The 56471-nt window shown below is 38.2% G+C and overlaps 2 protein-coding genes across 3 annotated transcripts; one reads left to right on the forward strand and one right to left on the reverse strand.

Annotated features, from left to right (window-relative positions):
• Positions 1–5320: 5320 nt before the first annotated feature.
• Positions 5321–35120, forward strand: LOC132644378 (uncharacterized). 2 transcript variants are annotated; one of them, XM_060360966.1, is made up of 20 exons: positions 5321–5466; positions 5621–5733; positions 6026–6101; positions 6442–6584; positions 7255–7341; positions 13113–13196; positions 14121–14328; positions 14829–14914; positions 15099–15330; positions 15427–15550; positions 26227–26363; positions 27222–27330; positions 30836–30878; positions 31029–31200; positions 32984–33054; positions 33220–33313; positions 33822–34031; positions 34107–34313; positions 34443–34817; positions 34915–35120. In XM_060360966.1, exons 1-20 carry the CDS (start codon positions 5449–5451, stop codon positions 35038–35040), a joined length of 2715 nt encoding a protein of 904 aa, XP_060216949.1. In that variant the 5' UTR covers positions 5321–5448; the 3' UTR covers positions 35041–35120. The 2 variants fall into 2 exon arrangements, with proteins under 2 accessions (XP_060216949.1, XP_060216950.1); XM_060360967.1 differs by lacking the exons at positions 26227–26363; positions 27222–27330.
• Positions 35121–38237: 3117 nt separating this feature from the next.
• LOC132644380 (calcium uniporter protein 5, mitochondrial-like) lies at positions 38238–40520 on the reverse strand. The gene is made up of 2 exons (XM_060360969.1): positions 39910–40520; positions 38238–38807 (listed from the first exon to the last, which is right to left on the reverse strand). Exons 1-2 carry the CDS (start codon positions 40282–40284, stop codon positions 38280–38282), a joined length of 903 nt encoding a protein of 300 aa, XP_060216952.1. The 5' UTR covers positions 40285–40520; the 3' UTR covers positions 38238–38279.
• Between the last annotated feature and the right edge of the window lie 15951 nt (positions 40521–56471).

A 56471-nucleotide genomic window follows, 5' to 3' on the forward strand; every position in this document is an offset into this window, starting at 1 on the left:
ATTTTGATACGTACATATGGTTCCAAAAGCTCTATTTGATTTGATCCGTAATGATATCCGAAAGGTACTTGACATGATTGTTGCTTTGATTTTCCAAAAATGGCTTCTGAAACGTTCGTAGAAGGTTCTGTACTTCAAACGTCCATAACTTTCTTATACTAAGTCGGATTGACCCGAAACTTATTTCTGAGCCTTCAGGTGTCGGTAAGTATACTTGTCCATCGAGTCTTAGAATTGATAAATGGATCGGCCTGCACGTTCCGCAGCAATATAATATATGTATATATGGATCGGGCTGCACGTTCCGCAGCAATATAATATATATATATATATATATATATATATATATATATATATATATATATATGTATGGATCGGGTTGCACGTTCCGCAGTAATATAATATATATGTATGGATCGGGCTGCACGTTCCGCAGCAATATAATATATATATGTATGGATCGGACTGCACGTTCCGCAGCAATATAATATAGTTATGGATCGGGCCGTATGTTCCTCGGCACTAATATATTATAGTTATGGATCGGGCCGTACGTTCCTCGGCACTATTATATTACAAATGGATCGGTTATATGTATATGCTTATGATGACATATGATGTCGGTATGCATGATCTGGGTTTGGAAAGTAAGCATTTTGGCACTCTGAATGATTTACTTACTTCCTATACTTCTTCTGACATATGACTTCGGCATACATGATTTGCGTTTGGAAAAATAAGCATTTTGGTATTCTGAATAATGTAATTACCTTTGTACTGCTTGTTTCGATTATGGTTCCGTTTTCTGTATTCCATGCCTTACATGCTCAGTACATTTTCCGTACTGACCCCCTTTCTTCGGGGGCTGCGTTTCATGCCGCGCAGGTACACCCAGATGAGTAGAAGCCATTATAGAAGATGTTCCAGCGGCGTTGGCAAGCTCCATTTGCTCCTGGAGTGCTGCCGAGTCAGAGTATATGTGCTATGGTTTCGGATTAATGTTAGAGACTTTGCAGACAGAGTCGTGGGTATAGAATGTCAGTATTGTAAGCGGCTCCACCAGCCGATGTGTTATTATGTTTCATGTTACAAGTTTCATGTGATGATAGATTTTATTTGATTTGAGAACGATAAAAAGAAAGTTTCTGAAAGCCTTACTACGTATTTCATGCTTATTTGATTTGAAAGTCCAAAGAGATTATGTATGTAATAAGAGTCAGTGGGTTCGCTCGGCTCCGAATATGGGGTCGGGTGCCCATCACACCCTAGCGAGATTAGGGTGTGACAGCGTACTTCACATATTTCCTTTTCTTTCTATACCCATACTTATTCCTTTACATTATTTCCTCCTCAATTTATCTTATTACCTCCTATTTTATAATCAATCCTTTATTCCTCGCACGAGGAACCCTATTCTTAACTCAGTACCGCTTTGTCCTTTAGAATATATTACTTCTATATAATCCATTCTTCGCTTCCAAAACTTATTCTGTTCATTCTGATCATCCCCTCTCATCCTTATTATGCTTATCCTTTTCCTAACAATCGTTCTATTTCGTTATTCATCTTTCCGTAGTCTTGGTCTTTTACATCCAGCCAAAGATATCACTCGTGATCTCGACTATACAAATCACAAACTGTTACTACTTTGCCATATCACTTTTCCCTGATTTCTTTTTCAAGTTGACTTCCTTTTTCCTTTTACTTGCTATCATTTCTGACATTGCTTCAATTGGAAATCAAGAAGATGCTTATCGTGGAAGAAAAGTCCAAGAACGAGTCCAAGAATTATGGAGAAGAATGGGGTAAATACTGCACATATTTCATGATCCTAGTCCAAGCTCAAGAGGAGGAGGATTGGGGCCCACATGGAGCCCAAAAGAGCTTAAATTCAAGCCCACATGGGGCTGAAATTTCTGCAAAAAAATGAGCTCAAATCCAACCCAAATTGGGTGGAGAAAGTCACGTACAACGTGACTTTTAGGCAACATTTTCCTTGTTCAATTAGGGAAGAAGTTTGCCAATTATTTTACATGCTTTCCTAGTTTAATCCTAGTTAGGTTTTAGTATTTAATTATTTCCATAAAAGTAGATTCTAATCCCATGCTACTTGGGATAAGTTTCACCTATATATATGGGTGGATTTTGTCATTTTCATTACACAACATGATTATTATTTGAGGAGAAAAGACATCATTTAACCCTTGAACTTGGCACGAAAACTCACTTTAGCAACTAAACTTAAGTTGTATTTATATACCCCCCTTAACAACTTTCATTTCAATTATTTTCCACCCTAAAAAAATAATATCACTCTCACAATGTGAGGTGTATTACACTCGCGCCACGTCATTGCCACGTCAATGCCACATCATTGCTACGTCGTTGCCACATCATTGCCACGTCAAAATTACCAACACTTCATTTTTTGTTTTTCTTTTATTATTTTTTCTCTTTCTCTTTTTTCTTCTTTCTCCTCATCCTCACCCTACTTTTATCAACCACTACGCCACTGCTACCGCTGCCGCCACCGCCACCATCGCAAAAAAAAATCATTATTATTATCAGTCCAAATTGGACGAACTGCCCTTCAAAAAAAAAATCATCACCATCATCTTTAACCCACACCCACCACCACCGCCATCATCTCCCCACCAAATTTCATCAAATTCCTTCTCAAATTAGTCCCACTTACACTCAAATTCGTCCAAATTGATTGTTTTGATTGTTATTGTTGGCCATCATTAGTTTGGACGAAATTCCCTTAAAAGAAAAAAAAATCACCACCACCATTTTTAACCCACATCCACAACCACCACCATCATCTCCCCCAATAAATTTCATCCAACTCCTTCTCAAATTAGTCTCACTTACACTTAAATTCGTTCAAATTGGTTGTTTTGGTTGTTATTGTTGGCCATTATTAGTATTATTATTAGCAAACCCATTTCTTCCATAACTTTATTTTTGAAAGAAAATAAAAATCAAAATCAAGAAACCAAAAAATGGTGAAAATGAAAAGAAAAGAATGATGAGAATATATAGAGAGAGGGATTTGTGAAGAAGAAGAAGAAGAAGCTGGGGGCGGGGCTGTGGCGGGGGGGGGGGGGCTGTGGAGTGAAGAAAAAGAAGAAGAAGCAGCTGGGGGCGGGGCTGTGGAGTGAAGAAGAAGAAGAAGAAGAAGCTGGGGGCGGGGCTGTGGCTGGGGGGGCGGCGCTGTGGAGTGGGAAGAAGAAGCAGTTGGGAGCGGGGCTGTGGCGCGCGAGGGGAGGGGGCTGTGGAGTGGGAAGAAGATGGTGGGTGGGGGATTGTGAAGAAGATGATTTTTATATTTATTTTATTTTTTAATTGTATAATATTTTTTAATTGTATAACCTTTATTTTATGTTTTAATTTATAATAATATATATGAGCGGGTCCACTTTTTTTGTTTTTCACTCTCTTAATTATTATTTTTTTGTTTTTTTTTTGCCATGTCAGCATTTGGGGTGAAAAATAATTGAAATGTAAGTTGTTAAGGGTAGGGGTGGGCGTTCGGTATTTTTAAAGTTCGGGTTCGGTAATTCGGTAATCGGTAATTGAAAGTAGATATCAAATATCGAACTTTCGAACTTCGGTTCGGTAATCGGTAAATCAAACTTCGGTTCGGTACGGTATTCGATAATACCATATTAAGTCGAGTTCACTGTATTACATCAATGGTTAGATAACAAGCACAAATTTGGGGTTTCTTAATTTTTTTGCTGTAAATTTGGATACCCAGATTTGTGCATTTTGAATGAATATATGTGATTAATAGTGACAGTTGATTTGGGGATTCACCTTTCAAGATTTGTTATGAGTAAAAACTCCATGTCCTTAAATTATGAAGTTGTATCACTAACACATAATTAGCAGCCTCCTCAATGTTTTAGTGCCTCTAAAGCTTAATATTTATACATTAAATAAGAAAAACAGGAAATTGAAATGCGAAACTCATTCATGGTTTTTCACTTTCAGTTGCCTTGGCCTGTTGGAGCTACAGTTTTTTATAAATCATCTGCAACAATTATAAGATGTAAAAGATCAGAATAACAGGTTTTCGTTTTTCTCAACAATCAGTGCTCAAAATGCAATTAACATGATCTACGCTAACAGTTAATAATATAAGGAGAGCATGAGAACTTTCACTATCAAAGAAATGTATAAGCTAAGGACATGGGCTGATGGGCAGATCGCAGATGGGCTGGACTATTAATTTAATGGCCCTCTATTTAATAACTATTTCGGTATTCGGGAAATACCGAATTACCGAACTTATAATTACCGAATACCGAATACCGAAACCGAATACCGAATTTTTTTAATTTTATTACCGAAAACCGAACCGAAAATCGAAATACCGAATACCGAAACCCTCGGTTCGGTTCGGTAATTCGGTTTTCGGTGTTTTATGCCCAGCCCTAGTTAAGAGGGGTAAATAAATAGAAGTTAAGTTTAGTTTTCAAACTGAGTTTTCGTGCCAAGTTCAGGGGTTAAAACATGTCTTTTCTCTTATTTGAGAGTTTCTCTCTTTTATACATTTGCGTGTGACTACTTTTGATTTATCTTGCAACCTTATAAGAACGATTCTTTTAAGAGATAACATTAATTTGTACTTGATATTTTTGGTTCTTGTTCGTAAATTAAAGAAGGCAATTCGTCTTATAGTAGTGATTATTGTCTCTAATTTCTTCAAAATAGGGGTCTAGATCACCTTTTGATATAAGTTTTTGAATTAACTCTATTAGTATCGTAATTAGTTTTAATCCGCTAATTTTGAATACTAAGATCAATTAGAGTTCTTACCACTTAATATTTAGATTCAGTCTTTAATCTTTGTATTTTCGCTTCCACATTTTTTTTTTAAATTCAAGTAACTTGATTCTTATCATAACCACTAGGCAACTAGTCTAGTGGTATATTTTGCTTAAAAGAATACCATATGTTTGAAGTAATTTTGAAATGTGTAGACTTTGTAAATTTTAGGCGAGTGTGACTTAGAGCCCGTTTGGATTGGCTTATAAGTTGGCTTATAAGCTGTTTTCAGCTTTTTTTAGTGTTTGGCTGGCCAGCTTAAAGTCATTTTATGCTTAAAATAAGCTCAAAAAAATAATTGGACCCATTTGACTTAGTTTATCTAAAGCAGTTTATAAGCTGAAAACAGCTTATAAGCCAAAAAAAAAAAGTTGGACTACCCCAACTTATTTTTTTCAGCTTATAAGCTGCAAACAGCTTTAAGCTGTAAGCCAATCCAAACGGGCTCTTAAATGATGAAATACGAAATTCTATAATTGGTCAAAAAAAGGGCGGGAAATGAGAAGGGCCCAAGCTTAGACAGTCTGGCTTGTGAGTACACATATATATACCAAACGTTCACAGTTACCCCAAAAATAAAAATTCCACCCGGGGATTCGCTCCGATAATCAAATGCACTCTACTCTTAAGGTTTTCTTTCATCTACTTTCCCTTTTCCCCTTAATTTATCTTTCATTTCCTAATTTAATCTTAATTTGTAGTTTAACCCGCACAGGTTTTAGTTTTGTTATTAGTATTTCTGCCTTTCTATGCATGAGATTTCTGCCTTTTCCTGTGGGTGTAGAAATATTTTGGGTACACAGAGTTTCGACCCTATCAAAAGGAAATCATAGACAAGATTTTACATGGAAAAGACTGTTTGGTCATAATGGCCACTGGTAGTGGCAAATCATTGTGGTAAGCTTCAAACATTTTTGTCAATATTTAATACTTCCTCCGTCAAAAAAAAAAAAAGTCTCAAAATAAGTGTCACCTTAAGAATTCAAGATAAAAACTAGTATTAAAGAAGTAGTCCTCTTTAATATCGGTCAATTCTTAAAAAACATCTAGTAATAAATAGGGACATTTCAGTAAACTCCACATTGTATTTATTGATTTCGTTAATGAGCGTGATTTTTACTAAGGTTACACTTATTTTGGGATGGTACTATACACAAACATACATGCGCTGAACCTTTTGCTTGAATAGCTATCAGGTTCCCCCACTGATATCCGACAAGACTGCTGTAGTTATAAGTCCTCTCATTTCTTTGATGCAAGATCAGGTAAAACACTTTGTATTGTACTCCCTCTATTCCAATTTATGTGACGCTTCTTGCTTCTCGAGATTCAAACACCATGAACTTTGATCAACATTTTATGATGTATTTTTTCACCAAATTGATACGAGAAAAGCTGCAACTTATAGTAGTATTTTCGTGTAGTTTTCAATTGTATAAATTTTAGTCTTAAAATAATGAGTTAATCTGATCCAATTTAGCTTCAAAATTCAGTCAAATTGACTCTCGAAAGGCAAAAAATGCCACATAAATTGCGACGGAAGAAGATGCTTTTTGATCATAGCATAAGAAAGATGTTTTGAAAATACTCTGTCCTGTGCTGTAGGTGATGGCACTGAAACAGAGGGGAATTGAAGCTGACTATATTTCAAGTGCTCAGACTGATCGTGGGGTGCAGTCGAATGCTGAGTTGGGTCACTATCATATTCTGTATATGACTCCAGAAAAGGCTTGTGCGCTTCCTAACAGGTGAGTAATCTGGAAACACGTATGTCTAAGTGGAAAAGCTCCTTGAATAACTAAAGGAAGGTGCTTTATGTACTCTTATTACTTCTGTAGCATTGCCAAATATCCAGCTAATATAATGCTGAAGAAATTCAAGATAAATGATTTAACCGTAAAAGTTTTTTTGTATACATCTCAATAGATTCCTTCTACTCCAACTGTGAGTTTTCATATCTTTTTCTTTTTTTTTTAAAAGCACAGCCACGTGGGCTCTTTTTTATTATTTAAGCAAAACAAGACAAAAGTCCAACAAACAAAACCAAGTTGTGAGTTTTCATATCAAGTTTCGGGTAAGAGGATTTTTGTGTATAACTGGTTAGGCTCCACTATTGTTGATGGATTCCTTCAATTTCACGTTTACCTGTTGCATGTATTCTTACTCCAGTCTTTAGATGTCCCAATTTGGCTCACGTGGAAAATGACTGGAACTTTTTCAGTAACAGTTAGTTTAGGTTTCCACTGACTATTATTGTCAAGTATTTTTGCTGTTGTTTTCTGTCATTCACTTAGCAAAGTTGTCACCTGGAAACAATGATGATTTTCAAGTTAAGAATCTTTAAGATGTTTTTTCCAATGGGTTTAGTGCCTTTAAATATGATTAAATTCCATCCTTGATTTTGTTGTTGTGCTGCAGTTTCTGGTCAGGATTGTTGAAAGCAGGGATTTGTCTCTTGGCTGTTGATGAAGCACACTGCATTTCAGAATGGGGTCATGATTTCAGGTTAGACCCTCTACCACATTATCCTAACATTTTGACATTTGAATTGTTTATGTATTCTTTGGTCCACTTGGTGTGGATCTTAGCAAAAGTATTATTTGAGTATCTTGCCCGTGTATGGTTTGCTGCTTCAGAAAACTTCCCAGTTTAGAGATTTTGATAGCAGTGGCTGAAGATAAATAAAGTTCAAGAAGATTGTATTTTCTGAGCTGTACAAATTTTCCTAGCTAAATAATGGAAAACAGTGGTAGTCGAATAGCTTGGGACCCAGTTTTGTTTCCTGGTTAGATGTTCATATAATCTATGTTACTCGGACTCTTCCAAAATGGACACGGGTGCGTGTCGGATCCTCCAAAAGAGTGCATTTTTGAAGGATCCGACACGGGTGCGGCATCATTTTTGGAGAGTCCGAGCAACATAACATATAATCATATGGAGAAACACTCTAGAGAATGATTTTATGAGAAGTAAAACTAAGACATAACACTGGAAGCATAGTCCCCAGGAAATGAAGATGAAATGAGATAGAATGCGATTACTGTACATAAATGTAGACATTTCTAATACTTAGACTCAGTTTGATAGAGAACTGAATGATAGATGAAGAATGAAGTTACAATGCATAGAATTACAATTTGATTACTTAAATTGCAGCAGCATTGGTGGAGTACTATGCGATAAAAAGATACCTAACAAAATGAGAACTTACCACTTGGTGAAATGGGGAATTACTACAATGGGTAAAGACTAAGGAGGACTGGGCATAAAGAATATGAGAGTCCAAAATAGAAGCTTTCCAAAGAAGTGATTATGGAGATTCAATAAATAGGAGAATTCCTTATGGATATGTATGATTAAAGAGAAATATTTCACTGGGTATGTTGTTGTTGTTGTTGTATGGAATGCTAGGGTAATGGTGTACCTAAGCACTGGCAGGAACTTACGGGTTTTAAAACTGGAAATTAAAGAAGAATATCCCTTTTCTTTTATCAGTAAAAGTAACATTTGTATAAATTACCAGCAAGAAGAAATTGATGTGTGAATAGATGATAGAAGAATATTCTTCTTTCTTGACAACTGCAAAGAGCATCCCCCCAGGAAGGAGCAACTTCCTCGGCTTTACAATCTGGTGCAAAATGCAGATACAAATTTATCTCAATGCAATGTAGAAGGATAGGATGTGAGGTTCAGGAGAAACTTGAACTACTGGGAGCTGGAAAGTAGCAGAGATATTTAAGACTCTAGAAGAGAGCGAAGGCCTATCTGATGAAGTAGATTCTGGTGTGGAAGACACAAGGAAAGGGGATGTTTACTGTTAAGACATGCTATCTAGCTCGTACAAAAAGTTATGGACAGTACAACACAGCAAGGTGGAGGAAGTTCTGGAAATCCGAAGCGCTTTTTGAAAGCAACTTGTTTCTCTTGGATGGTCTCTCATCAAGCGTGCTTGTCTCAAGAGAACCTCTGGAAGAGAGGAGTCCAGCTGTGAGATTGCTGCTACCTATGTCGAGGAGACTGAAAGCATTAGCCGTGTATTCTTGCATTGCTCTTCAGCAAGCCATGTATGGTCCTTTTTCCTAAACACACTGGGGATGACTAGGACTATGCCTGGAACAACACCAGAACCAGTAGATTGCTTTTCTTTTGAGAAAGAGAACTGGTAGATTGCTAAGGCTGCAAAGATGTAATGAAGGGGAATTATATTGATAGGGAGAATTGTAATCACATGCATTAATATAAAAGTTCATGTTCAAACTATTACAAATACTTCCAATTAGTAACCAAATCTTCTAAGGGAAGAAGAAATAAAAAGTAGAAGGGAGGGAGGTTCCAGATCTAAACAACTAAGAAAATAAGTGACAACTTCATAGCATAGCCCTAATGGAATAGTTCCCCTTCTATATATAGCCATCCTCACACATAGTGCACATGCTCCTTTTAACCGGGGTCCCAAAGGTAATTTGACGTTTTCCCATCCAAGTTCATAACAATTCTTCCGCCCTCGAAAAGAACCTTCTCCTCAAGGTTCTAGTAGTAGAGCAAATGCAGGAATATCTGGTCGACATTTTCAACACCAATGAAGCAAATTATAGCAACAATACTATCACTAACTTTCTCCTCCCATGTTCCTCGCATAAAGGCACTGTGCAGTAGTCTAGCAGCAACCAATACCATGACTAACAATGTATTGAATACATAAGAGAACCTCATCAGATAGCTTATCAAGACCATGCCCTTTTCTTTCAATTCTTCTTCAGTAGCAAACCCCGATGAAATGTCAAAAGCAATTGAGTTACCATTCTCCTTGGCTTCCTGTAACACTAGGAAAGCTCTAGCCAGACTAGTGTCACTGCATATACGTAATGATATTAGAAGAGTGAAGACATTTAGGCTTGAGTAAACTGCAGTGATAATACTAAAGAAGTCCATGTCGAGAACATCACATAGATCACGTATGGTAAAGCTCACGAATTCCTGGGCACTGTGCCGTTGCACGCACTTTATTATTAGAAGATCTTAAAGTTGTGCATGAAATCCATCAGTTGAACGACGTTGTGTAGCATCATCTACAGATAGATAACCTGCAATCCTTAACATCACGTGGGAGGCTAAATTTTCCAACATCCTTAGCATCATCTCAGCTTGCTGTGACAGGAGTTGATATCTTTCCAGAACACTAGTGAAATCCTTTACCACGGCACTCCCTTGTGACTGACCAGATTTGGACTGTGTCAAATTGTGCTTTTCACATCTTTGCCACCAAATATGCAGAACAATCGTTGTATTGCAAGATACAAAGCAATTAAGATGTTCTATGACCAACTGTTTTGTTTGTTGCATACATCGTGTAAGATTAGTCTTGTGAGTCCTAGCAGAAGCATTGAAGTTCTTTTTGGCAGCTAGCAAGCCAAGTACTTTCGTGGCAACATAGGCAACCACAAATACTAGTGATCTTGCTAACAATGGTTCTAGTTCACTAGTGAGCTCTGTGCATAATGATTCCCTTGCTGGAAACTCAAAATCAGCCACCCCAGTCATAGATCGAGCCAATAACGTCTTCACCACATCATGGAAAATAAGTTCGCCACCATATGACATGAAACTCACCGAGTGCTCAATGAATGAACATACAGTTCTATAGCAATGAGGCCACATAGACGAAAAGGATGCAACATATGGAAATGCAAGTACAAGATGGGACGGCAGTAACATAATCAACAGCATATTCATGGGATGTTCATATTCCATCTTCATATCCCTTAGTGCAAGCTGATCTGTAGCAAGTGCCTCTATTATCTGGTTAGGACATTCAGCCAAGAAAAGCTCACAAATATAACCAAAAGGCAAGAAAGGGTCAAGGGATACAACCAAAAGGCCCAAGCTTCTTATAATGCCTCTGCTTATTAAAGAATCCACTTTGCAAATCCAGTGAGCTCTGCTACAACAAGAGCAAATAATTGACGCCGAGCACCTTCTACTTGTGTGTTTTTAACGCACCAAATTCCTCAATGACAAGTTCACCACCAACCTGCTCTCGTAATATTGCAATACCTCTGTCAACTCCACCTTTATCAGCTTTAAAATCTTGCCCCGTTTCAAACCAATTGCCTACATAACTACAAAATGGGATAGGCTCTAGTGGTGATTCAGACTCATCGGAAATATATGCACAAGTCCTCGTATGACATCAAGAACAAGTATCAATTATGTAGTCATTTTCCAAATTGACACCAATATGCACATCGCATAGTCGACCAAAAGGAAATAACCCACCTATGGCAATGCTAGCGTAAGGAACCATAAACATAGTTGCAAAGTAACCAAGCTGTGTTGCTATATGTCGTTCAGTATTTGAAGCGAACATCCGGTCCACAAGTTTGGAATTCCCATCTATGTGGTGTAAAACATGACGAACAAGCCTTAATGAGGGAGCGAGAGAGGTAAATACATGGGCAAAGTCATTCTGTAATCTCTTCTCGGTGTCTAACCAGTTATGGACGTGAATCTGTTGCTTGTTAATCTCGAACGAAGGAGGGTTGACAGGCTCAATAACCCTAAAAGTCTCAGTGAAATCCAAGGAAGATAACTTTACCTGTAGTTGATAAAATCGGGAAGCAACTGTGTCTTTGAACTTAACCTTTAGCTGATCAACTTTGGAAGCAGCTTTGCCTTCCACATTACCATCACAAACTAATTTCTTCTGAAAACCCACTTGAAATGCAATTATTGAACCTATCGAGCCGATGTGCTTACCGCTAACTTGTTCCGTATATTTGATGAAGTGAAGTTCACCTAGAATGACAGAGTCTACCAGTTGAGGACATTCATCGAACACCTCATCCTCATCTGATATTCCATCAGCTAAATCAGATACCGAAGCAGAGAAAATGGTTGTAGCATCTGAAATATCTAGAGCAACATCGAATGTTGTAGAATCAATTGCTTCGTAAAGGACCTTTGCTGCACCGCCCATCTCGTTTATTGATTCTTGCAATGTCTTCACCGATTCAAAGAGTGCGTCCAATTGATCATTGGTTATGATAGACGGGTAGAGAGGTGTGGAGTACGAACAATGAAAGCACTAATGTAACGAAGGGGAATTATATTGATAGAGAGAATTGTAATCACATGCATTAATATAAAAGTTCATGTTCAAACTATTACAAATACTTCCAATTAGTAACCAAATCTTCCAAGGGACGAAGAAATAAAAGGTAGAAGGGAGGGAGGTTCCAGATCTAAACAACTAAGAAAATAAGTGACAACTTCATAGCATAACCCTAATGGAATAGTTCCCCTTCTATATATAGCCATCCTCACACATAGTGCACATGCTCCTTTTAACCGGGGTCCCAAAGGTAATTTGACATTTTCCGATCCAAGTTCATAACAAAAAATCAGAGTAAAGATTGGAAGATAATATGGAACACCATCCCTCTATGCATTTGGTGGACAATGTGGAAAAAAGCAAACCAGAGGTGTTCTGAAGGAAGTGCTATAACTCCATGTTGAAGATCAGGACTAGATGTATATTTTTGGTGTATAAGGGAATATTTACAGTAGGCTGAATACTGATAGATTTTATTTGTTGCTTTCACTGTTAGAAGGAAAGTCACTTCCGTTTTTCGCATCTTAGTGCTCTTGTTTAATGAAATTTCTCTTTACGGTTTGAAAAGATACCTAACAGCATGAAAGGCAAGACCTATAGAATGGTTGTGAGACCAACAATGTTATGTGGCTGTAAATGTTGAACCTAGACCCAACACATCCACATTGTGAATATCACAAACATGAATGTTAAGACCGGATATGTGGTTGTATAAGATCAGACAATTTGAAATGATCACAACTGTGTGAGGTGCAAGCAGCATTCATAGTGGTTAAGGTTATAACTTTGCACTGATCAGTGGACCTCAATTACTTGAAGGGCACTGAAGTAGATTCAGAATTAAATGTATCTTCATCTTTGGTTCATGGAGCTCTAGCTTGAAAGTTTCTTCAGATTAATATTATTTTCTACTGCATGAAAACTAAAGACGTTGTTAATAGTGGATTTGTAGCATCATTCCACCAAGATATTTTTGTTCTTTCTTGTAGTGTGAGTCTACTTCTGCCTTGTAGGGAATGGTTCTTCATTATGTCTTTGCTCTTCGAATTCTATAGTGCTGGGACATTTTAGTCGTCTCTTGCAGTATTAACCTACTTCTGCCGTAGATGATATTCCTTTGCCCTTTTAATTATTGTCTGAAGAAACTTGCTTTTCTCCTTTGCAGGGTTGAGTATAAACAGTTGAACAAGCTGCGCAATGTTCTATTGAATGTTCCATTTGTTGGCTTAACAGCAACTGCTACAGAAAAGTAAATACTTTTTCAAGTGCTGTAATGTTTTTCTTTACTTCTCTTTTCCCTAACTTCTACAATTTCTTCTTCTTTTCTTATAAATAGCCGTGGAAACAGCCTCTTGCAGAAATACAGGGTAAGACTGCGTACAATAGACCCTTGTGATCCGGCCCTTTCCCGGACCTCGCGCATAGCGGGAGCTTAGTGCACCAAGCTGCCCTTTTTTTAAAATAATTTTCAGGGCCATGTTCTGCTTAAGAAACATTGGTGGACAGGATCTAACTGGATATAGAAGTCTTACTCTGCATTCTTATTCCATCTCATAATTTCTTTTGCTTGCTGCTTGTTAGTATCTGGACCACTCAGTAGACTTTCTACCAAACACTGTTTTATATTTTAATTTCTACTGTTTGGTTGGGTTTCCAGGGTACGGTGTTATCTACAACTGTATTTAGAGGGACATTTGTTAAAGTGAATTTGGTCGTTTCCCAGTAACAAAAGGAAAATTTATATTCAAGCTCAACTGTCAGCTTGAGATATCAGCCTTAGTTATATCCCTTACCTTGTTTCTCTTGTATCTAACAGTCTATTATGTTGTGTTAACTTCTGCTATCTCTAGACTAATTTATCCTAATTTTACAAGCATTCTTGTTGTAGTAGCCTAGTAGGCAACTTCTGTTGTGAGTTAAGCTGCATCAGGTTTATGTTAACTATGCTTTTTGTTAAGCTACTCACAACTTCTAGGCCTTGTCAAGAATGTATTCGCGTCTCTCATAGCAAGAGATGTCATTTACCGGGTAATAATAAAATTGGACGTGCACTATAGCTTTGTTGGGCTTGTAGATATAAGCTGACACTCCACTTTTTATGTCTTAGTTTTCCTTTTTTTATTTAGATCTTAGAAGCTTTGGATGAATAATCGTTTCTTTTCTTAATTTTCAGAGTTCGGAGTGACATTATGAACTCGTTGCAGATGAAAGATCCTCATGTTGCTATTGGCTCATTTGATCGCAAAAATCTTTTCTACGGAGTCAAATCTTTTAGGCGTAGTTCTCAATTTGTTGATCAGCTGGTGGAGGAGATCTCTAAATATGTAGATAATGCAAATTCAACAATAATATATTGTACAACTGTCAAAGACACTGAAGAGGTGACATTTCATCTCTGCCATGATAAAACTATGATTTCTGTTTTGCCCATGAGGACATTCTTAGCATTCTAGTATGATATGTTTCCTGTGGATCTGCTTTGATACACATTTTAATGAGTAGAAAGTGTTGAAAGTATTAGTCTTTGTGCCTTCCATTTCAATATGTCTTCCTTCTCCAAGGTTTGTGGTTAGATGCATGAAGTTTGGCTTGCTTGCCACTTACAGTTTATTTCAGTTGAGAAAATGCAGAACTTTTTTCTGCTCCTAGTAGTTTTCCTTTTTCCTTTATTCTGTTTCTGCACTTGCTAGTCTGCTAGGTTCAGATAGAGTTCATGATTTCAACAGACTGTTGGCTCCTTCCTTGTTGCATAATAGTATCAAGTTGTTGGATGTGTTTCTGTGCTCATGATATTGTAACAGTGCATCATGCTTTACTAGTGACTGAATGCCGCTAGGACCTAGTGATTTGGTGTATGATACCATTATCATGGTTTTTGTAGATCTTCAAATCACTTCTTGAGGCAGGAATCAAAGGTGGAATCTACCATGGTCAAATGGCTAATAAAGCACGTGAGGAGGCTCATAGGTTTCATCCTCCTCCATTCATTTCTTTTGCTTTTGAAACTAGCATGGGCAATTAATTGGCCTTCGGCCTTCCTAAGTCTATCACAGAAACCAATTTAGCAGCCTTTCTTTAGCTATGCTTATTTGTTGCTCGAGTCATTAGTGTTTGGTCATGGGTGACGTATAGGCTACATTTCTTATTGCAGGTCGTTTATCAGAGATGAATTCTATGTCATGGTTGCAACTGTTGCTTTTGGCATGGGTATAGATAAACCAAACATAAGGTATGTGATACACTACGGCTGCCCAAAGAGCCTGGAGTCTTACTACCAGGAAAGTGGACGATGCGGCAGAGATGGTGTTCCTTCTGTTTGCTGGCTTTACTACGCAAGAAGTGACTTCGCAAAAGCTGATTTCTACTCTGCAGAAGCTCGTTCAGTATGTGCTTCTTTGTCCTGGTTCTAAAATGGACCATATCTTGCATTTGTCTCTTTAATTCTGTTATACATCCTGGTACTTGTGACTTATGACCAGGCAGTTCAAAGAAAAGCTATTCTGGAAGCATTTTCTGCTGCACAACATTACTGCATGCTGTCAACCTGTAGAAGAAAATATTTGTTGGATTACTTTGCGGATGAGTATGCCTATGGTGATTGTGGTATGATCTCTATTGAATCTCTTTTGTCCTGGGAATATCTGTCTTAGCTTTTGTCACACCCCAACCTGGGGGGGTGTGGCCGGCACCCGGCACCCGAAGGGCCGAGCGAACCAATTGTGATATCTGAACTCTGTAACATGAATCATAGGCCGACAAGGCCGCTGAATAATAATTGTAAGAAGTATATTATGTCAACTTGCAAGCAGAAAAGGCCCAACAACACACATATGCATAACTAGGGCCGACAAGGCCACAACCAAGAAAGACAACTAGTCAGAAGGCCGGCAAAGCCAAACACAATACCTGTACACTGACTGACTGATAGTCTGTAAGCCTCTAAGAGCACTAATATGCATCAACTGGTCGGGACAGTGGCCCCGACGTACCCATAGCAATACTCATAATATATATATATATATATATATATATATATATATATATATATATATATATACATGCATGCATCCTATTTAATGACTCTGACCAGCAACTTCGGAGAATGGAGTGCGAACATCCCTGCTGAACTCTGGTATCCTACTGAGAAAGTTACACCAATCCGTCTACCATATCTGTGGGCATGATCACAGCGCAAAAATGCGTCAGTACGAAAGATGTACCGAGTATGTAAGGCGGTAAGCATAAACATAACATAAGCATAAGAGATATAAATAACAAGAGGGGATATATAGAGGCAACCTGAAACTCTGAACGAGGCCACTGAGGGCGACCATAACCATGAAAAAAATGGATTTTTCCAATGTATAAAATAAAAATTCCAATGGCTTTGGCTACTCTAACCTTCCCGACCACGATTTTTTTTATTAGATATTTCACTGTGAAATAAGAAAGAAATAAGAAATTGTATTTTCCTAGGTATCAAAAATCTAGTAAATAAAAGAAATCAAAAAAGAAATAGACACAAATGTAAATGCATGCTTGTAAAATCATTCCTCACGGTGGAAGCTTATAACATATCATATCATATAATAATATATATCCCTCTGCGGTCATCTCTGCCCAACTGATCAGTGGTATGCACAGCTACGTGCCTGCCCGGCTGTCTATGACACGGCGCGATAATGAAAGAAATCCATCTAGGTGCATATCTACGTGCCTGCCCGGCCGACCATAGCGCGGCGCGGTAATGAAAATAAATACATATATATATATATATATATATATATATATATATATATAAGTGCAAGACTGATCTCAAAAGAAATATCATGGAAAGAGTCAGAGTGATCTATCGTCGTTATCCTCCGACTATCATTATTGTCGCTACGTTTATCATTCTTTAATCATTAGGCCAAAGAAGTAAAAGTACAAGGAAACATCTTGTTATGAACTATTCACGAAACAAAGTTAGCCAAACTCTTATGAAATATGATCGACACAACTTTTACCGGAAAGAGTGTGCCAACGAGAGGTTCGTCACCTTGGAGCAATAGACAAGAAGATAAGGATTAACTCAATTAAAGGAAGTACAATCAACTCAACTTTGATGTGAAGAGTACTATGACTAATATCATTCTTCATTCGATAAACAAGAGGGATACGAAATGTGAAAGGTACTTCAAAACAAGCTATTCATGAGAAAAGGGTAAGCTTAACCATTTTGGAACATAATCGACACAAGTTGAACGGAAAGTCTTTTAATCGATAGCCAAAAGGAGATGTGGAACATAATTTGGTACAAGTCATAGATGAAGTATGTGTCAGCTCAAATATGATGGAACGTGATCGATCCAAGTTAGCGGAACAACTTTTCAATGAAAGGTCATTTGAAATCTAGTCATGCCACAAAGAGAATAGAAAGCCCTACATACCTCGTCGATGGAGTTATATATGTTTCCCCGAGTCCTCGAACGCCTTACGAACGATTTCCTACATAATACGGACTATTCAAGATCAAAACCAAAGTCATAGCTTATAGAAATCTTCATTTAGACATTTAATCGAGCAACTCATGGGCGTGAATTTATAGGCCCTTTTGTAGCATAATTTCCCCGTAAAACGCTGCCAAATTCTACTTTTCTACTTCTCCTCTTCAATATGATCCCATCCATATCACAACTCCTAACAACACAACAAAACCATATAAAACAGCCCAACAAATAAGCTAAGTTCATGAAAGTTTCATAAGAATATAGAAGAGCTTGTTCTATGGGGGTTTTCACCAATTTCTATGATTAATTACTTGTAGAAGTTTAAAGAGGTCAAAAGGAAGTTAAAATATACCTTAGATGATCAAAATCACTCCAAACTCCAAGTTACTTTAAAGCAAGGTTTACCTCCGAAAGGCGAAATAGTGAAGAAATCACAAGTCCGTAATTGTCATGTTGTTCTCCATGTTGAAATTGGTTGATTTGCTCTTAGGTGTGTTTGTGATTGATGGGAAAAGGTTTGAGGATATTACTTAGGGTTTGCTGGTCTTTTATGGTGAAGAAATGAAGGAAATTTTGTCCAAGGCCATGTATATATACAGGGGCAAAATAAAGCCACCGACTATGTTTACTGTTCCCGCGGCAGTTCGCGTCCTTGGACGAACACGCGAGTATCTCTCTACTCCGATATTGTATCGATGAACGGTAAAATGCGCTGGAAACTAGACTCGTAGACATTCGATTTGATAGGTGGATCACCCCGTAACTCCAAGTAGATTGAGAGAAAAGCTCTTCGACATCTGACCCAAATTTCAGTGAAATTTACAAACTTAACTTGCGACGCCCTTTGTCGACTTTCGTATTACAACTCGTTTGACTTCCAAACTTAACAAGAGACCATTATACGATTCAAATACTTCATATCATTACCTGCTTAGCATGTGAAGCACTCCTAATCTCACCCAAAAGTACAAGTTATCGTATTCCCAACTTGCCGGCCTTTGACGAAACTCATGCTCCTTTGATTCATTCACCCTTCAAATCTTCCGCCACTTGCTAATCTTATTTATAGACTCTTATAACCATTTATATTAATAAGCTCAATCCCTTTTAACCTCAAGATAATTTCTTTTGAACTTACGTCGACTAACTCATATTGTGACTTTAACGTGCGAAGATCCGGGGTGTAACAGCTTTCCAAGATGTTTCTGTTGGCATAACACAGGAGAGGTGCTGGGTATATAAGTAAGCATGTTTTACTTCCTAGTGATGCGTTTTAAAACTGTGCGGGCCTAAGCCCAAAGCGGACAATATCACTAGCAAGCTGGGTTGTTACAGATAGTATCAGAGCCACTCATGTGTTAGCCTTGTCGATGGTGGGCTAGAGTTCAACTGAGTTTAGGCAAATCCCGGGTAGGCAGGCAAACCTCAGTGCTGAGTCTAGGCAAATCCCATGCAGTGCTGCCCTCAGCGAGGACGCTGAGTCCATAAGAGGAGGTGTATGTGACACCCAGTTTAGGAGGAAAGTCCAACATCGGCATAACACATGAGAGGTGCTGGGTATATAAGTAAGCATGCCTTACCTCCTAGTGACACGTTTTAAAGTCGTGCGGTTCTAGGCCCAAAGCAGACAATATCACTAGCAGGCTGGGCTGTTAATTTTAGTGCATTATTATTGGTTAGCAACAAAAGACCTAGAATAGTTATATGTTTGTGACTCATGTCTAAACATGAAAGTCTGAGGAAAATGAAAAAATGGCTAGAGAGAGACACTTCTCTCTAGAGGCAAGAAGACTAAACTTTGAGGCTCTGGACTGGCTGATGCTGTCTTTAGTGGGGGAAGGCAAGAGATTGCACAATGAGTTTGACCTATTTTCAAACTTTGAAGGGATCATGTGGTGGCAAGGACGAATATCTCTAGACCTATTTGGTTGAGGCTTTTGAGAAGAAGATGAGATCATTAGATCTGGTAACTGACCGGACAATGGAGGCTTGAGAGGTGTCATCGGGGCTGAGATGTCGGCTATGACGGATTAGACATTTCTGTTTTGATTTGCTTGTGAGGTAGAATTTATGGTGTTCTGGGTAAGGGTGTGAGATGGATGGGGATAACTATATAGTATTGGAAAGATGGGAGAAGATAAAAAGATATGAAATATAGAAAAGAAAGGAAGATATCATAGTCATGAATATTGTCGGCTTGCCGGCATACTTGTGGTGTTATGAGTTGTTAAAAAAGGTTGGGAATATATGTGGAGGGTCCATTGATGTTTACTGTAAACTAGCGGATATGGGTAGCGTGAAGGTATTAGTAGGGTCGGAGCCACGGAGGGAGATTTTAGTGTCTATGTTGGGGTAGGGGGTAATTTTAATTTTAGATTTTGGTTAAGACCAAAATTTACCCTTGGAATTCTGTCCCAGGAGAGTGTAAGAAAAGTTATTAGGGAGGAGACAAGAGAGAGAAAGGGGCGGAGGTAAAAAGGACCAGGGTTTAACATAAGTTCCCTGTTGAGTAAAATGGTGAGGTGACCGAAAATGGCTAAAACTGACATGCTGGGGGATGAGGGATTCAAATTTGTTAAGGCTGGGAGGAGCAGGGATGGGAGGAAAAAACCTATAGGCCCTCGGGTTAGTGAACTGAGGACGGGAGGAAAAAACCTATATGCCTTTGGGTTAGTAAAATCGAGGAGGAGGAATATGGACGGGTTCACCAAACCACTCCGTCTGGTAAGGTCTAATAATGAAGGACCGACTAGGCAAACCGGCTTGAACTATTGGCTACTCAGGACAGGCACATTCAACGCAAATCTTCTATTCTGGTGCAATTAATTGTTCAAAATTCAATGGAAAGGCTATCTCCTTGCACAGAATCATCTCGAAAGCTTAATACTAGGGCCAACTTCTCACTTGAAGTTTTTGTCAAACTGAGTGGCTGAAATAGTAATCTAAGTGCACTCAAAATCCTCAGTTGTGGGGTGGATGTGGGTATAGGTGCTGGAATAGCCTGGTAAGGGTTTGAACCACACAGCTTGTGAACAATGCCAGTTCAACCTCAAGTTTGGTCAGATTTTTTTCGGGAAGAGTGTCGGTCACAGAGAAGGGTTATTTTCCTTCTGGGCATGCAAATTTAGTCTCCAAAAACAAAAGGGCAGATCAGGACAAGGCCCCTAATGCTGTGGGTAGTGGATGATCCTTAATTTTTGAAGTTGTTATCCCCGACACCTCTACTACAAACTTGCAGTCGCTGGAAAAGGACAATTATCATCCTAAAATGATTGTTTTAGCCCCTGAATGCATTGAATTTCTGGGGAAAAGGGGAGTTAGGGGTGGCTGCAAAAAGATAGTGTTATAAAGTCCACAAGAGTGACTAATAATGGCATTAGTGGGTGGCACCTTGCAAATTCTCGTCCCCAAGGAGGTGCTTTAAGTATTGGTACTAGCCTTTGAAAAGAGGAGTGAATGACAGTTTTAAATGGTAGAGTTGAATATCCCCAACCTTTGGCAATCATTGAAGGGGAAAGAAAACTAACTAGATGTGCTGGGAAGAAATATCTTAATTTCGGGAAGTTCTTAGGGTTTTATTTGAGAGAACAGAGAAGGTCATTGATCTCTTACTTCACATTAAACAAGAGTCAAGAGCTATTGTAGATGTACGTTGTAGTGACATAGTGGGTAAGGAGGGGTAACTGGCAGTGACATAAAAAGCAGAAGACAAAATATTGGTGTACGAAAGAAGAAATAAGAAAATAGGAAAGGAAAGTGAGATAGGAGAGGGGAGTAAGGGAAGGTGGGGAGGGAAATAATTATATCGGCTCGGGGAAATGCGGGGGGAATCATGTAACTTTGAAATCTTCAGTCTCCAACTAAAACCTTTTTGTGAAACCCGAGTGCTGCGCTCACCTCAAAAAGGCAGTAATGGCTCTGATACCATGAAGATTTCAAGAAGAAGAAAAAGCTTCCTTGCATTTCTTGAACTATACAACCCCTGAGAATGAGTACTTATACAATGAGTCCTAAGACTAAATAAGGAAAGACAACATTACAAAATCAATTACTTCTAAGACAATATCGTTCGACTCCTATAATTAAGTTATCTGTATCGATCAACATAAACTATGAGAAAAGTGAGTTTACTGTTTTGATATCTTATGAAGAGGGTGTGATCAGCATTGCTTTGTTGGTAATCGAAGGAGATTATTGCTTTGCAGAATCTATCAAATCAAGCTCTAGGAGATTGCTTCAATCCATACAAGGCTTTCTTCAGTCTACATACCTTTCCTTGACTTTGTTCAGTAGCAAAACCATGAGGAATCTCCATGTACACCTCTTCTAAGTCTCCATGAATAAATTCATTCTTCACATCAAACTGTTGTAAGTCCTAATCAAGATTAGCTGCACAAGACAAAAGAATTCAAATAGTGTTCATTTTTGCAACAAGAGCAAACATAGTATACCACGGGATATACATAATGTATGGAGGTAGGAGGTGGGGGATAAATGAGTTTTATCCGTTAAATCCTATTATGGATAACTTTTGTATAGGAAGGAGGTGGACTTTACGTATAGGTCGATTTGGATTCCGAAGGTATCGACGAAAGTGTTTTTTTCCTCACTTGTAGCAGCTAGAAGGGTGATCTTCCCAGAAATTTCAGAAGAGAAAGGTTACCCATGTCAGGTGCTATATGTGCAAGGGTTTGGGTGTAGATGTCGACCATCGCCTCAATCATTGTTTAGTAGCATCGAGACTATGTTGGGAAATTCTCATATGGTTTTGGCTAATGCAAGGCACAGGGAAAGAGGTAATGACCAGTTGGAGCTATTGGTAGTTTGAGAAGAAGTAGGTTATGGAAATTTGCGCCGCTAGCTCTTATGTGGGTAGTATGGAGGGAACGAAATATGAGATCTTTGAGGGTGTAGAGATGAACTTTGTTCTATCAGGAAGTAGTATCCTATCCCTTATTTCTTTTTGTTGCACATTGTTATGATCTCAATCACACAAAAGAGAAATTAACGAACTAAATGGAAATTACGCGAGTTTTTGGGACGATTTTCTGTATATTGATAAAACTGAATTGTGATTACAACTAATAAGCTAATTACGAAAATGGAAGATAGATTGGAGCTCCGTTGTAGCTCAGATCTGAAGAAGAAGAATTAGAGTAGGTGAGGAGAATTTGAGAAGAAGAATTTGGGGAAGAGAAGTGAAACCTGATTTTCGTTAATACTTGTTCCACAATAGTCTCAGTGTATTTATGTTGAAGTGTCAATAGCACATGCCTCTCATGTGACCACTAATTAAAGTGGGGTCATGACAATCCTTCCCGCTTGAAATTGACCTTGTCCTCAAGGTCGCTTGTGATACACTCAACTTGTGTCAGTTGAGAATTGCTTGATTTATGCTAGGTAGAATCGAACACCCGCAAAACCACCAATGCCAATGACCGTAATTCAAACGGATCAGCTGTTGCAATAAAGCATTTTCAAGCTTGCCATCCAAATAGCCAGTGTTCTCACTGATCACTTTTGAGCAATCATGCTTCAACCCGACAATTATTCTCCCTTTCAGTTCCTGGATCATTCTTTTGCACATTTCAAGATCATTCTTTATTATCTGTACCTCACTTTCAACTGATTCAAGCTGCATATATGATAAATGGAAGAAGTTTCTCACAGCAACCAAACTACCAAAAAAATGCCAACGACAATATTCCAATAGAATGAGCTGCTCAATTAAATTAATCCAAGGTTGCATTTCACCCATTTTAATTGACTTTTTGCTCCCATTTCCCCGTAGAATCTCAGTTTCATCAAGCGAAACAATAGTCTTTTTAGAAGAGCTAACCATGTCAGTCTGAACTTTGTTCAAATCCAGAATACAGTCTTCATTAATGACATCTCCTCCTATAAGTTCTGAAATGCCCTCCAAGATGCCTCTCATATGATTCACATAATCAAAAGCTGTAATGACACAATGAACTACTGGTCTCAGACTTTGGTGGTGAGTATAATTGATTGCAGCCGCAAAATTATTAGCCAACAATTGTTTCCTTCTAGAAGAACTCTTTGATGGTCCTTTTACTGCGAGATAGTTCCACATCCAAGCAATTTTCGCTTCCTTATTGTCAGCGTCTTTTTCAGGTAGTTGTGTCTTGCCATTATATGTTGCTGCTGTGGTTTCAGTTGGATCTCTAGCAGTCTTATCAGCTTCAATGTTATCCTTGTTCTGTTCGCATTTCCGGAAGAATTTTCAGCGGGCAATGTAGGGAAAACATCCTCTTCAGCGTAAGTCATATCTTCAAGACTATAGTCAGTTTTCTCGGTTGGATCTTCCTGAAGTACCCACACTTTAAGAGCTTTATCCCATTTGTACCTAGTTCCATCATCACCATCAGTGAACTCATCTTCACCATCTGGAGGAGTTGAAGGCCTTTGATCCTCATCGACTGCTTGCTCGTCTTCTGCCTCTTTCACTTCCTTTTGAAACTTTCCATACTCATCCAATGGATCATTAGAAGTCAAAGAAACTGAATTTGTACCACCAGTGCTCTGTTCAGGTACATCAGCCAGCAATCGTGGAATCGAGCAAAGTGGTTGCCATTCACTCCTTCCTTCGGACCATACACCAGCAGAGTAGTGCTCACGCAGTTCAGATATTGTATGCGAGCTTAGTTGTTGATTACCTTGCGCAAGCACAACCCAACCCAATCCAGTGCTCATTTCAGAAGTTGTATACAAACTACTGTTGTCGTCACCCACAGAGAACATTCTCTTCCCTCCCCTCTTGTGCATTTTCACAAACCTATGCATCTGAAATATCAAGTACAAAGGTGCCATACTTTGCTCAGATAACATAAGCCAATAATTCATTTCCAAGGTCCTTAAGGTTGTAGTTAACAACAAAATTGAAGTGATTGCGTCATTAATTCTGCCCCAACCGAGCAAAAAACATGCTAAGAAACTATTCGGCAATTCACCAACAATAGATTTGATGTTTTTCCAGTAGATATCAAGCAACCAATTAACTGCCTCACAATCCACTTGTTTGAAGCCTTGGCATCATTAGCAAGTTGTGTTATGGCATAATCCAATGAATAAAGAAACAAAGGTAATGAGGCACAAGATGCAAATTTGACTCTATGGAAAAGTTCCTTCAGTTGATTCAGCCAATTGAAATTAGACTCAATAAACTTCATGTAGCTAATTTCGGACAAATAGAATGTAACACCTCCAGGTTCAAAACTTAATGATATTGCAACAGTAAGCTTATCACGCATTCCAATTCCCATTTTTCTGAAAAATACAATCTCATGCTCCATTTCAGATTTATTTTTTTCACATCATATTCCCAGAAAAATACAATCTCATGCTCCATTTTAGGTTTATTTTTTTCACATCATATTCCTTGCGACATAGTTTGAGATCCGGACACAAGGAATTCATTTGTTGGGTTTTCCCTAAATGTGAGGTGGTATTTACCATAAAAAACTTTGCAAGAAGGAAACTCCAGTTGCTCACCCATTTTGACAAAATTTGCTGTTGCTAGACTATTTTGACTAAAACTATTAATATTGACACGGACCGCAGGAAGCTGACCTTTATTGGCAATTTTTATTTGAGTTTACTTGAGTCTCTGGTGAGCTCTGTGGTACTATTGCAGTCTCCATCCTCGTTTCATCTCTTTGAGGCTGTTTATCATACACCTTTTGCTCGTAAGCCTCTCTATGTTGTGCCTCTTCCAATGTGGTGAGTTTATGTGAAATTTTCGCCAGCAATGTCCAGATTGTAGCTTGAGAATCTTTCATAAGCGTTTGGAAATGAGAAATCTCACCTAATTTCTGATTCATCCGCTTGAATCTCTCTTCTTGTTGGTTGGTACTCTCACCTAATGCCTTCAAAGGCTTACCATCAGCTATCGATCGGTACTAGGGTTGCAGAATCGAGGCTCTGATACCAATTGTTATGATCTCAATCACACAAAACAGAAATTAACGAACTAAATGGAAATTGTGTGAGTTTTTGGGACGATTTTCTGTATATTGATAAAACTGAATTGTGATTACAACTAACTAAGCTAATTACGAAAATGGAAGATTGGAGCTCCATTGTAGCTCAGATTTGAAGAAGAAGAAGAAGAATTAGAGTAGGTGAGAAGAGAATTTGAGAAGAAGAAGAATTTGGGGAAGAGAAGTGAACCCTGATTTTCGTTAATACTCATTCCACAATAGTGTCAATGTATTTACGTTGAAGTGTCAATAGCACGTGCCTCTCGTGTGACCACTAATTAAAGTGTGGTCCTGACACACCTATAGGATTCCTTGATATATAGAAGTTTGGGTGTCATTCGTAGAAAGCTATCTCTTTTTGTACGTTTTCTTCTTTTGATATACTTGTTGTAAGAGAGCACGCTTTTGCTTAGCATTAATAAAATTTATTACCTCATCAAAAAAGAAGGATGTCTTATTTATGTAATTGGGATGTCATAAAAGAGTTTAACGTTTGTGCCACCTTAGAGTGCAAAGCATCTAGGAAATGGATTTTATTTGTCTGAAATCACATTATTGAGGGTCAGACAGATGTTGCATCAAAATTAGTATTTGTCTCTACAACATTGACCAATCCCCGACACACTTTAAAGAATAACAAGAAGTGAATAGGACAAAAGATCTTTGTTTTTAAAATGTTGGACCTTTTGAATATACTGGTTGAAAACATTCCTGGGTTGCTACACTTGTGTATGAGGTACGGACAATTACTTGAAGAGTGTGAAATGAATCTACATGTTGTTTCCAGGAAACTGTGATATTTGCACTAGCTCAATGAAGGAAAACGACTTGTCCAGAGAAGCATTTCTTCTTATGGCTTGTATTCAGTCATGTGGAGGATGTTGGGGCTTGAATCTACCCATAGGCATTCTTCGTGGATCTAGAGTAAGCTCTCATTGAAATCTTAAAGTTTGAATTATTGTGTAACTAGGAGCTGAATTCTTGAATACTCTATCTTCCCACTCGTAAGACCTACTTTTGAGTGGGAAAAATTTGATAAATCTTATATTTGCTTATGGTGTCAAAAAAGTTTGTTATTGTATTGGCGTTTGTGAAGTTAAGATTAAAAAGAAAACGTTTGGAAGATACAAAATAATGGTTTTTTTATAATAATAATAATAAAAAAAAGAATAACCATGCCAAATCAGCGTCGAATAATATAATCAAGTATTAACATGTTGATTTGAACTCTTGTAAACAGGAGAATTAATTGAGAGCCCTGGTAGAGATTTTTGCTTCCATCCTTGAGGTGCAGGGTATCCTCACTCTGCTACCCCCCACCGCCAAACAAAGTAGTTAAACAAAAGGGGTCCATCTATTTTAGAGTTGAGACAATTAATATGGAAAGGAGGTCGGACAAAACGGGATGCAATATCATTGAATCTTTATGTGGAGAACTTCCAAGTTTTCAAAGCCTCTAATTTCAAATATTACAAACTCACAAAAAAAGTAATTTCCCTTTTAGTGTAAATGTTTCGAGTTGATATCTGCATAGGCTAAATTAAGATGAGTTAAACCTTTTGTTTTAACTTTTAAGGTGTGTAAGGAAGCTTGGTGCCCCTTTGTTAAGGGTCAGGTACTGAACTTCAGATATAACGGTGTCAACATTGATCATTTTTGTCAAATATAAATCCGTATTGCATATTGTTGAAAGTTTAGCAGTTGTCTGTGGAATTATTGGTTCATCCTTAGTTGAATGCCTAAAACACCAAGCTCCTTGTGCTAACCCCTTCTGAATAACAGATCAAGAAAATTGTTGATGCTCAGTTTGACAAGCTTCCATTTCATGGTCTTGGGAAGGAGTTATCTGCAAATTGGTGGAAGGGACTGGCTTACCAATTGATTTCACGTGGTATGTATGAGAAACACAGTCATGCTTTTATATGTAGTTGATATACCTGCTTAGTCTCTTTACCCCGGATCTCTGAACTGTAGAGAAGAAAGAGGATAAAGTATCTGGAATCAACAAAATCTATAGGATAATCTTGCGAGAAAAAAAGAGAAATTTGCAAGCTCAGAGGGCTTTGGTCTAGTGGTAAGAGCGCAACTTGTTACTGTGTAGGTTAGACGCACATCATGAGTTCTAACCCGGTTGCAGACAGTGGCGTACTCGGGATTTTAAAGTCGTGGGTGCTCATTGTATTTAAGGCATTATGTAATTACCGCCAAATATAAGCAAATTGATGATTAAAATATGTATAATAAATATTAATCTTGAATTATACCTTCTGTTTTCATATTTTGTAAACAATTTATAACACTAATATCATTCATATAATACCACAAACTTCTCTTTCAATTTCGGGTGACACGCGCGCCTCCACACACCACTCCTTTAGACTACCGGAAGATATTTCTTCAGCACGTGAGCCTCACGCTCATCTCCGTAGGCCGCTGGATTCAGAGGATCTGTAATTCGAGGGTAGGGGACCCTCCGTAGGTAGGTGGTGGCATCAGAATTCCCATTCCCAATCATCTTCCAAAGTACCAGATTTGGTCCCAAAGTAAGTCTCACTTCCAGTGAGTTTTCTAACTCAACTCTGGCGAAGCAAATGACCCAACCTGATACCATGTAAGTAAACAGGAATGTGGAGGAATTTCCTTGTATATTATTTCATGATGTAAAATGTGAAAAAAAAAAAAAAGATGTACACTAGGTTCTAATTAAGGAAAAAAAAAGATATCCTAAAAATCTTTACATATTTCCTAGGCTATGTACATAACACTAAGTGTAGTTTCTATTCATTTTGTAACAAATTGTAATGATAACAGTAAACCACTAAGTGGTTGGAAAAGTGAAGACAATTGAATGGAAATGACTAATTTCCTGAAAAACTGCTAGAACCTTGCCATAAAGTTCTGAAAAACGGATAGAGAGTTATGCAAGCAGAAAATCTCGGTTGACTCCCAAAGTGAAAGAAAGACCAACCAAAGACTGCCTACAACAACAACAAACTAGTGTAATCCCACAAGTGGTGTCTGGGGAGGGTAGGATGTACGCAGACCTTACACCTACCTTTGTGGGGTAGAGAGATTGTTTTCAATAGACCCTCCGCTCAAAAGAAGTGTAATCAAAGAAGGATAGGAAGAAAAATAATGACAAGAAAATGGCAAGGTAAACAAAACAAATGAAGCAACAAGTAGTAATAAGAATTGAAGAGTAAGCTACTACGCGAATATTAAATAATACTACTAAATAAGGAGGAGATGAGAAGAGGAGACTACAACACTCGGCTACTTATTACCCTTCTACCTTAATCCTCGACCTCCATACCTTCATATCTAGGGTCATGTCCTCAGTAAGCTGAAGATGAGCCATGTCCTGTCTAATCACTTTCCCCAGTTCTTCTTTGGCCTACCTCTACCTCTCCCACAACCTGTTGTAGCCAACCTCTCATATCTCATCTGCGCGCCTCCTCTTCACGTGCCCGAACCATCTCGGCCTCGCTTCTCTCATCTTGTCCGCCACGAAGGCCACTCCCACTTTGCCCTGAATAACTTCGTTCCTAATCCTATCTCTTCTCGTATGCCCACACATCCGTTTGAGCATCCTCATCTTTGCTCGCTTCATCTTTTGAACGTGTGCGTTCTTGATTGGCCAACACTTTGTCTCATATATTAGGGTAGGTCTAAACACCACTTTGTAGAACTTACCTTTAAGCCTTGGTGACACATTCTTATCACATAATACCCCGCGAGCCTGCATTTCATCTATCCCGCTCCAATACGGTTTGCGACATCATCATCAATCTCCCCGTTCTTTAGATTATAGACCCAAGATATTTGCAACTTCCCCTATTGGGTATGATTTGTGTATCGATCTTCACCTCTACCTCCATGTCATGCAGAACATCACTGAATGTGCACTTCAGTGATGGAGTGATACACTGATTTACCATAATAATAAATAGAGTCAATGGTGACTTCGCCGTGGGAAGAGCTGCTTCCTTCTTGCTTGATAGGGGGGCTTCCATTCACCAACGCAGACTAAAACTGCTCTCCGAACCAAAAAAATAGATGAAATAGTAGGTATAAAGTGAATTGCCCAATGTTTCCAAACTAGTCCAACTTTGTACCTTTCAGGCACAAACCGTATATCTTTCCAGGTACTTTGTTTTAGTCCTTTTTAACCTGAAACCTTTAGATTCTAGGGTCTGTCACCAAACTTCTAGCCTATCTTTAACTCCATCGACGTCTCGTCGATTAATACTATGACATCTGCGAATAACATATACCACGACACCTCCCCTAAATATGCCACGTCATTCGTCCATCACTAAGGCAAATAGAAACGGGATAAGGGCTGATTCCTGGTGCAACCCCATCATGACCGGAAAGTGTTGAGTCACCTCCCACTGTCCTTATCCGGGTCTTGGCTCCATCGTAGATGTCCTTAATTGCCCTAATGTGAGCCACCGGTACACCTCTAGACTCCAAACATCTCCATAGAACCCCTAGGAACTTTATCATATGCCTTTTTAAGGAAACCAAACCTGAACCTGAGAAATTTTGACATGAAAGAAATTGGGTAGTCGGACTAGGGCTCCAGTGAATCTGATAGGTCTTGGATGGTTGAATTGGAATTTTAAGTTGATAACCAAGTTGCTGGAAAGAGAAAGTGAAGCTCGCTGGAGAAGACTACATGTGATGGCGTATGGTGCACATGGCCTCAAATCTCCCAGTTTTAGTTGGCATTCAAGGGATTACACTGCTGATATCGTCTTTTCATTAGGGTTCCGGTCCTTGTATTGGTAATGGTATGTTCACAACACTCTGGTAAGCAAACAGACATTTAGTGGATTCATAGATTGCCAAAAGATTGCACGGTGATGATCTTATTCTCTACCAGATGTTGCTGGTGATTGCACAATGATTATGGGGGTTTATTTCAACCTCTGTTCAGGTACCATGTGAAAAATAAGAGAAATTGAGAGAATGCATGAGACAAATTTCTGAATCCTTTTATAGGCTCACATTACATTGTAGATTCTTACGTTGGTCCGATGCGGAAGACTTGCATGTACACTTATGTATTGCATCTTAATTTAACTACTTCCATTTTGTTATCTAGCAAATTTCAACTGCTTAAAAATTCTCTTAAGAAATTCTTCATAAAACAAGCTGATTGTTAAGCCTTTGACATCAATGGATCTCAGTCCAGCTTCTCTCTGGTATAGCTACATGACGGTCACTCTTATCTATACTGGATGGAGGGTCATAGTTTCAGTGTATATATTCTGTCAAGCAGTTTCTCCTTTTCCTTGTGAGATAATGCTGACTACTAAGTGTAAGGCCTTTTGTTTCTCATAGACGTTGAATTACAAGGAATTTTTAACAGAAAACTTGCCTTGTTGCAGATTATTTGGTAGAGAACTTCAGAGATATGTACAAAACTGTGAGGTAGATACTTCCCTTATGTCTTTTGACTTCTAGGATTTGTTTAACATTTTCATACGTATCTGTCAACCATGGATCATCTCTTTAAATCCTTCTTGACATCTTGTTGTATATCTACAAATGAAAGACATAATATTAAAATTCATGCATCAGTGTCAGTGAAAAAGGATTGAATTTTCTGAGATCCAGTAGCCCTGATCATCAACCTCCACTGTTTTTACCGGAGACTCCTGAAATGGATCTTGACGAGAAAAATAGAGATGCACCCAGTGAAGCGAGTGAGATCGATGGTTTGGCTTCTAAGGAATTTGAAGAAGTTTCACAAGTACGTGCTCTTTCTATTTCCCTTTTCTTCAGACATCAATTGTGTAATTCATATTATCCTTATTGTTGCATCATAACTATTTCCTTGCCGCGTTAGTGTCTTCCAAATCCTGAAAGGAATTATATTCTGTTTTTTCTATTCAGTATGCAATCTGGGGCAAAACCTCCTTGATGCATCCGGGTTAGGCTTCATGCCCTGCTTTGCTGAAAAATGTGAGGTGTAATTGTTTTTACTACGTTTTTGTAGCATAAACTGAACCTGGCTTACTGGTTAAGGTGATTCATTCTTTAGGAGAGATAGGAGTTTGAGTCTAGATTCCCCATTTTCCCTTTTGGCCATTATAGAAATAGATGATGGATTTACTGTCCCAGGGGCACATGCATTGCAATAAGAATTGGAGACACAATTAATTGGGGAAGACTCCTCTTTGCTATACCTCATTTGATGTAAATATGTTTGGATTAAAAGCTTTTGAAGAGCTTTTGATTATCAAAGATGAAAATGATTTAACTGGGTCAAACAATAATGATGGTGGGCTTTTTATCTATACTTACTAAAGGGTTAGTTGGTTAGTTTTGTTTCCCGATCTGAAGACATGGTAGTTAATGGGTAATCCAACAGAGATCTGCTTCTTACTTTTTTGGGCATGTTTTTGTTTATGAACAAGTAATTAGACAAAGATCTTAGTCTCATTTCTTTTTAAGACCGTTTTTATATAATAAGTTTGTTTTTCACAAGCAATAAAAGTATTTTAGTTTATTTAATTTGTTATAATTTAATAACTAATTAGAATTGTAAGAATATAATAAATAGTAGATAGATTACTGACTTTTTTGGTTTAACAAAAATCCGTTATGATTCAATGAAATGTTAAGTTCATTAAAGTAACATTTTAAAGTAAAATAGGTTTAAATTAAATAGATAAATTGTTAAAGTAAATCTTTCATTAAGTTAATGGTTTTGTTGTTAATTATTTTTGTATTTAGAGTTTATCCTATTAGAATTTTAGTTTGTATTTCACTTTTAAAATTTACTGGAGAAATAATTGTCTTCGAATATTTTCTGAACTTTCATAATTAAGTTTCAATCTCTCTAAGTGCATCGAACTCGGAAAAAAGAGCCAACAATCAGAGCCTTTGCATTCTTTGTAGAGATAAATTGATTATTCGATTTAAATTTTAATAGTTTTAATTTTGTAATTCTTGTTTTTTTTTTAAATTTAATAAAACTTGACACAAAATGAGGTTGTTTTGTTGAATTATTTAAGAAAAAATGCAGCCTCAAACATTATGAAACAAAAAACAGAGTTGCGGGTTGATTTGCCTTTCAAGTCTGTGTCGCCTCCATTGCGAGTTAACACTGTAAATTTGTTTAGCACTTGGCTCAACCTGCTTAAAATCCTACATATGCTACTGTATGCAGCAAAGTCCTTAATAAACCCCTAACAAATCTTAGTTCCCTGCCTCAAAGTTCTCTTGCTTATGCAAAATGGCAGAACTCAAGTATCAGACATCCTCAGCTAGCCTTAGTTGCTGGGACATTCTGATATGCTTCATGTACTTCTCAGCTTCTTACAGTCCTTCGTAATGCCTGAAACTCCTTTTAAATCAGATGTGTGCTCGAACTTGAAACAATGTAATCCCACACAAATAATGTATTTCCATAATTTCACAAGCTACCCAAATGTTTGGCTTTGACATTTCAATTTCCATAATTGGCTTCCATATGGTTGAATTCAGTGGGGCCCACACTAATATATCTCTTTTCCTTGTGGATTATTCAGGCTGAAGCTCAACTGTACAAAATGCTTATAGAAGAGAGAATTAAGCTTGCCAGAGCTACTGGAACTGCTCCGTAAGTACATAATACAATACTCAGCTCATTCTTTTGGAACTTTGACTTGAAAACTATCCATATGATATTTTAGTTACAAGGGGTGCTACATGCATGTTATGGCAGTATTTTCCCTGGATACATAAAAGTGAGATACCAATTTATTTGTCTAGTTGTCACTTCCAGATATGCAGTTTGTGGCGACCAAACATTGAAAAGGATAAGCTTGACCAGGCCTTCTACAAAAGCCAGACTAGCAAATATTGATGGTGTAAACCAGGTATACTTAGTAATTGGATACTGATATATAAATACTTGTAACTGTTGCACTACTAGTTGACACATACCATAAACTCGCCGGGTGCATGCATTCTCACTGTAATGGGAAGTGTTGCAAGGTGTGAGATAACCCTGGTAATTTAATCACCTTGTTAAGGTGAATGTGCCTTGTGATGTTCATGTTATGTCACTTGTCAAGCTCTGAGTAAGCTCCTTTACATAATTTAATGTCTTAATGCATCTTTATTTCCGTGCTCAAATGCCTACTTTTCGTGTTTGCTCTCTTCAACCCTTTTCACCCTATCAGGAGGATGATCCATGATTCACCTATCTGCTTTACTTTTGGTGCCATCTTTATTGCTGGAACCACGCAGCAAAGGAGTATCGTATGTTAGGCTCTACTTTCGTTCCTGAATGTTTAACGGATTCTGCGTCTGTTTCTTTTAGTGCACGCTATTTTTATCTGACTGTTTGGTGTTGCTGGAGTTGATTTCTCAATTCTGTTGCAGCATTTCGTAAAACTGTATGGGGATAATTTTCTTCAAAGCGTTAAGCGTCTATCAGAAGCTTGCAATCTTTCTTTGGATGGGAATCCAAGCAGTCAAACCTCTTTTCCCAGTAAGATTGTCACTGTTCCAAGCAATAAAAAATTAACACCAGCAAAATTTGAAGCATGGAAGATGTGGCATGAGGATGGTCTTACGTTCAAACAAATTGCTGTGAGTCATGTTATTAGGATTTATTGAATGAAACTCCGGCTTGTCTATTCCAATTCTTACATATTCTTCATTCAGAATTTTCCTGGCAGAGCAGCAGCAATAAAGGAACAAACTGTGCTAGAGTATATACTCGAAGCTGCACGGGAGGGTTGCAAAATGAATTGGACCAGGTTTTGTGAGGAGACTGGGCTGACAAGAGAGACATTCCTGAGTATCCAGAATGCTGTCTCAAAAGTTGGTAGAGAAAAATTGAAGCCTATAAAAAATGAGTTACCAGAAGAGGTGAGGTCTACGTTGAAATCGCTCATATGATAGATTGTTTGTGATTGTAGTGCATTCCTTATAGCTGACGTATGTGGGGTCGCACGCCAACCATATTGTAAAAGCTAAATAAGTCTTCTTAACAAGCAGGTAAGTTATGGCCAGATAAAGGCGTACTTGACGATGCAAGAGGTAGGAGTATCAGCTGAAGTATTTTCATCCAATTCTGAGCAAAGTCGCAATGGAGATGAATGTTTTAGTGGAATATCAGAAATACAACAGAACTCTTTTATTCCATCTGACGTGCAAGGAGATGATGACGTAGTTGAGGCACCTGTTGTCGCTGGTATAAATAGTGCTTCTTCTCCTGGAAAGACCGAAGGAGCAGAATATCATCTCGTGACTGGTGATTTGCTCATTCCTACAAAACGCCAGAGGGTCGAAGCACCAGAAGTAGAAAGTTGTAGGACTCTGGATGCCACAGAAGAATCCATATTGAGCTGGCTCAAGAACTTTGATGATGGGGTAAGTACTTGTCCTTTGTAGTGACATTGAAATCTTAAAAGTTATCATATTCCTTGTTGATGTGAGGACAATGTCGGATAACGAGATAAATATGCAGGTCACCCTTTCTGATCTTTTGGAGCACTTCAATGGGTCCACCGAGAAATCTATAGTCCATCTGCTTTGTTGTCTTGAAGGCGAGTTTTTGATATATAGGAAGAACAATCTATACAAGCTTATGTAATCAATGTTGGCGGAAAATTCTCTGTAATCACTGAACTTAGTGGGCTCCATCTATATTTCTACTCTGTTTTTTACCACCTATTTCTACTGTGTTATTTACCACCCATTTCTCCAAATAAGTAAGGAACCTAGCAAAAAGCTTGAGTTTGTTAAATTGGGAGCCAAGCGTCAGTGGAATGGTTTGTTGATCACCTAGTAAATTGGCTAGAAGCTGGCAACAACCAACTCCTATGTAGTCGTTGGGTGATAGAATTTACTAGCATGATAGCATAGCCAACTGCCAAATCGATAGTAGTAGCAAACATAAAACAACAAGAATACGCAGAAATTGATTGACAAGTTTATCTAAAGCAGACATCTCAAATATTGGGAAGTGAACAAAATTTCAAGGTGAATTCTGCCGAGGCAATATACTGAAGTATACACATCTAAATTGTTACGTTGAAAAATATAGTAAAACTTACACAAATAACTATTTTTTAACAGCTTCTAACAAGTCATAGTTATAAGTTGAAGATTTACAATTCGTAGCTGCTTTTGGCTGTATGTCAGTTGTATTTTGCGTTTTTGAAATACAGTGAAATATAGCGAAATACAGCGTGACTGTTGAATAAAAAAAAGGCTATATTATATGGTAATTTGTATTAATGGTTCCATGATTCATGCAAACCTCATGAGGTTCCATTACAGCTAACGTCTCTCTATGAAAATCACTCCATTCAAATTGTTTTTGCTGGTTTTTGTTGTATTCGGTTGTATTTCGTGTTTTTGAAATACACGAAAATACAAAATTTGACCGAGTAAAAATAGGTTGTATTTATGAAACATATTCTCTTCTTTCATTTTAAATGGTAAGTCAAATTAAATCAATCATGTATCACGCAACGACTGAAGTTTCATAACAACCCACGTTTCTCTCTCCAAATTGCTTCATTCCAAACTTTTAGAAATACTTCCAAATACAGAAAAATATACACTCGAATACAATGAAATATGGTTGATTGTTTAAGAAATATAAAATTATAGTATGCGTATATACAATGGAATACAATGAAATGTATCAAAAACTGTGTCGTAAATTAGAAATACATTGAAATATAGCGAAATATACTGAAACAGTACACTGAAATATACTGAAACGGTATATTGAAACATAGAGAAATATACTGAATATTATTGAAACACCACAACCACAAACTCTACCGAACCACCACAACAACTGGGAAAACCCTTCTCCTTCCTCTGCCGCCTTTCTTCCGATCCACCATCCTGCTTCACTCCAAAAACCCTACCGAACCACCACAATAAACTGGAAAAAACCTCCTCCTTCCTCCGCCGCCTTTCTTCGATCCACCACTGTCCTCCTCCACTCTAAAAACAATACCGAACCACAACCAAAAACCATTAATACATGAAGCATATGGAATTCAAATCTGAAGAGCCAGAACCTTAAGGTTTTTTTCGAGTTTGGAGATGGAGATGGTAGTAATAGTGATGGTGGTGGTGGCGGCTCCGGTGAAACCCACTGCTTCCTCTTTTTCCACAATTAAAACACTTCTAAGATTCACCAATTTTGTTGTATAAATCTGATATACTATCTGATGAAGATGGAGACGATAGTAATATTGGTGGTGGTGGTGGTGTTGACAGCGGCGTGGGTGATGTAGATAGAGAAAGAAGGGAAGGGTACGTGAGGGGAAGGAGAAGAGAGGCTGGAGATAGAGAAAGGGAGGGAGAGAGGCGGCAGTGAAGGGAAGGGGAGAGAGGAGAGAAATTTTTTTTAGGGTTTGAAAAAGATGATAAATCTTAAATGTGTAGTGAGGGAGAATAGAGAGGTACATGTATTTCAAAAGTTACTGGACCAGTTATGAAATGTAATTTTGAAAAATAAAGCTACAAAAATTAAATAAAAAAAATAATTATTATTCATAAATAAGTCTTAGAGATAGCTATAGCAGGTAAATTTTCTAAAAATATAACACTACTTTATCCTTGATAGCAAAAAAGTGAACTTGCACGACACTTTTTAACTCTTTAACACTGAGGAGGAAGGTGAGGATGGTCAAGTTATCTGTTCCAGGCGAGAGATGCTACAATGATCGGAACAAAGGATGCAATCCCGTGACTGTAAAAATCCATCCCCATTCAGAAGTGCAGGGTACAGTTCATTTACATGAAACAGAAATTGCTACTAGTATATAAGTAATCGCGGTCCAAACATATGGTGATGATACATCTTTGCTCCAAGTTCTTCATAATTGATTCACCTTTTTAAAAACTTGTTTTTTGTTGGTCACCTTCGCTTGACTACATAAGATGTAAAACCTGTCCTTATTTACTGTAACTTTCATTATTGAGCTTAAATTCCCCCATTTTTCACGTTTACAAGTTCATCCTTCTCTGATGATATTCTTCTACGAAAGAACAAAAAAGGTATTGGTAAATTTTAGAACAATTTAAATATTTTTCCAAACTCTAAGAAAAATAAATTCCGAAGAACCTGTCAACAAATAAGGAATCCCATAATCTCACAAATTAAGATGAGTTTGTTTTGTCGTCTCTTTTGAAATAAAAGAATGATTGGTAGAAATTCTACTAGAAAAATATTTCTGACCTCTATACGGAAATCAAAGGTCTCTCCGTGCAAGAAAAACAGTAAGTTACAGCAGGCCAACTAGCCCTGAAATTGCCACAGAGCGACTGCATCATAAAGAAATTTCCCATTGTAAAATCAATTCCCGGGTAGCAATTTACCTCAAAGAAGGATGTGCCAAACCCATGATACATAAAAGCCTTGTGCAATCTTTTCCCAAACTTTTGATATTATAAGCTGACGCTGTCACTTGCACAACCAACAAAAATTCAAAATTGGGTGTATGCCATCGGTCTCTACATACAACTTCAAGTATAACAAGCTACATCTTAGAGTTATAAGCTGAATGGAAATGTGATGGTCAAGAATTATTTCTTTCTAGGCCTACCTTGAAAGAACACAGGCCCATTTGTACAGCTCTTTGGAAAAGTTCTCTTTTAAAAATAAGGTGTTTGGTTGGTTAGCTAAAGAAATTTTGTGTTGGTTATCTAAAGAAATTTTGTGAGTTTTCTCCAAAACAAAAATTCTCAAAAGCTTTTCTGAAAAGGGACAAAGACGACCACAGTAGACTTTCCAAGAAGAACTTTGATCTTCAAGTCCTATAAGTTAGCTAAAACCGAAAACAAGATTAAACAGCTCAAACATTTTCAGCCTCCTCTGAGAAAATGAAGGGCTTGCCTTGATGTGTTCCAGTGACCATGTAAAAGATCCTCTGGTTCCAGTTCAATCCCTAACCGATATTTCAACGAGGCTTGGCCATTGATGGGTAATTTGCATTTTCTTTGCAACTCGACAAACCTGTGAATGTCAAAATTATTCTGTTGGATGAGCCTACTTTGCCTTGAACAAAAAAGCCTCTTCAACAAATCTTGGTATGTTGGGTCTCTTGAAGTAAAGAGGAAGTAAACATAACCTAGTATTGCCCCAGTAGCAGTACCGAAAAACGCTATTGGTTCCATTACATCCCAAGAGAATTCCCAGAAGGTAAGGCGGAAGAAGAGGCCAATCTGTAAAAGACCAGCTCCCATTCCAGTCCACAAAATGCGGCGGACCTGCTTATGTGCAATCTCATCAATTTTATCCTTCTTTTCCTGCAGATTCTTTAGCTCATCTTTTGTAGGGTCATCTTCAGGTAGAAGTGCTAGAGGTACTGCCCTTCTAATTTCATCAACTACCTGTACATAAAACAAGAATATGAAACGGAAAACATTCAAGTGTGCAAGCAAGTTTGGCAAGAAATACAAAATATATGGAATAAAATCTCAGTCAGATGCAAATTCAGAGTTCGATTTAATACATTGTTACTTTAAGCATTGAAATTATAAATAAGGATTTCCTTTTATGGTTGTTTCATAGTAATATCTTAGTGTTCCGCATGAATGTACAAGAGGTTATTGAAACAGGACATCTCCATGCCAAATTAGAGATGATCATACTAACAAACTTCAAGACAAGAAGAGTTGTCTGCAAATCTCTAAATTCTTTGTCATAAAATCAAGCTTCCCAAATCCTCCAACCACTGCCAACCCCACCAGACCCCGTCCCACTCCTTTATTCAAAAATCTCAAACAGAAGCAGATCATTAATTCACATTGATTTATTCAACATAGACCAGTTACAAATATTGAACTAATTTAAGAACCTAGATTCAAAACAGGAAGGCAAATTACTGATCCCAAACTCATGAATCTGGATGAGACCATCCTCAGATTAGTAATCCGCATTGCGGAATATAGTTTACACCTTTCGACCATTCAAATAACTAATAGGAAACAAAGCTGATCAATGTACGTGTTCCTTCTAATCCACATAGCAATGGTAGATATGAACCAATCAATCAGCTAATTTCAATCTCAAACTAGTTACCGTTAGTTGTATGAATCATTGCTTTCCATTCTGCTGTATTCAAGCCCATTTCATTCCAATATTAATAATTGTCTAGAAACACCTATGCCCACACATGTATATATACACAAGTCCGTAAAACGATACAAACTCAAGAAGAAAAACATATACTATGGCCTTCCCAAGGGGCCAATCCAATCAAAAGCCAAATGAGTATCCATATGCCACATACTGAAGCACAATGAGCCCCAAACATTCGCGCGAAAGAGTACTTCCAATGATAACTCTGCTAAAAAATTCAAGATTTAATGGATACAACAGAGAGAAAATACAGTAAATCATACAACCCCACATACAAAAAAAGAATGAAAGAAACATCCATCTATATATATATTAGAAGTGGTGAATCAAATAGATAAAAAGACTATATACCTTATGAGGGTGAAGATAAACTTTATCCCTGAATAGCCAAACAACTCCGGCTTGATCAAGAAGTCTTGCAAAAGACACAGCCTCGTCTTTTGTCTTGGCCAAACCAATACTCTGACACGCTCTCAACAGCTCCGAATACCCAATAGCCTCTTTATTACTCTCATCCATCCCTAGCAGCCTCCTCTTGAGCTCCTCCACATTCACCAATCTCATCAACCTCTTTCCCTCCTCTAATTCACTTGTATTCCCATTCTTGTTTTCCCTCACCGAACTCAGCAATCGGGTCGACCACCCATGTTCATAACTGATCCCGCAGGTGGACTTTGCCCTTGCAATTGTCTGTTTCAACATATAATATGAACTACTTCTCCACATGCTTTCAACTTTTAGTTTTTTTACAACAGTTTTCACGTATAATTAATGTTAATAATGTATGGACAGATCGATATTCAAATATTTGTATCATGAGCCATGAAGATTTTGAATCTCAACAAGGAAGTTTGAAAAAATATACGCAGAAAAAGGAAAGAAGAGAACGAGAAAGACGTACGGACTGTTTAAAGAGAGTGCATGAAAGCCACTAACGCCCCACTAAAGGAGAATAGAATGAGAGTGGTGATTTTTCATGGCCAAGTTATTATACGGACAAGGGACGCCTTCACGCGCTTTGCTTTAAAGGACGGTCCAGCAGATACCCAAATATTCACCACCAACCATGCATGAGCTCAAAATTATTTACGCTCCCTAACTTTGCTTTAAAAATTAAATTTATCCCTTAATATTGAATAATAGACATTTTCCTGCCTCCCTGAATTCTATGCAATGTCTATTTTACCCTTAATATTTCAATTCTCCATCCATGTAATGCCTTTTTATAAATGTGCCTCACACGTTATCCCCTAACGAACTGGGCGGATGTAGCATGGTAGCGGCGGATTCAATTGAACCCTAACTTGCAATCCACGAATATACTGTGCAAAATCACCTAAATATACATATATATTGAGCTGAACCCATAACTAAAAGAGGGTATGTGTCCAGTGGTGAAGCAGTCCAGCATAAAGCTGTTTCACACAAGCACATGCGAATTCGAGTACTCGTGGCTACAATTTTTTATTAGATTTACTTCTACATTATAAATTCCTAAAGTTAAAATCTTGGATCTGCCGCCTCTGTAACAATATTAGATAATGTTATTTATGGTTACGTTACGTTTTTTGCTTTACTAAGTACAAAAATATTATATATATGTATATATATTCGCTTATTCATTTTATCCGTGCGGAAAAATATTTGATGAAAAAACTTCCAACATCAAGGACGCCTCATGTAGCCATTTTGAGATGTTATTTAATTCTAATAACCCTCTTCATTGTACAGTTTCTTTGAATGTTTTGAATAGATTTAAGAGGAAAATTTAATTAAACTCTCTAACAAAATCTCCCCTTATAGGATTGACCATCAAACAAACATGCAAATAAATAAATAAATAAATGAGAATTGCATTAATCTTTCTGGCATGAAAATCTCTTACCTTTGAATGTTTTATCGTCATTTATTCTAAAATCGATGTTATTAACTTCATCGAAGATTCTGAAGAAGCCCTCGAGTTGCCAACCTTCGTGCGATGCATGAATATCTTCAGTGTTGAAGCAAGGTTGAAGAATGAGAACGCAATTGGATTTGTTTGTTTCAAAATTATAATGTACAAATAGAGCAATTTTTTTAAAAATTATCTATAAGTTGTTAAATTCTCTTGGCATAAGAGAAAATTCTAATGAAGTGACAAAATAGTTCAAAATATCTTATGTCAAATATTATGAAGTTCGTCTCAAAAGTAATAAACTTTCAATTGCATAGATATTCTAAATTGTTATCCTACAATTTTATTTGAATTTCACATATGCTAGTTTCATGGTTCTCCCATAATTATACATTTGTTTGTGACCAAAGTGTGAGTGAGTTTCACCGTGAACGTGGTTTTGACTTTTTTCCTTTTGTTTTATTCCTAATTAAAATTATCAAAAATTATAATTCTTCTTTTATTCTCTATAGCCTCTTAATTGTGACTTATCTAAAAGTAAAGTATTATTTTGATTCAAATAGTGGTACTTTAGATGAGGATAAATTTCATATAAATAGGAATGTTTTCTTCTAATTAATGTGCTTTTCTAATCCAAATAGAATTTAATTTGTTTCTCCATTATTAGGAATTGGAGTGACAAAATCGTTTCACTTTAGAGGCTCATAGAGTCATGTGTATTTATGCAACAAAAATATTTCACGAAATAATATCATGTCACTTAAAATTGTAAAATTTAGAATTTTTAATTCATATCTAATAGGTTTTCACTTGCTTTGGTATTTAAGTAACTGATTCCACTCCCCCTCAACCCTCTTTTTTCCCAATAGATCATCCTAATATTGAGGAGTTTGTAGTTGCATAGGACAAGGATACTTTGATATTGTATCTTGTTGCAGGCAACTTGAAGCAAAGAAAAACGGTAATAAATAAGCTTGCTACAATTAATTACCTCTCAATAATTAATTTTATTGAAAATTTGACTACAATTAAACTTTAAGGGCCTGTTTGGAAAGTCACCTAGGTAATTGGAATTGGGGGTAATTACACAGTTTGGCCTGTTTGTTTGATCAAATAATTACACAGTTAGGTGGGAATTGGGTGTAATTGAGAGGGTGCAATTACACTCTTCAATTCTCAAGGGGGGGGTTGAGAATTGGGTATAATTATAAGGTTACATTTTAGTTTCTTTCTTTTTTGTTTTATTTTAATTTCATTTCTTTTTTATTTCTATTATTTTAATTTATTTTTTATTTTTACTTTTTAATTATTTTTATTTTTTAAAATATATATATAATTTATATTATTTATCTTTCATTTCCTTTCTTCTCATTCCAACCTTAACTTCTTGTAGTTCTGTCACGACCCAAACCGATGAGTCGTGACGAGTGTCTGACCTCTAGTGACTAAACACCCCTATACTCATATCTGAATCTTACTGAACATCAAGGGCCCATAAAAAGACTTAAACTGATCTCATAAATAGGCGACATCATGAACTCTTAACAATCTATATATACATAAACATGCTGAAAGAACAGTGCAAGCTAGCTAGGCTGCTACATATACTGTACACAAAAGAATAGAAGTCGACAAGGCTACATCATCTGACTAATACATACAACTGTCTACAGGCCTCTACTGGAATGAAAGCCGTAGAAGGATGGGACAGGGCCCTGTCATACCCATCTATATACATCTCAAAAGAATGGCATACCAAAATAGACTGCAACTCCAGATCAAATGGAGTGCACTGATCGCTGCTGGATAAAAGTCCTACTAAGCTAGACCACCTGTCTGTCTACCTGTACCTGCGGGCATGAACGCAGCCCCCCGAGCAACAGAGAGTTAGTGCGGATAATGTACTGAGTATGAAAGGCATAAGAACAACATATATATGTGAGAGTCATGAATAAGATTTGAACTCATAAGCTGAAATAACTATTTGCATGTACTTGTATGAACTAGTATCTGCATGTATTTGCATAAATCGGTGTAACTGACAATGCCTCTGTGGGCGCATAATATGCATGCTCCTGCCTATCAATGAAGGTCATACATCTATATATATGTGCGTGCATAACGCCTGTCAAGCCTCTATGGCATCCCATCATATCATATCGGCCTCTCTGCGGCCATCATCATATACATTGCTGCGGTATGTGCAACTCGATCCCTATATCATTATCATGGTACACTAACTGATCAGGTGGTAATGCGTGTATAACGCCTATCTCTCTTCTCATACCCCACATATATCTAATATTCGCGTATATAACGCCTTTTGGTCACGGGTCAATGTACAAAGATATATAATGAATGTGATGCATGAATAAACTGTATACATAGAACTGGCTACATAAAACTGAGCCCATGAACAGAAGGAACACTCATAAACGGGGTACATGAACATCAAAGACTGAAGTACTCCTAATGCTTCTAAGAGTGGAGTAATATTGAAGCTCTCTTACTCACTTGTTGGCTCATATCATAGGATCTGTTATATCCCATATTTTCATATATTGGGACGTTTTAAACTAAACGTGACAAGTTAAAGACAAGACTATTTTAAGATACAGAGTAGAGATTTTAACTTCCGGTTTCGTTTCAAGTCATAATTCAACTACAATTTCGTTTGGCATTGATATATTAATGAAAAGTGGGATTAAACTAACCATTAGTGGGATTGGGAACCAAAAAAAAATCTGCCCATATTGTTTTCCATGTGTAGCCTAGATTAGTGCCATGGTCAAAGGTTATTGACCCAAGATTAGTGTGGTACACATGTCCAAGTCTTGTAGGGAATACACATAATGAAAAATCAGATTTACTCCACAACTCACTACACCATTTCAACACTTACAAGTTAAGAACACATAGAGAGAGAAAAGGAAACTCTTGACCTAGAGTTAGTCGAAAGTGAGGTCCAAATTTGTTCCAAAAAAATCAGTTTTCTTCCTCAAATCAACTCCTCATTTAGTGTACAAGAATATGTAGTAGTTGTTGAAACGAAACCAAGAAGTGAAGCACCTCAATAGTGTTGAAAATTCGTCCAAAGTGAAGAACAAGATTGTAAGGTAAGAATGCTTATTGTTCTTGTGTTTCATGACGATTTGAATGTATAGTTCATGCATGATTGTTGTTGGATTGTTGTTGTAGTTGAAGTAGAGAGTTAGCCATGAGTATTGGTGAAGTCATGGTTGATTTCATTTTGCTTGTATTGTTGATGAATTGAATATGTATCAACATAAGTAAATGAACAAAGGTTGTAGAAGTTTGTTTGTGATGTGGCATGTTGGATATTGGACTGTTTTTCTAAAAATTAAAGTGAGCCATGGGTTGAAGACTCTAATGAAATCATGTCTAATCTTCTTGTACATGTATTGGAAATGGATTGAATGTGTTGTAGTTTGGATAAAAGGATGAAAATCATGAAGTTGTTGGACTAGTGTTAAAGCCGTGTAAAGGGACTGTTTTAGGGGAGATTATGGACTGTTTTGTGCCACATTTTGATTGTTGTTGTTATGGAAATTGTGGTGTATTGTATGCATGTTAAATATGTGAATTAAGGTGCTAAAGAAATGAATTATGTTGAAGCATACAAGCAGTCCAAAACAGTGGACTGTTTTAGTGCTAGAGGTGAAATTGTATGTGTTGAGTGTTGATTCTTGTTATGAACGTTTAGTGGAAGTGAAGCATAATGATTCAAGTTGAAATTGATATGAATTGTGGGCTGTTGTAAGAATGGAAATGATGGTAAAACAGTTCCAAGAATCATGAAAGTAATGTCATTAAACATGTTGTTGTCGTTGTAAGGTTTTTGTGTCGACAAGGTAGTTGTTTGCGTACGAATTTGGTGATGTATTTGTCGTGTGGATAGCTGGTCATAACCTACTGAAAATATATGAAAAGAAGGCATGAAATAATGTGTAAGAATCATAGGTGGTTTGCTTAGTATGTTCGTAAATGTTTGCAAGAATTCCGAACATTGTTTAGGGACTGTTTTAGGCGTGTTGTTGATTAGGGACTGTTTTGGACGTGTTGTGGTTAGGAACTGTTTTGGACATGTTGTATTCTTTAAATTGGAAATACTAATGATAGTTAAGAATAAATATTGTATTTACGTTTTTTGGGTTGTTGTAAAGTTGTTACACGAAAACGTTAAGGCTACGGATTATTAGGAGTAACTTGAGAATGTAGTAGCCGTATGTGAATCGTTATGGAATGTTGTGAATGTGGGCTATTTGGAATGTTATGTGGGCTGTCCGGATTGGTATTGAACATATGATTATTGATGTTGGGGTGGTTGTATGTAGTTGATTTGAATGCGAACGAAACGTCGTCTAAATGTTTGAAAGGGATTGTTGACGTTAAAGTACGTATTGAATTCCCTCGTAGACTAATTGTAGCTCTTGATATCTTGATATAGGATAAGTGTTTTTGGGCAGCAAGTACAAGTTATAATACGACTAAACGCTAAAGGTATGTAAAGCCTATTCCTTCTTTCTTTTGGCATGTCCTAGACGTAAGTATGAAACGATATGAACCTTGGGGTAAATTCTATTCTCTAGTTCCATGTATGACTTATGATTCTATATTTTATTAAGGTTGTTGTCATGTGCCTACAATATGAGTGACTAATGAATAATGCATGAAAGTTCCTATTCTTAAAGAATTGCACAACTAGAGACATACTTGACTTTTAAAAGCTACATCATGTTAAAGTGATACATGTACATGAAATCTGAAACGTTTCTTGTAATAGTTTGTTATGAGACTTAAAATGAACTGAATATGAATATTATTTTGACACTTTAGAGCTGGTTAGTTGCTTATCCATTGAGTCTAAAAAGATGAATTGCATATATGTGGTTGCTCATTATTCTGCTCGTGCTTACCGCTATATCCTTCACTGAGTCCCGGGCCAGGACACGTTTTCATGCGCATGTTTACTACATTATTCACCGAGTCCCTCATTAAAGGGCCGGGACACGTTATATATATATATGATGATATGATGATATGATAATGTGATGATATTATGATATGGAGATGGCGGCCAGGAGGGCATATATTCCTTATTACCGAGTCCCTCATTAAAGGGACGGGACACGTACATGTTTATTTTTATGATTCTATGATTATAATTACCGAGTCCCTCATTAAAGGGCCGGGACACGATATATATGTTATATACAGAATGATTATGCAGCTTTGATTACAAAACTCTATAATGACATTGATATGAGAATTATATAGATGGAATATGTTCAAAGGCAAGTTTTATGAAAATTCTGGTTGTTGCATTGAGTCCTACATACCTTGTCTCAATATAAGTCTATTATTATGTTTCAAGCTTTACATGCTCAGTACATATTCCGTACTGACCCCCTTTCTTCGGGGGGCTGCGTTCATGCCCGCAGGTACAGACGCTCGTTTTGGAGATCCGCCGGCTTAGGATACCTATTCAGCTATTTTGGACTGCTCCTTTGTTCCGGAGCCTAGCTTGTGGTATAACTTCCTTTGTTGTATATATAAGTGTTTATTTGGGTATGGCGGGGCCCTGTCCCGCCATATGATACGGTCATTACTCTTAGAGGTCTGTGGACATCGGTGTGGGTCTGTTTGTAGTTGTTGATGCGTTTTAGGTCTATGACTTATGTTTGGGGCGTACCCATTCGTAATGGCAGCCTTGTCGGCTTGCATATATATGTATGTTTGGTATTTTGTATATCGTGGCAGCCTTGTCGGCTTGCGTAGTAATATATATATTTATGTGGTTATTTAAAAGTGCAACTCCTCAGGAGACAGGTGCCTAAGACACATAAAACTTTGACAAATTTTAAATAACTCCCTATCTCTTTATATACAAATGAGATCATGACATGCTAATTGTAAATGACTATAGTTAACAGATAATATGAGTGTCCAATTCGGGCACGAGTCACGGCCTACGGGGTTGGGTCGTGACAGAAGTGGTATCAGAGCGGTTCAATCCTCGGAGTGTCTACAGACCGTGTCGAGTAGAGTCTTGTTTATCGTTGTGTTGTGCACCACATTTATAAACAGGAAGCTACAGGACATTTAGGATTTCATCTTTCCTTTCATTCTAGATCGTGCGATAGAGCTGTATTATCAGGATAATCTTTCCCTAACAGATTGTTATGTTTACAACGATGCCTCCAAAGAAGGCAACAACCGCCCAGAAGGGCAAAACGGTAGTTGGAGAGACCAGTGGGACCCCGGAGGGTCACTAGAGCTTATTCCCAATATGTGCCTGAGATTAGGCTTCTGTCAGCGAGCTCCGCTACACCATCATTATCAGAGGAGCCTAGGGCAGCGGCAGCTACAGATCAGGAGACAGATTTACCACCAGCTCCTGAGGCTCCAGCACCCGAGCCTCCAGCTCCCCAGCCTGGGGCGGAGGATAGGGCTATGCGTGACGCAGTACAGTTATTGACCAGGTTGGTGTCGGGGCAGGCTCGCAGACACGGGTTAGGAGGTGATTATGCGGACAGACACGATAGTTCGAGGGTCCATGATTTCTTGACTTGTAAGCCCCCAGAGTTCTATGGGTCAAAGCCAGCAGAGGATCCACAGGATTTTATCCGATAGATGTTGCGTACGTTGAGGGTAATTAGAGCTACCGAGACTGAGTCCATTGAGTTGGCTTCATATCGGTTGCGTGATGTGGCTATTAACTGGTACGAGTCCTGTGTATTATCTAGGGCCGAGGATGCTCCTCCAGCAGTATGGGACGAGTTCGTGCAAGCCTTTTTGGGTCATTTTCTGCCTCCGGAGATGAGGCGGGCCAGAATTGATAGATTCCTACACTTGAGACAGGATGGCAGAAGTGTTCGAGAGTATAGTCTCGAATTTGATTCATTGGCTAGGTACGCGCCCGCTATTGTAGCTGACATGGCAGACAGGGTCTATCGTTACGTAATGGGGTTGGATAATTACTTGATTGATGGCTGTATGGCAATGGCTTCTCAGCCCGGTATGGACATCGCTCGAGTGCAGGCATATGCACAGGGGGTTGAGGGTCGACAGAGAGGGCGTCGATTTGATAGGGATCAGGATAGGGGTCATCAGAAGAGAGTTAGATCAGCTGGGTATTCTGGTGAGTTTTGGGGCGGGCAGCCCCAGCCGCAGCACAATAGATATCCTTCTCAACCGGCATGGAGTGAACCTCCACGATTCACTGGTAGAGGGTTTGATAGCACAGGGTATTCAGGAGCTGGTCAAAGCTCCATGACTTCCGATTTCCAGATGCACAAGGACTCAGGCCAGATGAGGCCATCTATACCACAGTGCCCTCGGTGTGGCAGGCGCCATCCGGGGGAATGCCGCCGCATTACTGGTGCTTGTTTCTCTTGCGGCCGTCAAGGCCATACTATGAGGGAGTGTCGATTTGGGGGTGGTGCAGGTGGTACAGCTCAGCCTACGGGATCAGTTGCTGGTTCTTCTTCTTCAGTTTCCATGCGTCCTATGGGACAAGGTATTCCGACGCCAGCAGGCCGTGGCAGAGGCCGTGGAGGGGCTTCCAGTTCTGGCGGTCCTTCAAACCGCTTATATGCTTTAGCTAGCAGACAGGATCAGGAAGCGTCGCCAAATGTGGTCACAGGTATACTATCGATTTTCTCCCGAGATGTATATGCATTGATAGGCACAGGCTCCACACTGTCACATATTTCTCTCTCTTTGTTGTAAATTATGACGAGTTTATAGTAAAAAGGAGTAGTAGTATGATTAAGATGAGAGTACAGAGGAAAAAGAATTGTGACGGATGCAAATGTATTGGTAGGACAGGCTGTGAGGTTGTGAAGGATAAGATTGACCAGGAAGGGTGAAAGGTTAAGTGTGCTTAGGCAACACTAATGTAACATTCGAGGACGAATGTTCTAAAGGCGGGAAGAATGTTATATCCCATATTTTCATATATTGGGACGTTTTAAACTAAACGTGACAAGTTAAAGACAAGACTATTTTAAGATACAGAGTAGAGATTTTAACTTCCGGTTTCGTTTCAAGTCATAATTCAACTACAATTTCGTTTGGCATTGATATATTAATGAAAAGTGGGATTAAACTAACCATTATTGGGATTGGGAACCAAAAAAAAATCTGCCCATATTGTTTTCCATGTGTAGCCTAGATTAGTGCCATGGTCAAAGGTTATTGACCCAAGATTAGTGTGGTACACATGTCCAAGTCTTGTAGGGAATACACATAATGAAAAATCAGATTTACTCCACAACTCACTACACCATTTCAACACTTACAAGTTAAGAACACATAGAGAGAGAAAAGGAAACTCTTGACCTAGAGTTAGTCGAAAGTGAGGTCCAAATTTGTTCCAAAAAAATCAGTTTTCTTCCTCAAATCAACTCCTCATTTAGTGTACAAGAATATGTAGTAGTTGTTGAAACGAAACCAAGAAGTGAAGCACCTCAATAGTGTTGAAAATTCGTCCAAAGTGAAGAACAAGATTGTAAGGTAAGAATGCTTATTGTTCTTGTGTTTCATGACGATTTGAATGTATAGTTCATGCATGATTGTTGTTGGATTGTTGTTGTAGTTGAAGTAGAGAGTTAGCCATGAGTATTGGTGAAGTCATGGTTGATTTCATTTTGCTTGTATTGTTGATGAATTGAATATGTATCAACATAAGTAAATGAACAAAGGTTGTAGAAGTTTGTTTGTGATGTGGCATGTTGGATATTGGACTGTTTTTCTAAAAATTAAAGTGAGCCATGGGTTGAAGACTCTAATGAAATCATGTCTAATCTTCTTGTACATGTATTGGAAATGGATTGAATGTGTTGTAGTTTGGATAAAAGGATGAAAATCATGAAGTTGTTGGACTAGTGTTAAAGCCGTGTAAAGGGACTGTTTTAGGGGAGATTATGGACTGTTTTGTGCCACATTTTGATTGTTGTTGTTATGGACATTGTGGTGTATTGTATGCATGTTAAATATGTGAATTAAGGTGCTAAAGAAATGAATTATGTTGAAGCATACAAGCAGTCCAAAACAGTGGACTGTTTTAGTGCTAGAGGTGAAATTGTATGTGTTGAGTGTTGATTCTTGTTATGAACGTTTAGTGGAAGTGAAGCATAATGATTCAAGTTGAAATTGATATGAATTGTGGGCTGTTGTAAGAATGGAAATGATGCTAAAACAGTTCCAAGAATCATGAAAGTAATGTCATTAAACATGTTGTTGTCGTTGTAAGGTTTTTGTGTCGACAAGGTAGTTGTTTGCGTACGAATTTGGTGATGTATTTGTCGTGTGGATAGCTGGTCATAACCTACTGAAAATATATGAAAAGAAGGCATGAAATAATGTGTAAGAATCATAGGTGGTTTGCTTAGTATGTTCGTAAATGTTTGCAAGAATTCCGAACATTGTTTAGGGACTGTTTTAGGCGTGTTGTTGATTAGGGACTGTTTTGGACGTGTTGTGGTTAGGAACTGTTTTGGACATGTTGTATTCTTTAAATTGGAAATACTAATGATAGTTAAGAATAAATATTGTATTTACGTTTTTTGGGTTGTTGTAAAGTTGTTACACGAAAACGTTAAGGCTACGGATTATTAGGAGTAACTTGAGAATGTAGTAGCCGTATGTGAATCGTTATGGAATGTTGTGAATGTGGGCTATTTGGAATGTTATGTGGGCTGTCCGGATTGGTATTGAACATATGATTATTGATGTTGGGGTGGTTGTATGTAGTTGATTTGAATGCGAACGAAACGTCGTCTAAATGTTTGAAAGGGATTGTTGACGTTAAAGTACGTATTGAATTCCCTCGTAGACTAATTGTAGCTCTTGATATCTTGATATAGGATAAGTGTTTTTGGGCAGCAAGTACAAGTTATAATACGACTAAACGCTAAAGGTATGTAAAGCCTATTCCTTCTTTCTTTTGGCATGTCCTAGACGTAAGTATGAAACGATATGAACCTTGGGGTAAATTCTATTCTCTAGTTCCATGTATGACTTATGATTCTATATTTTATTAAGGTTGTTGTCATGTGCCTACAATATGAGTGACTAATGAATAATGCATGAAAGTTCCTATTCTTAAAGAATTGCACAACTAGAGACATACTTGACTTTTAAAAGCTACATCATGTTAAAGTGATACATGTACATGAAATCTGAAACGTTTCTTGTAATAGTTTGTTATGAGACTTAAAATGAACTGAATATGAATATTATTTTGACACTTTAGAGCTGGTTAGTTGCTTATCCATTGAGTCTAAAAAGATGAATTGCATATATGTGGTTGCTCATTATTCTGCTCGTGCTTACCGCTATATCCTTCACTGAGTCCCGGGCCAGGACACGTTTTCATGCGCATGTTTACTACATTATTCACCGAGTCCCTCATTAAAGGGCCGGGACACGTTATATATATATATGATGATATGATGATATGATAATGTGATGATATTATGATATGGAGATGGCGGCCAGGAGGGCATATATTCCTTATTACCGAGTCCCTCATTAAAGGGACGGGACACGTACATGTTTATTTTTATGATTCTATGATTATAATTACCGAGTCCCTCATTAAAGGGCCGGGACACGATATATATGTTATATACAGAATGATTATGCAGCTTTGATTACAAAACTCTATAATGACATTGATATGAGAATTATATAGATGGAATATGTTCAAAGGCAAGTTTTATGAAAATTCTGGTTGTTGCATTGAGTCCTACATACCTTGTCTCAATATAAGTCTATTATTATGTTTCAAGCTTTACATGCTCAGTACATATTCCGTACTGACCCCCTTTCTTCGGGGGGCTGCGTTCATGCCCGCAGGTACAGACGCTCGTTTTGGAGATCCGCCGGCTTAGGATACCTATTCAGCTATTTTGGACTGCTCCTTTGTTCCGGAGCCTAGCTTGTGGTATAACTTCCTTTGTTGTATATATAAGTGTTTATTTGGGTATGGCGGGGCCCTGTCCCGCCATATGATACGGTCATTACTCTTAGAGGTCTGTGGACATCGGTGTGGGTCTGTTTGTAGTTGTTGATGCGTTTTAGGTCTATGACTTATGTTTGGGGCGTACCCATTCGTAATGGCAGCCTTGTCGGCTTGCATATATATGTATGTTTGGTATTTTGTATATCGTGGCAGCCTTGTCGGCTTGCGTAGTAATATATATATTTATGTGGTTATTTAAAAGTGCAACTCCTCAGGAGACAGGTGCCTAAGACACATAAAACTTTGACAAATTTTAAATAACTCCCTATCTCTTTATATACAAATGAGATCATGACATGCTAATTGTAAATGACTATAGTTAACAGATAATATGAGTGTCCAATTCGGGCACGAGTCACGGCCTACGGGGTTGGGTCGTGACAGAAGTGGTATCAGAGCGGTTCAATCCTCGGAGTGTCTACAGACCGTGTCGAGTAGAGTCTTGTTTATCGTTGTGTTGTGCACCACATTTATAAACAGGAAGCTACAGGACATTTAGGATTTCATCTTTCCTTTCATTCTAGATCGTGCGATAGAGCTGTATTATCAGGATAATCTTTCCCTAACAGATTGTTATGTTTACAACGATGCCTCCAAAGAAGGCAACAACCGCCCAGAAGGGCAAAACGGTAGTTGGAGAGACCAGTGGGACCCCGGAGGGTCACTAGAGCTTATTCCCAATATGTGCCTGAGATTAGGCTTCTGTCAGCGAGCTCCGCTACACCATCATTATCAGAGGAGCCTAGGGCAGCGGCAGCTACAGATCAGGAGACAGATTTACCACCAGCTCCTGAGGCTCCAGCACCCGAGCCTCCAGCTCCCCAGCCTGGGGCGGAGGATAGGGCTATGCGTGACGCAGTACAGTTATTGACCAGGTTGGTGTCGGGGCAGGCTCGCAGACACGGGTTAGGAGGTGATTATGCGGACAGACACGATAGTTCGAGGGTCCATGATTTCTTGACTTGTAAGCCCCCAGAGTTCTATGGGTCAAAGCCAGCAGAGGATCCACAGGATTTTATCCGATAGATGTTGCGTACGTTGAGGGTAATTAGAGCTACCGAGACTGAGTCCATTGAGTTGGCTTCATATCGGTTGCGTGATGTGGCTATTAACTGGTACGAGTCCTGTGTATTATCTAGGGCCGAGGATGCTCCTCCAGCAGTATGGGACGAGTTCGTGCAAGCCTTTTTGGGTCATTTTCTGCCTCCGGAGATGAGGCGGGCCAGAATTGATAGATTCCTACACTTGAGACAGGATGGCAGAAGTGTTCGAGAGTATAGTCTCGAATTTGATTCATTGGCTAGGTACGCGCCCGCTATTGTAGCTGACATGGCAGACAGGGTCTATCGTTACGTAATGGGGTTGGATAATTACTTGATTGATGGCTGTATGGCAATGGCTTCTCAGCCCGGTATGGACATCGCTCGAGTGCAGGCATATGCACAGGGGGTTGAGGGTCGACAGAGAGGGCGTCGATTTGATAGGGATCAGGATAGGGGTCATCAGAAGAGAGTTAGATCAGCTGGGTATTCTGGTGAGTTTTGGGGCGGGCAGCCCCAGCCGCAGCACAATAGATATCCTTCTCAACCGGCATGGAGTGAACCTCCACGATTCACTGGTAGAGGGTTTGATAGCACAGGGTATTCAGGAGCTGGTCAAAGCTCCATGACTTCCGATTTCCAGATGCACAAGGACTCAGGCCAGATGAGGCCATCTATACCACAGTGCCCTCGGTGTGGCAGGCGCCATCCGGGGGAATGCCGCCGCATTACTGGTGCTTGTTTCTCTTGCGGCCGTCAAGGCCATACTATGAGGGAGTGTCGATTTGGGGGTGGTGCAGGTGGTACAGCTCAGCCTACGGGATCAGTTGCTGGTTCTTCTTCTTCAGTTTCCATGCGTCCTATGGGACAAGGTATTCCGACGCCAGCAGGCCGTGGCAGAGGCCGTGGAGGGGCTTCCAGTTCTGGCGGTCCTTCAAACCGCTTATATGCTTTAGCTAGCAGACAGGATCAGGAAGCGTCGCCAAATGTGGTCACAGGTATACTATCGATTTTCTCCCGAGATGTATATGCATTGATAGGCACAGGCTCCACACTGTCACATATTTCTCTCTCTTTGTTGTAAATTATGACGAGTTTATAGTAAAAAGGAGTAGTAGTATGATTAAGATGAGAGTACAGAGGAAAAAGAATTGTGACGGATGCAAATGTATTGGTAGGACAGGCTGTGAGGTTGTGAAGGATAAGATTGACCAGGAAGGGTGAAAGGTTAAGTGTGCTTAGGCAACACTAATGTAACATTCGAGGACGAATGTTCTAAAGGCGGGAAGAATGTTATATCCCATATTTTCATATATTGGGACGTTTTAAACTAAACGTGACAAGTTAAAGACAAGACTATTTTAAGATACAGAGTAGAGATTTTAACTTCCGGTTTCGTTTCAAGTCATAATTCAACTACAATTTCGTTTGGCATTGATATATTAATGAAAAGTGGGATTAAACTAACCATTATTGGGATTGGGAACCAAAAAAAAATCTGCCCATATTGTTTTCCATGTGTAGCCTAGATTAGTGCCATGGTCAAAGGTTATTGACCCAAGATTAGTGTGGTACACATGTCCAAGTCTTGTAGGGAATACACATAATGAAAAATCAGATTTACTCCACAACTCACTACACCATTTCAACACTTACAAGTTAAGAACACATAGAGAGAGAAAAGGAAACTCTTGACCTAGAGTTAGTCGAAAGTGAGGTCCAAATTTGTTCCAAAAAAATCAGTTTTCTTCCTCAAATCAACTCCTCATTTAGTGTACAAGAATATGTAGTAGTTGTTGAAACGAAACCAAGAAGTGAAGCACCTCAATAGTGTTGAAAATTCGTCCAAAGTGAAGAACAAGATTGTAAGGTAAGAATGCTTATTGTTCTTGTGTTTCATGACGATTTGAATGTATAGTTCATGCATGATTGTTGTTGGATTGTTGTTGTAGTTGAAGTAGAGAGTTAGCCATGAGTATTGGTGAAGTCATGGTTGATTTCATTTTGCTTGTATTGTTGATGAATTGAATATGTATCAACATAAGTAAATGAACAAAGGTTGTAGAAGTTTGTTTGTGATGTGGCATGTTGGATATTGGACTGTTTTTCTAAAAATTAAAGTGAGCCATGGGTTGAAGACTCTAATGAAATCATGTCTAATCTTCTTGTACATGTATTGGAAATGGATTGAATGTGTTGTAGTTTGGATAAAAGGATGAAAATCATGAAGTTGTTGGACTAGTGTTAAAGCCGTGTAAAGGGACTGTTTTAGGGGAGATTATGGACTGTTTTGTGCCACATTTTGATTGTTGTTGTTATGGACATTGTGGTGTATTGTATGCATGTTAAATATGTGAATTAAGGTGCTAAAGAAATGAATTATGTTGAAGCATACAAGCAGTCCAAAACAGTGGACTGTTTTAGTGCTAGAGGTGAAATTGTATGTGTTGAGTGTTGATTCTTGTTATGAACGTTTAGTGGAAGTGAAGCATAATGATTCAAGTTGAAATTGATATGAATTGTGGGCTGTTGTAAGAATGGAAATGATGCTAAAACAGTTCCAAGAATCATGAAAGTAATGTCATTAAACATGTTGTTGTCGTTGTAAGGTTTTTGTGTCGACAAGGTAGTTGTTTGCGTACGAATTTGGTGATGTATTTGTCGTGTGGATAGCTGGTCATAACCTACTGAAAATATATGAAAAGAAGGCATGAAATAATGTGTAAGAATCATAGGTGGTTTGCTTAGTATGTTCGTAAATGTTTGCAAGAATTCCGAACATTGTTTAGGGACTGTTTTAGGCGTGTTGTTGATTAGGGACTGTTTTGGACGTGTTGTGGTTAGGAACTGTTTTGGACATGTTGTATTCTTTAAATTGGAAATACTAATGATAGTTAAGAATAAATATTGTATTTACGTTTTTTGGGTT

Source organism: Lycium barbarum, chromosome 6 (assembly GCF_019175385.1).
Source record: "Lycium barbarum isolate Lr01 chromosome 6, ASM1917538v2, whole genome shotgun sequence".
Classification (NCBI taxonomy): domain Eukaryota; kingdom Viridiplantae; phylum Streptophyta; class Magnoliopsida; order Solanales; family Solanaceae; genus Lycium; species Lycium barbarum.

Bases quoted from the DNA above. Each gene is read 5' to 3' on its own strand.
- LOC132644378 (XM_060360966.1), top strand. The intron at 7,342-13,112 runs GTTAGACCCTCT...TCTCCTTTGCAG, and splicing joins GAATGGGGTCATGATTTCAG to GGTTGAGTATAAACAGTTGA. The intron at 26,364-27,221 runs GTAAGCTCTCAT...TCTGAATAACAG, and splicing joins GCATTCTTCGTGGATCTAGA to ATCAAGAAAATTGTTGATGC.
- LOC132644380 (XM_060360969.1), bottom strand. From the start codon at position 40,284: ATGTGGAGAAGTAGTTCATATTATATGTTGAAACAGACAATTGCAAGG. The intron at 38,808-39,909 runs GTATATAGTCTT...TTTTATGTACAG, and splicing joins TTTATCTTCACCCTCATAAG to GTAGTTGATGAAATTAGAAG.